Source organism: Macrotis lagotis, chromosome 3 (genome assembly GCF_037893015.1).
Source record: "Macrotis lagotis isolate mMagLag1 chromosome 3, bilby.v1.9.chrom.fasta, whole genome shotgun sequence".
In the NCBI taxonomy this organism is placed as follows: domain Eukaryota; kingdom Metazoa; phylum Chordata; class Mammalia; order Peramelemorphia; family Peramelidae; genus Macrotis; species Macrotis lagotis.
Genome location: NC_133660.1, coordinates 29,194,665 through 29,266,753, shown reverse-complemented (window position 1 = coordinate 29,266,753; position 72,089 = coordinate 29,194,665).

The following is a 72,089-nucleotide window of genomic DNA, read 5'->3' as shown; positions in this document are numbered from 1 at the left end:
TTGCAGTCATTTAATGGATTTTGTTCTTAAATTGGCAGTCACCTTATCTGTTCTATGAGAATAATTGATTATACAAATAGTGATTTGATACTTACCACAAAAATGCTTACTTTGAAATGATCCTAAACAATTTTTAAACTTAAAATTGTGAATTTTTTAAAGATGGAAGTGACATGGTCATAGTCATGTGTCTTCTATGAATCAGTCGGAATTTGCAATCAGGTCTGTTGACTCCAAAGTCAGTCTTCTTTATGATACAGTACCTAAAGAGAAACTTGGGTTTATGGTTCTTAAATACTTAAGAAAATGAAATCAGAAACAGTACTGACTAGACAAATATGGAAGAAATTCATTCTGTAGTTCACATAAATTGAAAGCATTGAGGAATTGGTTTTCAAAATGCATTTTTTAAAAGGGAAGATATCAAATAATTAAGAAGGAAATGGGTTGTATTGTTGTAAAAATAAAACAAAAATATTTCATGAAGAATACCCTCCTTGGAATATGTCCAGATTATTTTCACAAAGATTTTATATAGAAGACAAAGAACTTATACAGGTCTGTAAATCATATCTTTCTGTCACACAGTTGTAATATTTAAAAAATCCCCATATATTAATTGTTTGTTGATTATAAATAAGAGTTCTCCAAAGAATATTTGTTTGCATATTATCAATACTATCATTTGAAATTGTTATTACTATTGAAAATTAATCTTTATATAGTGCTCATGATGTACTAGGCAGTGTACTGAGCACTTATCATCTCATATTTACCCTATAACAGCTCTGAGAGGTAGGTGCTATGATTAACCCCATTTTACAGATGAGGAAATTCAAGTAAATGTAGAATAAGTGACTTGTCCATGGGTACACAGATAGCAAATGTTCTAGATTATGCTCTATATTAGTTGCCCCAACAACATATAGGCCATGCACCAAGAATCTAGCAGTGTAATTAGAGGATAAATCAAGTAAGACTACATCAATAAAAAAATGGATAAAACACATTTATGGATTCGAAGACATTCTGATGTTACATTCAATTTAGATACTACAAATTGGTTAATGTTGTTCTGCCATTTTTCCATCATATCTGACTTTTTGTGACCTCATTTACTATTGGGATTTTTCTGGCAAGATATTGGTGGTGTTTGCCACTTCTCCTGCCCAGGGTCAAGTGACTAATAAGTGTCTGAGCCCAAATTTGAACTTAGAAAAAATAGACACTGTTGCCATTAGGCCCAATACTCTATCCAACGTACCACCTAGATGCCCCTACAATTTGTTTAGCTGTTCTCCAATTCATTAGTGACTTCTTTATTTGTGTTTATTTGTTACTAAAACAAACAAAAACACATACATATATTTGACATCTTTTCCCCTTTCTTGAACTCCTTGAGGGAGTTACCTTCCTTTGGAATCTCTGAGTTAAAGGGTATGGATATTTTAGCTTGTTTATTTGCAAAACTTTAAATTGTTTTCCAGAGATGATAAATGACTACAAATTATGGAATAAATCAGTCTTCAGAAAATTACATATCTGGTGAATCCAAGGCCAAAGAAGAGATGCATACTGACTACAGAAAATTATCATGTTATGTTGTTGTATATAAGAAATGTTAAAGTGTTAAACCAGCAATTTTGTAATTCCTGGCAATCAATGAAAGAAAGAAAAATGCAAAATTGTCTTTAATCCCTTTTGAACCTTTTTTATGTCTATTCATATGGCAGTAGAGTACAAGTAAAAGGGAAGTACAAGTAAAAGAAATTTCAGAATCATGTATTAAACTGGAAGTGGTAATTCAACTATATTGTGATTGTCCAACAACAAATATGTTGTTAAAGAACAGCAATTAAGTAATATCAATATTAACATACTATTTATGAACCCATTGCAATATAGCATTTTGCAGAGCCATAGAAATATGGCCAAGGATTCATTCTCTGAGAGGTACAATGCAATAGATAACAGACTTGTTTTTTTTAAGAAACAAATCAATAAATCCTTTGATCCTCAGTAACTTTAATGAAAAACTAGGCAAAGGAAAGAATGGCAAAGCATATTGAGAAGTATAGTCATAAATTAAGAAAGAAAAGAATATAAATTATTGAAAAGACTCATCTATTTTCCATGAGTATTTTCTTTAAAAAATGAATTGAAGGGGTGGCTAGGTGGCAAAGTGGATAGAGCACTGGCCCTGGAGTCAGGAGTACCTGAGTTCAAATCCGGCGCCAGACACTTAATAAAAATTACCTAGCTGTGTGGCCTTGGGCAAGCCACTTAACCCCCATTGCCTTGCAAAAACTAAAAAAAAAGTGAATTGAACACGGAGATCATGGAGAACATGGAACAATATTTCAAAAGTAGAATTAGCAATATCTAATTAGATGTACAGTGAATAGAGCACAAGAAATGGAGTTAGTAAGAAATAAATTCAAATTCAGTCTGAAATATTTCTTAGCTGTATGAACCTGTGTGGGTCATTTACTCCTGTTTGATTTGGTTTTCTCATGTGTAAAATGAGCTCAGAAAGAAATGGTAAGTCACTCCAGTATCATTACCAAGAAAACCCCAAATGAAGTCACAAAGAGGTGGACATGACCAAAACAACTGAAGAACAACAACAAAACTACATGGAAAAGAAGTAATTTCTAATATGGGATTCGTTTCTGAATGCACAATAGAATGGCAACAGAGTTGTTAATAAGTGCTAGCTGCTCACAGTACCAGCAATATGTCTCCTAGAATCCTCTTCTGACCACGTGTCTCATTACTTTGTCATCTCTGGACCTCGAAGTGCTTCTGGTGCTGTCACAGTGCCTCCAAGATCCCTTGCTGGTGCTTCCACTGATTGTGCTCCATACTGGCCCCTTCTCTGGTGCCATACACCTCTCTGAGTTGGACTAGAAAAATGTCTCACCATGACCTTTTGTTGGCTCTCCCATTTCAGAACTGAAGCATTTATTTTAAACTTGTTTAAAAAAGTCAACTGGGTTCCAAAATCTACATGATTAATGGGAATTCTGTCAGTGAAATCATTCATCTATCAAAGTATTGAAGAATTAAGAATGGAACCATTGGATGTACCAACTTTAGCTCAAAGTCAGCATATCCAGTTTCCCCATCATATACAAAACCCCTCAAACACTAAGTCTAATAATGAAATGACAATATATCAGATGCTAAGAATAAAAAAAAAGTTAAATTAAATTAGGATTTTCCCCCCTAACTTGATCTCTTATATTTCTTTCATTGATATAGTGAATTACAGAGTCTCTTATGAATTTACCCTGAAGGGTTCCCACTTTCTGGATGTGACTTGAATTAACATACAGATTAAAATATAACTACTTATATTTTTTACTATCTTTTCCCATGCTTTTCTTCCTCCTTCCCTCCCTTCCTTCTTTCCTACCTTCCTTTCTTTCTTTCCTTGTTTTTCTCCATCTTATAATTTTATGACTTTAGGACTCTCTCCCTGACTAGCTAAAAATAAGCTTCTTCCAAACTCTTTTTAAAAATTCCATTCATCTCTGGTTCTCTTTTTCCAATACTTTTTCATTGCTTGGTCCTTTTCATTGTTTGGTCCTTTATTCAATTTCACCACAGAGAATTTTGAATTCTATTCCTCCTTTCATGAACTACACCTTTAATTTTTCTTCCATTCTTTGTTTATCCCTCACATAGGAGTATGATTTCTGGAATATAAGTTTGAAACTACCTACTCAATTTCATTTCTATGTTATATTTCTAGATATTATCTTATGTTCCTTTTTTTTCCTTCTATTTCTCACTTACTAAAAATTTATTCAGGAACCAAATCGTATAAACAATATATTGTATGATGGAAATCACACTGAGGCCTATATCAAGTAGCCTCATCCTACCTTCTCTCTCCCTACCCTTAACATGTTTCCCAATCACAATTATGGTATGGTTATTCTAGCTAATGTTTTTGGTTCTCCCTACCTCTCTAAATGACACATGTCTTCTGGAACTCATATATGGTCTCTCAGAGCAGATTGGATTGGATTGTATAAATTGCTTAGTGCTTTCAATCACTGCAATCCTCTCTTCTCTTTTTAACATTAGTATGAATATTCTCTATGGGTACCAGTCATGGAACTGATAATGAAGAATAACAGTGCAGATTCATTCAGAGGGCAAAGGAGAACTGGAAATTGGACATCCATTGAATACAAGCAGATGTAACATACATGGTGACTAGGGACATGATGCAATATAAGAGATGGCATAAAATAGCACTGGAAAAGAAGATGGAACAGGTACATACCTGGAACACTGGATATCAGAGGGTAAAATACATATTAGAAGGTGTCCAGACTATTAAATAAACCCCATAATAAGAGCTTATTGAGTTCTCTATAAGATAGAAAGCAAAAATTGTCTGGGATCTATTATTGTTTGTTCTTCATTTTTGAAAAGGACCAATGGCCCTCAAATGGTCATGTCTTGACGTGTGTATTAATTGTCTTCAAGTGAAGCAGAACTTCACATTTTCAGTCTCACTTTCTTTTCCTGAGTCATCAAAGCCCAGGAAAAAAGTCAAGATGATTGTCAATAGCCCAAAATGCAGTAGGGAACACTGGTGTCTTCAATTTCTGACCAAGCTCTAAGTACTCCACAGTACCTGTTTCAATTGCCTTCATGGCAAATTGGAACAAAATATTTTCAACTGCTCACTTCATGGGGGAATTCCTTCACTTCTGTTGGGGTAGTCCTTAATTCATTTATAGATTTAAGGTTACTTTCAACCTAATTTAGCTAGTCTGCAGAGACTCTACTGGAATCTGGCTGCTGTGCATAACTTGTTGGAACCATAGATGATAGTTGGGTGAATTGGGTGGATGGACCCCAAAAGTGGGTGAACTATCCTGAAAATGGCTCAACTTACACAAGAGGTTCTATCTTTGAATACCCTAGACACCCCTCTGGGATCCTTACCAATGGATGGGCAATCAGACCAATGAGGCTATGTAGTCAGTAAAGAAGCAATCAGGGTATTTGCCAATTGCAATATTAAGGTTAACACTTTTAAACTAAAATACTTATATTACCCTAGGGTCTTGAGGACATTTTACCACAACCATTCCTGTAAATAGTTATTAGTGATAACTAAGGTGCTGGGGAAAATCAAACCTTTTATTTCATGTGACTATTGAGTATAATTTTAATTATTTACTGATCACATTTAGAATATTTATTCATGAATGAGGAATATGCAAATGATGTTTTCTTTATCAAAATACTATTTCAACAAAAAAGATAGCCATTCTATCTGAAAACACTTTTAATATTGATAAAACTATTAATAATTAAGAGACATATAAAGTTTAGATAAAAAGCATGAAGAAGTGGACAGACAACTAGACTTGGAGTGGGGAAGACTTGGGTACAGATTAGAAATAATCAGGAAAATATTTGTCATCAAGTATATGCATATGTTCATATATGTTATATGCATACATATTCATACACTCATGTATACACATGCATGTGTGTATTATATATATATAAAGATGCATGTTTACCTATGCAATATATCTATCTATTCATATAAATATTCAATTTTGTGAGGGGAAATCATGTATTAAAAAAATGGGGGTGAGTGAGAGGAAGGGCTGTACAACTTTATATGGGAAAAGATGATGGAGTCTTTAGCTTTAAATAGTTTACAAACAAATTAATTGCACCACAAGCAGAAATTTGCCAAAATAAGTTTAGAATGAGAAACAGATTCAGAGTTCTGTTTAAGATGATATTGTGAAAGTCTGATGAGGAGCCCACCTCTCATATATATTCAAGTGATTTTCTAAAAAAAAAGACAATTGATTAAATAATGATAAAGAAAGCCAAACACAATTATTAAATTCCTCCATCAATTTTAGGTTTGCATGAACTGATAGGTAAAATTTGAAAGACACATATACTCCAGAAGTCAGCTTGATTAATATGAGAAAGTGAGTAGAGATAGGATATCTTGAGAAGCGGATTGAAAGAAGTCTGGTGAGTTTTGGTTTTTATTGTGTTTTTGTTTTTTGTTTTTTAAGATGTATATATTTGAAGACATTTAGGATTGAGCTACATCAAATATATGAATTTTTAAGTGGGAGGGACAAGACAGCATCCAGTGTACAGTTGATTTTTAATTGTATTAGAAGATTTCCTGAAATAGGGAATAGTAACATTTTATTCCTTTGATATGTTTAAATTATTTTTAGGTCTCTTCATCTTTTGGGAGGGGGCAGGCAATCAACGTTAAACCAACTTTCACAGGATCACTCAGCTACTAAGTGTTTGAGATCACGTTTGAATTCACCTCCTCCTGACTGCAGGGTTCAGCCTCAACCAATTGCACCACCTAGCAGTTCCTTTTTCTTCATTCTCTAAAGCAATAATTTATAAATTTTCTTTGATTTAATATTTTCCTAATGTGACATAACTATATTTCATTACTGGAGAAAAATTTTTATTATATCCTGAAGCCATGTTCAATATAATATTTCAAATATGTCTAAAATTTATGTTTGGGAAACATTTTCCCAGAAGAGTATAAAACTATTAATAATAATAATAATAATAACAACAACATTTATCATCACATCAATGTTTGAAAAGCATGTTACATATATGACCTCATTTTACATATAAAAATCATGGGAGTTTGATGACAATATTATTCTCATTTTACATATGAGAAACCTGAGACAAATAGAGTGATTTGCTCAGGGTCACACACCTAGACTGGATTCAAATTTAGGTTATTCCATGTCAATTGTTTTAATTCACTTCATCACCTAGCTGCCACCTGGGTGTTGTTGAAAGTTTTTGAATCCTATAAATGAAAGAAAAAACACTTAACTAATAAATTAGTTTTCTTAATATTAAATCATTTGTAATATTTCCTGATATTCAAAAATATCATTTTTATCTCAGATAATATTTGATATAACAATCAAAGACAAAAAATAGACAAAAGGCTTAAAACTTTGGTATCATCAAAAGTCACTGCGATTTTAAATGAAACTACAGAGCTAGCCATTTTTATTTAGCACACAACTTAAAAACAGTAATATGATCTGTGACAGACTATAACTGCTTATGAATTGTGAATTGTGGCTTACAATACATAAATTCACACTGCCCCTGTGTCCTCCACACTCTGAGTATTCATAAAACCTGTGGCTTTCTTACAATGGTATTGCACTACTTTGGGAAGATCCCTTGCTCTGACAGATTGTTCTGACAGAACCCCCATTATAAAGAAAGTTTTCAGGAATGCCAGGTCTCTTCTTTCCAGACTTCACTCCTGAATCTGATCTTTCTACAAAAATGCTCCATTAAGGATATTTTCTCCATGACCCTACAGATTTGTTTCCTTTTATCTGTTGTCTTTCACTATTAAAATACAAAATCCTATAACCATGGTAATTTTGTGTTTGACAAATGTAAGCATCTTTGACTTAGGGACAAGAACTCCCTATTTGACCAAAATTGACTGGAAAGCAATTTGGCATAAAGTAAGTAGAGACCAACATCCAGCAATGTCCAGGTGAAAATAGATAAATGATTTAGACATAAATAGTGTTATCAACAAATTAGAGGAGCATGGACTATTTTACCTGTCAAATTTAAGGATAAGAGAAGGATCTAGGCCCACATAGAGAGCATTATTAGATGTATTAATTTTGTTTAGAGTAATTTTTTTAAAAAAATCATTTCTCCACAAAGTCAATACATCCAAGACAGAAGGGAAAAAGGAGACTGAGATTTTTTTAGCTGCACGTTTATCTCATAAAGTCTTCCTTTCTCAAATATACAGATAACTGAATCAAATTTAAAAGATTATAAACCATTCCCCAGCCGACAAATGGTCGAAGGATGTGAATATTTATTCTAAATAATTGTCAATTGAGAAATGCTAATTAAAACAACTCTGAAGTACCACCACACAGCTATCCAATTCACTAATATGACAGAAAAGGAAAATCATTAATTTTGTAGAGAATATGGGAAAATTGAAGCATCAACACACTGCTGGTGGAAATGTGAAATAATCCAACTAGTCTGGAAAGCAATTTCTAATTACTTCCAAAGGACTATAAAAATTTTTGACCTAGCAATATCACTGCAAGGTCTGTATCCCAAAAAGAGAAAAAAGGAAAGGGATCCTTAGATATGCAAATATTCCTAGAAACATTTTTGTGGTAGTATAGGCTTGAATATTGAGAGGATTCCCCAAAACAGGGACATGATTAAATAAGCTGCAGTATATGATTGTGATGGAATACACATTTGCTTTAAGAAATGATAAGCAGAATGTTCTCAGAAAAACCTAAACTGATGCAGACTAAAGTGAGCAGAACCAGGAGAACATTGTACACAATAACAACATTATTGTACAATTACTATTATTAATGATTTAGCTATATTCAGCATTACAATGATCTAAAACAATTCTCAAAGACTTAAGATGATAAATGCATTCCATCTTCAGAGAAAGATTTGGTGTAGTTTAAATGCACGTCAAAGCTTCCTTTTACATGAATATTTTCAACAGATTATCCTTAAAGAACCTGGAATTAGTGACTAATACTAATTAATGACTAGGCTAGGAAATGGTTAGGCATTAGTCAATAGATCATTGGAAACTGTAAAAATTTGCATGTACCAAATACCTAGCAAGAGTGAATATTCATATCAGAAGCTTACCATCTTTTATACATTGTCAACTGATAAATCCCAATAATATAAATAAACACCTAAAATAATCTAGAAAGCCAGTGATAAATTGTATTAGAATTTGAAGTATTATCATAAATTAAACTTTTGTCAGTAGTCTACCTAAATCTACACTTAAGAAACATTTTCAGCTGATGTCACCACACCACACAATGATGATCTCTAAGTTTCTTGAAAACAAAAAGATTCATATTATATCAATTGTTCTTATTATTACATTGGTACTGTATTTTAAATAGAAATATCCCTCAAGTGGACATTTAATATTATTGTATTGTCATAGCATTATCCTCTATTTTAACACATTTCAGCATGTAAATAATACAGTTTAGAAATGAGTCAAAGGTACACTGATAAATTAACATCAAAGGGAATATAAATGTTAGGAATTTGGGGGCAGGTTTTGAGGGTTTTTTGTATTTATTGAATTTACAATTTGTTATTTGCACTGCTAGTATTTACTGGCAGACTCTGGTTCACAGTCAGTATATTGTTTTCTTTAAAACATTTATAGCTTTTTTTCCTCAGTGATACAAATTGGAAGTGATTTGTATAAAGCACATAAATACCTACTTCAGTTAGATTTGGATGGGTCACTGGTACTTTTATAGCTTGTAAGGTATATGTTATATCTTGTATTTTAAAAGGTAAGATTGGGCTTTGCATTTGAGAGGAAATTGATGACATTACTTGATGGTATATCATGCTCACTTGCCAAAGAGTAACATATTTCAACTATTCCCACTATTTTATAATTTTATTTAGAGGCTAGAGTTTCAGGCTACTTTGTTGATAAAACTGATTTATCTTTAAACATAGCAGCAATGTAAAAAACTTTCTTTTTTTGTTGTTGAATCTAAAAATCAATTTTTTATCATATTAGGTTTTTTTGTAAACATAGTGATACCTAAAATGTTCCCTGTCATCATCTCCATAATCTGCAACTTCCTCCTCCTCCTCCTCCGCCTTTTCTCTCTCTCTCTCTCTCTCTCTCTCTCTCTCTCTCTCTCTCTCTCTCTCTCTCTCTCTCTTTCTCTCCCCTTCTTAAAACTTTGTCATGTTTTTGCTATTTTCCTTTTTGCTATATTGACTTCAATATATTGTTTTAAAATTTTCAGTACCTTAATTGCAGGAATCTAGATGTTTTGCTATGTTTTTGTTTTACAGATTCCTTTCTTTGAATTCTTTTTTTTGTTGTTGTTGCCTTTAATTGGGCAACAAATGCAATTATCCAGTGTCCTTTTTTATTTAAGGTAATGGGGTTAAATCACTTGCCCAAGGTCACACAGCTAGGTAATTATGAAGTGTCTGAGGCTGGATTTGAACTCGGGTCCTCCTGACTCCCACCTAGCTGCCCCCTATCCAGTGTCTTTTTGTAGCTGTTCCATTACTATCTCAGGTGCATTTGTTGCACCAGTCCTTAAGGCTATTCCTTGATACCTTTACCTTTATGGTTGTGGAAATAAATTTTTTAATGGGTGGCATAAATAAGAGTATATTTATATACTAATTTCAAAATTTTTTCTGTCAAATACAATGAGATAATTTGGGGGTCTTTTGTGATTTTGATAATATAGTCCAACTAGACCAGCAATTATAGCAAAACAGAAACATTTCAAACAAGTTTATATCTTTTATGGTCAATCAAGTTATAGGTATTATTTTGTCATCTATTTAATATTAAGTATAATTTCTGGAAGCTGTAAGTTGCATAATTAGAGATTGTCAGTAACCTTTTAGTATTCAATTCTACTCTTCCCCCCATACACATATTTTAGTAGTTTCTTGATGGCATCTCTTACCCAATATAGATTTCAGAATAAGAATATTTTGTTAGAATTGCCCTAAGCAATAAGGTATATGTTGCTATATCATTGCGAACTGATGGCAATGTTGACAAAAAAAAAGCACAATGAAGCCTTTAGAGAAACAGTCCAAATTTTGCTAGGATATAGTAGTGCATAATGATCTTCAATCCATTTTATGTATATGTTCTATCTGCTTTTGCAGCCAGTGCAATTTTCAATAAAAGTCTTTTCACATGTGGGAGGCTGATATTTCTAACTTCTTCCAAAATACCTTACATTTTCATGAAAACCAACAGAGAAATTAGGAGTGCCACTACCTCAACAGTTTTCTGTGTTATGATTCTCAACAGGAGTTTCTATCAGTCCAACCTCCATTCCCAGGTGACTGTGTCTGTTTCTTTGATGTATAAAGTCAATTGCATTACATTGGGCAAGATTGTAATCCAATTAGTGGTGGTTGTTGGTTGTTTTATTACTTTTAATCAAAAGTATTAATTTGTTGCTTGATACATTTTCTAAAACAAATCTTCTGTATTTTTTTGCCTCCCTCTTGTACTTCGTATCTGTTATTTTACAATTGTTTAGTTGTTTCAGTTGTAACTGACTCTGTTAAACCACTAGGGTTTTTCTTGGTAGACTTACAAGCATCATTCATCATTTCCTCCTTCAGCTCATTTTACAGATGAGGAAACTGAGGTAAACAAGGTTAGGCAATTTTCCCAGGGTCACAGAACTAATAAACTTTTGAGGCCAGCTTTGAATTCAGGAAGATGAGCCTTTTAGACCCCAAGCCTAGCACTTTGTCCACTAATAGCTTCCAGTTATTATCCCCATTTCATAGCTGAAGAAACTGAGGCAACCATCTATTAAGTAATTTGCCCAGAGTCATGCTAATAAGTATCTGAATTGAGCCTTCTACCCAATGTGTCACCTAGCTCTTTGATCTAGTTCTTAAATATACTACTATGTGATCTCATCGAGGGAAGGATTCTCCCTAATTATGCAGACTACATACTATCCATGTCTACTCACTGTGACTCTGGTTTATATCTTCTCACAAGATTCTGACAGAGGTGTCCCAACTCTCTGAGGAGCTCCTTTGTTTTTTCTTGTCACTGAAATTACCTCAGTATTACTTCCTTTCTCTGAAATGTGGAGGAAGATCCAGACTTCCGATTTCATCTATTTAGGAAATTCTGTATGGACATTAACTTCACATAATATTTTTCAATATTTGGGGGATCCTCAGAGAATGAATGATTTTCCATTTCCCGATCATTTTTATCTAAGCATAAGATCCCAAGTCTTCCTGAATCACAGAATTGACCTTTAACTACTATATCACTCTGCTGGCTTTAATATATAATTCACTCATAGTTGATTTATTTTCCTAAGGGTAGAAAATGAAATAAAACCTCAGACCTTAAATTCTCTAATAGCCCAGTTAAAATTGATGTGAACAAAACTTTAGGAAGGTAGCATAGGTTTCCAAGGGAAAATTAGTTTAATTTAGTTTTGTTTTCCTATATTTTTAAATAGATTTAAAAACTTCTCTGATGAAGGAAAATAAACTTTGGAAATCGATTCCACTTCTCTCCCCAAAACTCAACTATGTTGAGTTCATTTGGAGCACCAGCACTGTATAATTTTCCTTAATTATTTTTAATGGCTCTCTTAAAGTCTCTAATTGTATTTTTTAATAAGCAAATCCAGCTATTTCACATTTTGTTCATTTAATGTGACAAGGCTAGTGAAGGGTCATTATTCTGGAGCCATTCATGGAATCCATTTAAAGGTCTGTCATCATTTTTATAGAAACCCCTACTTTCAGTCATAAAACTTGGCTGTGGGCTAAAACTTGCATAAAGTTTCAGACAGGGAAGACATTTTCGTGGTTTTACATTAAAAAAAAATAAATTCTCATAAGCCAAACCTGCCCATTTTTGACTCATGATACCTCATCACATGTTAATGTATAAATATATAAATATGTATGTATATTATATATATATTTAAATTTTAATGCTCATTTTTGCATCTTTGACTATGCCTATGAATATTAACTAATTTGAAAATTTTGACCTGAAATTTTATTTTTCTACACCATTTCTATGGTATTTATGCAATGCTTTTTAATATATTAAAGATAAGTCAATATAATATAATGAAAATATAATAAATATATTTCATATAATATAATTTTTAAAATACAGCTATTCACATTTTGGAGTGTGTGGGGGAGAACATAGTAAGTTAAAGAATCAAGAAAGACTTTTTATTGGATGAAACACTAAAGGTAAACAGTTAGATCCACAAAAATCTCTTTAAGCTTAATGCCACAAAAACAAATTGGCAAACAAAATACTACTTAGACTCCATGACTCTCGTGGGTAATCCCTCCAACACTGTACATCTACAACATCCCATTAGCATTACTAGAAAAGGACAAATGTGAGGTAGAGGCAATAGAACAGCTCTCATGTTCCACTAGTCTTTTGACAGTATATCGAGAACAATTGGGGGGATTCTCACTTGTCCTATTTACAAATATATATTTGTAGGCGTGTGTTTAGAAAAATATATATAAATGCACACCAGTATCACATATGATCAGATAGTAAAAATGGAGATATGTACAATTAAAGGGATTATTCATGAGAATGGCATAGGATATATAAGTGGTGTTTGGTTTTGTCTTTATTTCAAGGCTATTATGGAGCAGAAGGATTTTTGGGGGTCATCTCAGCTGCTTAGCTCTGGCATTTCTTCTTCAGACATTTTTCTTTTTTCTCTACTGGTTATTTTCTCCTCCCCACCCCCAAGGAAAAAAGTGAATTATCTGTGAATTATCTGTGTGTGTGTGTGTGTGTGTGTGTCTGTGTGTGTCTGTGTGTGTCTGTGTTTTATTATATTGACTCATCTCCAAAAAAAGAAAATAAGTTCCATAAGGACAGGAGTTATGTGTAATTACCTCCCTAGTCCTTTCTATAATGAGTTCTATATGATTATTGTTTAATAAGCAATTATTAACTTTAATCAAAGCACAGTCTGATATGGAGCTGACAGAACTGATGAATATGCACACTCATATTGGACCTCTCAATTCCGAAACCTTAAAATTTAGTGATGAGATTATCCAGGTGTGACACTTATGCAGTCCCAATTTACACAAGACTGATTCCAAGTAAAAGTCTAGTTAATATTTTGATTAGGATATAAAACTACAAAGTAGATTTGTGCTCTTTTCAGTTGTTCTTCTTGGTCTTTTTTCAATAAGGAAGGAAATTTAGTAGAGAGAAGGAATCCATATTGGTATGTTAAAAAGGAGATGAGGATTGAAAGCAAGTAATTAGCCTGTCTGAGTCAATCAGGAACACTTGCTAATTGGTGTGGTTACTTTCTCAACTTGGACATTCACTAATAATAATAATAATAATAATAATAATAATAATAATAATAATAATAAACATTATTTAGAAATTTACAATTATTGCATTGTTTGACTCTCAAGACAACTGTGTGAAGTAGGTATGGAAATTAAAGCAGAGAGATGTTAAAGACTTGATTAGAATTGCTCAGATACAAATTAGCTAAAATAGAATTTGGATTCAAAATGGGTCTGATTCCAAAATCTGAACTCTATCCACTCCACTACTCTGCCTACTGAAGAAACAAAATTCAAATTTCAACTCCCCTTTGATAAAGAAATATAGAAAAATATTGATAAATCAATATAGTTTAAAAAAACATATTAGTTGAAGACAGAAAATCCTCATTTGAATCTCAGCTCTAACAAATGGTGCAATTATGATTGGTTGAGTCTCGTTCTTTTTTCCCTTATCTCATAGTAATGCTTGATCAGCTTTACTTGCAGTGTAACTCTTAGGGATGCTATGGGGAAAGTGCTTGGCAGATCCTTAAACATTGTATAAATGGAAACTCATCATAAACATTCCCTTTAACTTGCCATTGCCCATTTTGCAGATGTTCTCATTTGATGCTACCTAAATACATGGACTTCCTCATCACCTTTGATCAAAACATATAGGCTTTCCAAATGGGAAGATGTCAGACCTCCTCAAACAAACAAATACTGCCTTTGCCCTGGGAATGAATGAGTGTAAGAGGTCTTGTTAACAAAGTAAGTAAAATACCTTAAAACAAACACTATCATTGCTCTTCATTGGTCTTTAGGATAAATCTTCTGAATTCAGAGGTTTTTATGAATATGTATGCATGTGTGTGTGAATGTCCACATGTGCATGCATATATATCCAATATATGCTCACAAGCTTATACATATATAATATATCTATGTCTGTTGTATGTATATGTTTCATATATGTTTGTGTGTGTGATTTGCATACACCTATTTGGGTGTAATCCATATGCATATGTATATCTCTGTTCCAAATACCAGTTCTGCTTATCTGTAATATTGGATGATGCAGTGAAAAATTCACCAAATTCGTAAGTAAAAAATATTGGTTGATATCTTACCTATTGGTAAATCAGGGCACATTTATTAAACACTAATAATGTGGCATACACTATGCTAGTTACTAGAGAGGCAAAAAGAGAAAAAGGAGGGTCCTATCCTCTAGGAGTTTACAATCTAATGAGAAAACAACATGAAAAAAATATGTAATGATTTACTAGATAAATAGAAAACTATTAACAGAAGAAAATAATTCAAATTGAGAGAGTTGGGAAAGGCTTCCTATATAAGATGGGATTTAGTTTAGTCGTAAGGGAAACCAGACAAGCCAATAGACAAAGTTGACGAGAGAACATATTCCAAATTGGAGACGGTCAAAGAAAATGCCTTCTAGCCCTACCACTCAATACCTTTCTGAATTTGACCTACTCACTCAATCTCACTGGATCTCAGGTTTTTACAACTAGAAAATGAAAGCAATGGACCAAATTCTTCTGAAGATCTATCCAGCTTAACATCATGATACTTTCTTTACTACTGACTACTAGAGGCACTGGCTTCATCAACATGATGAATCTCTGCCATTGATTAGATTCAATAATCTGCTACCTGCAAAGATGTTTGGACCATTGCAAAACATTTTCATCAGAGATTTGGATAAAAACATAGATAACATGCTTATCTACTTTCAAAGTGTGTAAGAGAGAGAGAGAGAGAGAGAGAGAGAGAGACAAAACAGAAAGATGAAGCTAAGCTATAGAGATATGCCTTGCTTTATTTCACTTTGCTATTGCATATTATAGATACTGTAATTTTGACAAATGAATTTTATAAATTGCAATAAATTTATGAATTCCATTTCATCAAATGATTCTATTAGCATCATTTTTCTAACAGCACATCTCTGGCACATTTGGGTAATTCCTGAACTATTTCAAACTTTTTGATTATAATTATATCTATTATGGTGATCAGTAATCTTCTATATGATTATTATTTTTTTTAGGTTTTTTTGCAAGGCAGATGGGGTTAAGTGGCTTGCCCAAGGCCACACAGCTAGGTAATTATTAAGTGTCTGAGATCAGATTTGAACCCAGGTACTCCTGACTCCAGGGCCAGTGCTTTATCATTGCGCCACCTAGCTACCTCATGATTATTATTTTTGAGTGTCATAAATCATACCCATATAAGAGAGCAGCTAATTTCATTCCTGTCTTATTTTGAGACATTGTGAAGCCACCCCAACCCTTAACAGCCACCTTCCTGATCAGTCAGTAGTCATTAATATTGATACAAGACCCTCAACCAGTCAAAGCATTATCATTGCTAAAGGCTTAGATGATGGTTAGTATTTTTAACAATAAAGTATTTTTAATTAGGTACATTTTTAGACATAATACCCTTGCCTACTTAATAGACTACAATATAGTATCAACATAACTTTTATTTGCACTAAGAAACCAAAAAATTTTATGTGACTTGCTTTATTGCAATATTTCCTTTACTGCAGTGGTCTGGAATCAAACCTGTAATATCTTTGAGGTATGCCCATATAAGATATTAAAAGTCTAGAGCCCTGGACTGAATCTAACAAGATGAAACTGAGGGAAAAAAGAAGCTAGTAATTATGGTGCTCTTTAAGGTTCACCAGTTTCTTTATATACATTATCTCATTTATACATTTATATACATTATCTCATTTAATCCTCACAACAATCCTGTGAGGTAACATTAATTAATCTCCTTTTATTATAAGGAAACTAAGGCAAATACAGCGTAAGTGAGCTGTCCAGGCTCATATAGCTAGCAAATCTTTAAGACCAGATTTAAATTCAGTATTTCCTCTTTAAGGTCTAATGACATTACCTACTGAGTCCAAAAAAATTTAGCTCCTCAGATAATGATTGGGTAGGAGTTGGGTGGGGAGGGGAAGTAGATAGTTTAGTCAACTAAAGGCTAGATACTGAGTCATCAGTAGACTATGGCAGCCCCCCCCCCCAGCAGTTAATTCAACCTTGAACTTTGTTAGGAGTGACGTAGTGTCCAGTAATAAAGAAGTCACATTCCTATTTTGCCTTCCATACTGGAGTCCCATAATCTCATTCTGCCTCCAACACAGGAGTACTAGGGAATACTATGTTCAATCCTGGATACCACAAATTAAGAATTGATAAACTGAAAAATATTCAGATGTGAGCAACCAAGATAGTGAAAAGGGTTTAGCTCAAATATCAGTTGAAAGAAGTGTATGTACATGGTAGACCTGAGAAGCAGAGGGAACATTAGGCCTACAATGGAGTGATGTGAAGGTCTGTTATGTAGAGGAAGGAGTAGACTCTTTGGCCCAAGAGCAATGAGTGGAAGTTTAAAGAGACTTGAGATTAGGGAAAGAGTATAAGGTTTTCAAAGGATACCTGTGTTCTCATCAGGCCTGTTATCACTTGGAATAAGGGTGTACTGTTAGCAAAATTTGCTCCCAGCTCAATGGAACATGGAAAATGAAGAAACAGAAAGTAGGTGAGCATGATTGGAATATAGAGTATATGAGATACTGTAATGAGTTATTAGTATGGAAAAGAAGGCTGTAGAGAACTAAAGCAACTTCTTGAGCCAGGAATTGACTTCAAAGAGATTGGAGAAGTTCTGTCCAAATAGTGAGGAGAAGGAGGTGAAGAGGAGGGGACAGAAAAAGGGAGAGGGAGGGAGGAAGAGAGAGACAGAGAGAGAGAGAGAGAGAGAGAGAGAGAGAGAGAGAGAGAGAGAGAGACAGAGACAGAGACAGAGACAGAGACACAGAGATGGAGACATAGAAAAAGACAGAGAAAGAGAGAGAGAGAGAAAGAGACAGAAGAGACAGAAAGAGAGAAGAGAGACAGAGAGAAGAGAGACAGAAGCAAAGAGAAAAAGGTACAGAGAGACACTCAAAGAAACAGAGAGGCACAGACAAACAGACTGAGACACAGAGAGAGAGCTGGCAAGGAGACTACCAATCTCAGAATTAACTAATAATTTCTATTTATTTTTTCTGACCAGCTCCAGGCAAGGATCAAGTTCTTTTGATAGGTAAGGTATGGATAATGTCTTTTGATGAATGTGTAAATTGGATTTAAGTGAGGTAGAGTTGCAGCAAGTCATGCACTCCACCCTGCCTTCCAAAATCATCATGCTCCAGGATCAAACAGAGACAAGACAACTGGTGATGGCTCTAGATGCACTGAATGACCTTGGTATCCTCTTTGTCTAACCAAGCTCTAAGCATGCCACAGAATCTGCTTCAACTGGCTTCAAGGCCATTGGAACAAAATGTTCTAATCTGTCCATTATACCAGTGGAAGACTTCACTGGCTTGAGGTAGACAGCCCCACCCCCAAATACACACAACTCACCAATGAGTCTGAGACTCCCTTGGTTACCCTCAACTTGATTTAGCCTGCCTTCAGAAGCAGTTTACAGGGGTGTGACCACTGTGAATGTTACAGCTTCTTGTAGCTACAGGCAGACATCAAAAGTGGAAAGAAGTCAGTAGTTCCAACTCAGGGTCATTATAGACTTATCACTGGAAAGTTCCTTGGGAGTCTTTGAGTCCAATTGTCTCATTAAATAGAAGAGGAAACTGAAGTTGAGAAAGGTGAAGTGATTTGCTCAGGATTACCCTGCTAGTAAGGATCTGAGGCAAGATTCAAACTTGGATTTACCTTAACCCTGAATTCAGTGCTATAATTATGGTGTCACCTGGGATTAGCTTGAGGACATTGATTTAAAATTCCTCATTGATATGATTATCATATATATGTTTATATGATGATGATGATGATGATGATGATGATGATGATGATGATAATTGTCCCTCTTATACTAAGAGTACCATGTCAACCAAGTTCATGGAGGTTTATTATAAGGAGGGATATTCTTCTCTCTTGCATTTTCCAGAACCATTTCATTCTATGACCTGATTTGATAGTAAAGAGGATTTCTGGTTATGGTTTAGATTACTAGAAAAAGGAACTTTTAATTCAACAGCAAAACATTCTTTTGAGAAACAATAATGAATTTAATAATTGGGTTTAATATCATGTTTGGGAATGCCAATATAATAAAAATAGCAACATAAGCTAAATTAATTTACATATTAATTACATAGTAAACTTCTTAAAGTTTACTTTATGTAACTAAATGAAAAATTAAAAGAATTCATTTGGAGGATGAACCCCAAAGGAAATTTTAAAAAAGTGTAAAGGAGAGATTCCCTAGCAGACCTCAGATCCTATGGTGGCTGGAGGATTGGTATCACCAATTTAAGATTGAAAGGTCTTGATGGAGAAATAATTCACATAAAGTCTGGAATTTTAAAACTGCTCAGGATTTATTATACAAACCTGTAAGATTTATAGATTTAAAGCTTTTCTCTTCCTGAAGAAGCAGAAAGCAGTTTGAGGACAGGTAAAGTAGCAAAAGAGCAGGCCAGGTGCCTGAGGGAAAAAGAAAATGAAAAGGAAAATAGCCAGGACACCTGACTGAGTTGAATGCAAGGGGAAAAAGAGAGACAGTCGTAAAGACTGGTTTGGTGTGACAATAGGATGTAGAGGCCTGTAGTTCTCCACTGGATCTAGGGCAGGAGAATGTGGCACTATGGATTGAGAGAGAGAGAGAGAGAGAGAGAGAGAGAGAGAGAGAGACAGCTTCTATTCTGGTTGAATTAAATGCTCTTCTGTGTTGGGTTGGACAAGGGTGGTTCTTAGGAAGTGGTCCAGCACCTGACTCCAGATAGTCTACAACAGTCAAACTACATCCTGGTCTTTCCTCCCCCAAGACATATGACTTCTAAGTCCAACACATTATTTCCTGTCATGCCATCAAGCTTATCAAGCTTGAGCCATCAATGACCAAGGTAAGGTAGACTGGAAATCTGAAGCTGGAGGAAGAGCAGTGAGTTAAAACCACTCTTCTCTTGATGAATTTAATACTTTGAGCAACAGGGAGTTTCCCAGATAGGGACACACAATGGTTTTCCTTCTACAAAATTTATTTCCAGTCACAGGTCCACAACTATCTACATCACATAAATTTGTCAATTTATTGTTGTTTTCCATACACAAATTTCAATTGCCCACCTCTCTTCCTTTGTAAGCTCTACCCTATGCCTGTAATGCTGTCCTTTCTTATCTCTGACCCACAATATCCCATCTCCCTTAAAGTCATTAGTTAAAACTTCACCTCTAACACAACAACTTATCTAATTCACGTCACCTGAATCACCCTAGACCTATGACATTAATATTTTCTTTTTCCTGCTCAAAATTATTTTTATAAACTTTGAACATATATTATATTTATTTATCTCTGAATGTGCTAACTTGATCAGTAGAATATAGTATCTTGCATTTACAATCATTTATGCTTGTTCTATTCTATAAGTTAAAAATAAAGCAAATTTTAAAAAGACAGATTTATATTATTTTTGCCTTTGGGTCACTGGTTCCTAACACAATTCATGGCACACACTCTGAATAAATGATTATTTAGTTGAATTCTAATTATCCTGATGAGACAATTACCCTGTCTTCACACAGGGGTTGGCCCAGAGTACAGAAAACTTGAATCTCACTATCCCACATATTCCACAAAATGTCCATAATTTTCTGTTTGAGAATGCTTAATAATATCAAAATACTGAAATCAACAAGAATTTGCCGCTTCATTGTAGCAATAAAAAATTAGCCAGACTCTAAAAACAAGAAAACATCTTGTTATTTTCTTTAAACGTCTTTATTGTTTTTTCTTTAAATACCTTATTCTAACCACAGCTGTCAGAGCTATAAATATTGCCCACAACCCCACGGGACAGTGGTCAAGCCAGTTCCCAGCTGGAAGTCCCACCACACCTTACAATTTCTTATGAGGTGGTACATTTTTATAGGGCCCATAACAATTTCTTGGCCCCCATTAGTTCAAAATGTCTGCATACAGTAAGTTAATCCTAGATATTTAATTGCCCTTTAAATGATTCTATATTCAGAGATAATTTCAGGAAAGCACACATGAAAACCTAGTGGGGTATGGTGAGCAATAGGAATTTGAAGGATTGAGGAAGGGCATTGTCATGACAGTTTTTGTTGAGACCTTGTTGCTATTTGTCCTTCCTTCTTGAAGGGGACCAGGACATCTAGAAGGTGCTGTCATAGCTGGCAGTGAATTGGATTTAAGTGAGGCAGGACTATGCAGTATCACCAGTCTCACTCTTTTCTCCACAACCACCCAGGACCAGTAACAAGATATAGATCAGGATGACTGGAGATAACCCCAGATGAAGTGGGAGACGGTGACTCTTTTAAGCTAATAACATTTCCCAGGACTCAATTTGACTGTGGTAGCTTCCAATGAGTGATTAAGAGTTGGAAAGAAATGAGGGAAAGAATGAACTCTTTTACTAACATCAACAAAGGAAAGAATTCATCTGGGAGGGAAAGATTCTTAGAGTTTCTGGTCCAAACAGAAACAATTGCTATTCTCATTCTGAGTCATCAAATTTCAAACAATGACCAAAAGAGACATGACCTAGAATCTATTTTTGTTCAAGAGCCAGAGTGATTTGAATCTGTGGCATAATACATAAAAATAAATCTAACCATTAAATTCCAAGATATCTTTCAAGATTTGAGAGATCAAGATTTATATTAACTTGGACAAACCTTCACAGGTAAGGGTTTGATTCCAAATTGTCCTTTTAAGGAAAAAGTACTATTATATTTTGTACATTCAGGGAAAGGGACATATTTTCATAAAAATCTTCATTTTAGAAGACACTTTAGAGTTCATCTAATGTGGTCTACTCTTCCTTGGAAACACTGGGGTACTTTTTAAAGACCTGAGCCAAAAGGAAGCATTTCACATCCATTCCCATAGCATAGTCACTCACTTAGTGCCTAGGATAGCCAGGAATTTATGGCATAGGGAATGCAAAAATGAAAACAACAACAAAGGAATAACCAACAAAGAAGCTATAAAAATACCACTTGTGCAACATTGCTTATTATATTCTAAACACTGTAAAGTATTTTACAATTATAATCTCATTTCAGACACAACAATTCTAGGAGGTAAGCACTGGTACTATATCCATTTTGTAGATGAGGAAACGGAGACAAATAGGGATTAAATGATTTGTCATGTCAAGAAATGTCAGGGGGCATAGGTGGCGCACCAGCCCTGGAGTCAGGAAGACCTGAGTTCAAATCTTGCCTAATTACCTAATTGTGTGGCCTTGGGCAAGCCACTTTAACCCCATTTGCCTTGCAAAACCTAAAAAAAAAAAATGTCAGACAAAAGTATCTGAGGCCATATTTGAACTAAGGTCTTCCTAATCAGACTGGATAGTCTATTCATTGTACTACCCAGCTGCATCAGCAAAATATCATCCCTACCCTCAAGAATCCTATAGTTTAGTGATAGTAGAAAACATATATGAAGGTGAGAAAGAAAAGAGTAACAATGAGAAGATCAGAAGAAACTTCCTGTAGGAGGAGGTACCAGAGAAAGAAAGAAAGAAAGAAAGAAAGAAAGAAAGAAAGAAAGAAAGAAAGAAAGAAAGAAAGAAAGAAAGAAAGAAAGAAAGAAAGAAAGAAAAAAGAAAGAAAATAAAAAAGAAAAGGAAAGAAAGAAAGAAAGAAAAAGAAAGAAAGAAAGAAAGAAAGAAAAGAAAAAAGAAAAGAAAGAAAAGACAAGAATAAAAGGAAGAAACAGACAGAAAGAAAAAGAGAGAGACAGAAAATGAGACAAAAAATGAGAGACAGAAAATGAGAGGGGTAAGAGAGAGAAAAAAAGAAACAAAGAAAGAAAAAAATAAGCAAAGAAAACAGAAGGTGCCAGCTGTAGGCCAGTAACTTTGCTTCAATCCCTGGGAAAAGTCTAAAGTGGATCCTTAAAGAAATGATTGATAACCCTTTAGAAACGAAAGCAGAGATTACAAAGATCCACTGAGACATCAACAAGAGTAAGACATGGTAGATGAGTCTTCTATTCTTTTTCTAGATTTTTAATAAGATTTAAAGGATATCTTTAGTTACTGAGTTCAGCAGAGCTTGTAAATAAATAGTTCATGATATTATTTGGAAGAGGATTGATAGATATAATACCTTCTCTTTGAACTATCTCAACCCGATTCTGTCTTTTGCTTAGTTTTTGTAAATAGTTGTTCTTGCATTGTCTTCTCCAATAGATTGTGAGATCTTTGGAAACAAGGGTTTTCTTTTTACCTTTCTTTGGATCCAGCAGTTAGCTCTATGTCTGTTGCATAGTAAGGACATATTTAAATGGAAAATTAGCTAGATAATGATACACTTTGATTTAGACTTGTTTTGATGTCCAAAACTAGTTATGAATCATTGAGCAGGAAGTCTTCAGTGGTGTACCCCAGGAATCTCTGCTTGACCCTATGCTATTTGACTTTTTTTTAATCAATAAATATTATCAAGTGATATATAGTTCTTATTTGATGAGGATACAGGTTGATCAAATTTGCAGATGTGTTAAAGCTGAGAGTGATAACTAACACATTAAATGAGAGAGGCAGCATCAAAAGAAATTTTAGGATAATAGATACATAGCTGATTGGAGTATCCAGGGCCATTTAGTCCAATCCCTTTATTTCCTATATAGGAAGTACAATGGATTCAGTGTCAGGTCTTATCTTCCTGAATTCAACTCCAACCTCAAACACCTAATAACTATGTGAATCTATGTGAACCTGGGCAAGTCATTTAACCTTTAACCTCAGTTTCTTCATCTGCATGAGTGGGAGAAGGAAATGGCAACCACTCCAATATCTTTGCCAAGAAAACCCCAAATGGGGTCATAAAGAGTCAAATATGACTGGATTGTTATATAAGCATTATTAAATAATTTATCCTGAAAATAATCTGGGGATTTTAGTGGACTTTAAATTTAGTAAGCATAGGATGTGTGATATTACAGCCAAAAACAAGTGGATATTGGGCTGCATTGGGAGGCTTTAAGACTAAAAATCTGTTAGTCCCATTGTACTTTGCCTTTGATAGCTCTCAGCTGATGCATGTTTTCAGGTCTGAGCACCATAGATTAAGAATGGCATTGGTAAACCAGAAGAAGACAAACTGAATTGATTAAGAAATTTAAATCCTTGTAATATGAAGATCAAAAGAAGTAACTGGGGACAACATAAGAGTAAGAGGGAACTTGATAGTTTTATTTAATGAGATGAAGGACTAAAATGTGGGGAAGGTTCATCCTTTTTCTGTTTGGTGCAGAAAACAAAAGTAGAATCAATGGATGGATGTAGCAAATTGGATAATTCGGACTAGATTGCAGAAATGTGCAACAAAACAGGCAACCAAGTGAGTAAACAAAGAAACAAAATCTCCTAACACTTCTTAATAATTAAGAGTTATAAAAATGCAATGTACTTTGTCAAGAATATGGGAATTCTCCCACCTTGAAAGTGTTCAAATAAAGGTTGAATGGCAACTTGCTGTATATGATACATGGAAATTCTTAAATATATCAATTGGATTAGATAATTTTTAAGGTTGTTTCCAGCTTTCATATTCTATGATTCTGTATTTGGGGAAAATCACCTTAGAAATTGTGTGTATGACGACTGATAAATCGATTAAAAGAGTTTAGGGCAGATAGACCTGTTATGAATCTAATGCAAAAGTCCTGAAAAGACATGAGGAAGGTCTTAAATAGAGTGCTTGACATCAAAAGAGGGAAGAGAGTTATTGTGGAAATAGTAATTACCAGCAAGTATTGTAATTGCACCAAGTTGAATAATATGTGAAAATAATGAAGTGAGATTGACGACAAACCTTGAATTTGCTAATCCAGAGACATAGAACATGGTGGTATCTTCTGAAAAAAAGATAGGAATAGCCCACATAGGGACAAAAGTCCAAAACACAGCCCTTAATCAGAGAAGAGACCATCTGTGCAGGAAGCTTCTCTGCTCCAACAAACTTATTGTCAATAATGAACTTTTCCTTCTAACTCAGCACTTTTTGCCCTCTTCAGTGAGCTGGAGTCTATAAAATTTTTTAGATTTTCTTAGTTTCTAGGACAGATGCCATTAGTCTATGGAAACAGTGATCTAATTTATCTTTAGTCTTCTCAGTTTAAAGAATGAAACAAAATCAATCATCTCCCACCCCTGTTTTTTTCCCCTCTGACTTTTATCTGGTTTGGCTCTGTTTCAGTTAGATGCTCCATTTCACATGGCACTGCAGCTTTGCTCCTTTACAAAAAATCATGAAATTTCCTTGGTCTAAGGAAGTTCAGTTCCTGTCACCATGGCTAAGAGGATCAGTAAGTTGTCTGCCCATAAGGACCACCCAGAGTCTCCCAGCTGGTGTGGGACTGTATTGCCTTCCCTGAAGAGGGAAGATAACTCTGTTTATCAATGGAATATAAAGCTGGGATTCTTGGGCTCAAGAAATGATGTTCTATAATATGTAGACCAGGCAGTGGCCTTGTTTTGTCTCTGAAGCAATTTGCTCAATCCTTTGGGATCAAAAAATATGGTAGTAACTTGATAGCAACTCGCATTGTCTTTTTTTTATTTTAAAGTTTATTTGTATTTATTGTATATATCTTATAAGCAAATTTTGCATGTTGTCATACTCTTTATCAGTTTCTTAAGGGTAGGGATCATGATTTTTGCCTTTGTTTATATCTCTAACACTCCAATAAGTGATGCCAAGTAATTGCTTATTGAAAGACTGACTGACTTAGTCAAGATTTTGAAAGAGCTGAAATACCATGATTTCAGAAAGATCACAGTTATAGTTATCTCAAGAGCAATGGAAATATAAAGACTTAACATAGGTTGTACCAAATCACTATTATCAATTTTTGAATAAGATTGTGTAGTTGAAAGAGTTGTTGATGATGTTTTTTTTTTCCTTATCAAAGCAGAGCATGACATCAAGGAGTGATGAAATAAGTAAGTGAATTGGATTTTATGGAGGGGGGGTCAGGGTTTGCTAAGTCACCAGCCTCACTTTCTCCTCCAGAGATATCTGGGTCCAGTGGCCAAATATAAATCAGGAAGACTGGTGATAGCCCTGGATTCAAAGCAGTCAAAATCACATAGTTAGTAAATATCTGAGACCAGATTTGAAATCAGGGTTTCTTAACCCCAGGGCTTGTATTCTATCCACTAAACTCTATCCACTTAACCCTAGGGCTGGTGCTCTATGCACTAGCCACTACATGCCCTTTGGAAAGCATATGACCTTGGTGTCAGAGGAGATATGGGTTTCTCTCTACCTCATACCATAAAATTGGATCAAAAATATTTACATTATTAACATCCCAGGTGGTTACTACCTAGGAAAAAAGACTGTCATTTAAAACCCTTGACAACCTGGTGTTCTCATCTTTGGTTAGGTGATATGTAATGACTTTTGCTAAAAAAAATAAAAAAGAAGGATCAGACTTGAGTCTGAAAGGAAACTGGTAAAGTGCTTTGCAAGCTACTCATGCACCGATGTGATGCATTTAAGCCAATAATTATGGATTTTATCCAGTCCTGCTGCTTTCTAATTTTGCAGAGAAGCTAGAATTTCAGTCACCTCCCTTGATGTAACTGCTTTTATTCACGTTACTAATGGTGTGTGCCAACATTTTCTTTCTTGTTTGATCCAATTTATGTTTTCTTTGTGCTGGATTTCTTACAACCATACAGATGAACAGAAATTTTCCACAATCTTCTTTAGGAGGAGGGTTTCTCTGCATGTCTCTGTGTCTATCTGTTTTCTCTGTCTCTGCATGGGTGAGTCTCTTTCTCTATCTGTCACTCTGACTCTCCCTCCATGATGGTATTTTTTTTTTGCTTAAATCTCTATGATCTAAGTCTTAATTTGTCCATTATAGTTATTATGTATTCTTTATTCATTTATGATTTCTTTGTAGCCTTCATTTTGAATTTTGTTATAAATTTCTAATTCTATATAGAGTTTTTTACACACTTGCTCATACAACTCATCCATATGTTTTTGTATTGTTTGTTGTTTTATTACCTTTAATTGTGAGATTGTGATCTTAATCATCTGGTTTAGGGTGGGGTTTGGTTTAGTTTTTTGCAAGGCAATGGGGTTAAGTGACTTGCCCAGGATCACACAGTTAGATAACAATTAAATGTTTGATTCAGGATTTGAACTCAGGACCTGCTGATTCCAGGGCTGAATGTTAAATCTACTGTACCACCTAGGTGCTCATGAGCTTAATCTTCTAATATGCTTTCTTACTATATACAACTATGTATCAATTGTAAATCTTCCATGGTGGGGTTGGATCCCTCTCCTTAGAATATTCTCTAGAGGGAAATGAAATGGAAGAGAGTATTATAGATACTCCTCCCTTACCTTGATTATTCAAATCCAAATTAAATTGCTTATGATTTATAAATTTGGTATCTATCCAAAATATTTAAATAAGAATGGTGGAGTCAAGATGGGAGAATACAGGCAGCAACTCAGCTGAACTTGTCCAATATTCTTCTCTATCAACTTTAAAACAGTGCCTCAAAATGAATTCTGCAGTGGCAAAATGAACAAAAGTTTGGAGTGAGATATTTTTTTATCACAAAACAATTTAACAGAGTTCTACAACACAAAAGTGGGGTTTGGTTGGAAACAGAGTGAAGGCATCGCCAACATCACTACTGGACCTTGGAGGTGACTGAAATACCAACAAAACCAGATTGTCACCTCTCAGCCTAGAGATATTAGGGGATTGTATAATACAACTGGATGCAGATTCCTAATTCAAAACTTATACACAGTTCCAGGATCAAATGGGGTATTATCACTCTTAATTCTCCTCACTCTTGAAATAGAGAGACATAGAAAGAATAAAAATAATGAGCTGAAGAAGAATCTATTTTACTTTAGCTGAGGTTAAAAAACAGTAGTAGCAATAATCATGATTTCAGACCAAAAAAGCAAAAAGAAAATTAAATTTCATGAGAAAGAAAACTTCATTTTTTCTTTCTTGAATTTCTGTATATCTTTGGCACAATTTATTAAAGGTTTATAGTAAAGAAAATAGTGAAAACATTCATCAAGGAAAAAATAAAATTTTAAATATGTTAGAGAGGTCAAAAAAATCCAAAGAGGAGCAAATATTAAAGTGCTGTAGTATTTTTTTTAACATTAAGATTTAAGATTTTAAATTACAAAAAATAATTGGAGGGACGGCTAGGTGGCGCAGTGGATAGAGAACCGGCCCTGGAATCAGGAGTACCTGAGTTCAAATCCGGTCTCAGACACTTAATAATTGCCTAGCTGTGTGGCCTTGGGCAAGCCACTTAACCCCATTTGCCTTGCAAAAACCTTAAAAAAAGTAATTAGAAAAAAAGCCAAATAAAATCCTTAATTAAACACCAAATTGGAAATCATGAAAATCAATGAAGAGATTATTGAAATTGAAATTAAAACCTCATTGAAATAAAGAACTGCCTTTATTAAAGAGAGACAGACCAAATGGCTAACAAAAAAGATGAAAACCAATTTACCATAATTAAAAATGAAAGAATGAATTAACAATCAGTGAAAATTAAATAATATCAATTTTGGAAGTTATTTTGCCTAATTATATTTTAGTAATTCTTATAATCTATGTAAGATGAATAAATATTTAGAAAAATAAATTATCTAAATTAACAGAATAGGAAATAGAATACTTAAATAACCTTATCTAATAAACCATAAATGAACTCCCTTAGACCAGATTTATTTATAAGCAAATTCTTGCAAACAGTAAAGGAACAATTATTTTGACTACTACAGAAACTATTTGGAAAAAAAAATAGCTAAAGAAGGAATTCTACCAAATTCCTTTTTTGACGCAAACTAGATACAAAAAAAAAACAGCAACAAAAAAAGAAAGCTACAGGCCAATTTTCATAGTGAATATTGATGCAGAAAAATTAAATAAATATTAGCTAAAAAGTTATAGCAATGTGTCACAAAATACTGTGACCAGGTGAGATTTATACCAGAAATGCATAGCTGGCTCGATATTAGAAAAAGCATCATTATAAATAAGAATTTCCAAAAGGAAAACAATAAAATTACATGATTATCTCAATAGAGGTAGAAAAAGCTTTTGACAAAATACAACACTTTTTCTTATTATAAATCCCAGAAAGTTCATTAGCAGAATCATTAGAAGTTTTCTAAAAAATGATGAGGAATATTTGGAGATTTTCTAAAAAATTATAAGAAATATCTGTGTAAAACCATCAGTAAGCATTATCTATCTTGGGTAAGCTAGTAGTCTTCTCTATAACAGCAGAGTGAAACAAGGATGTCTACTATCACCATTATTATTCAAAATTGTGCCAAAATGCTAGCTGTAATAGCAAGAAAATAAAAAAGTAATTTAAGGTATTAGAATAGGAAATGAGATAACAAAACTATAACTCTTTGTACACTTAGAGACCCCTAGAGAACCAACTAAAAATCTATTTGAAATAACCAACTTAAGCAACATAGCAAATAAACAAAATAAACCCTCATAAATCATCATCATTTCATTATCATTCCAACAAAGTCTAGCAACAAGAAATAAAGAAAAGTTCTATTTAACATAACTATAAACAATGTAAAGTACTCAGAAGTCAATATTCCAAGACATACCAAGGAACTATAGGAACCTGATTGCCAAATACTTTATAAACAAAAAAAAAGTAAGATATAACTGGAAAAATATTAATTTCACATACTTAGGTTGAGATGATATAATAAAAGCGACAATTCTATCTTATTTACTTATTCATTAATATGCCAATCAAACTACCAATACATTAATTTATGGTTTGGAAAAAATTAATTTATTTACTTTTGAATTTTACAATTTTACCCTAATCTTGCTTCCCTCCCCCACCCCCCAAAGAAGGAAGTCTGTTAGTCTTTACATTGTTTCCATGCTATGCATTGATCGAAGTTGAGTGTGTTGAGAGAGATATCATATCCTTAAGGAGAAAAACATAATATAGAAGAGACAGCAAAATTACATAAGATAACATTTGATTTTTTTTTAATTAAAGATAACAATCTTTGGTCTTTGTTCAAACTCTACAATTCTTTCTCTGGATACAGATGGTATTCTCCATTGCAGATACCCCAAAATTACACCTGATTGTTGCACTGATGGAATGAGAAAGTCCATTAAGATTGATCATTGGCCCCATGTTGCTGTTAGGGTTTACAATGTTCCTCTGGTTCTGCTCATCTCACTCAGCATCAGTTCATGTAAATCCTTCCAGGCTTCTCTGAATTCCCATCCCTCCTGGTTTCTAATAGAACAATAGTGTCCCATAACATACATATACCACAATTTGTTCAGCCATTCCCCAATTGATGGACATTCATTCAATTTCCAATTCTTTGCCAAGGGAAAAAAATTTTAAAATATCTTCTGAAAGAAAAAATAATCAAGACCATGTAGAGAATGAATGTAAAAAATTGTGAAGAAAGTTGATCTATCTAAATAATATTATAAAACAGTAATCATCAAAGAAATATTTCATTGGTTTGAAATAGTGGCAGATCTAAAGTACATATTTTGTACTTCATGCAATGAAGTAAATGACCACAAAATATAGTATTTGATTACCACAAATATTCAAGCTTGAGGGGGGGATCTATCTTTGTCAACAAAATTGCTTAGAGAACTGGAAAGCAATAATTTACTGGAAAGTAATTTGGTACAACCTAGGTATAGACCAACATTTTTCCCACAATATACCAAGATAACATCAAATGCATGCATGATTTGGACATAAAGACAGATAACATAAGCAAATTAGGGGAGCAAGGAATGTTTTATGCATAAGATCTATGGATATGGAAGGAATTTATAACAAAACAAGTGATAACATTATTTGAAGTAAATTGGATAATTTTGATTACATGAAATTTAAAGGTTTGTAGATATAAAACAGTGCAACCACAATAGAAGGAAAACAGGAAACTTGGGGATTTTTATACTGTGCTATTTTATGATAAATTTCTTTAATAAAGACCTTTTTTATTAAGTATATAGAGAAAATAGTCAAATTTACAAGAATACAACTCATTTCCCAAATGATAAATATTGAAAAGATGTCTACAAGCAGTCATCAGAGAAGAAATTGAAGCTTTCTATAATCATATAAAAAATTTCTCTCTCTCTCTCTCTCTCTCTCTCTCTCTCTCTCTCTCTCTCTCTCTCTTTCTTTTAGATTCTTCAAGGCAATGGGGTTAAGTGGCTTGCCCAAGGCCACACAGCTAGGCAATTATTAAGTGTCTGAGGTCAGATTTGAGCTCAGGTACTCCTGACTCCAAGGCCAGTGCTCTATCCACTGCGCAACCTAGCTGCCCCCTAAAAAATTTCTCTTAATCACTATTGATTAGAAAAATGCAAATTAAAACAATGTTAATACCTCACACACATTGAATTGACTAACAGCAGAAAAGGAAAACAAAAAATATTGAATGATGATGTGGGTAAAAGGGAACCCTAATGCACTTTTATATGTCTTTAAAGAAGACTGTGAGATGAATTATGATATAAAATGATGGGTTTATACAATTGTGGTTTAATTTGTTGTTGTTTAGAATATGTCTATTCTTTTTTGTTTTTTTCTCCTGGGCACCAGAATGTATCTTCCCATGAATCCTTGTGTCTTTCACATTGCTCATTTCTTGTGATACAATAATATTCTGTTGCATTCATATAAACTGAATTCTTTAGCTATTGATATCAATCAGCCTATTTTGGTGAGAATTTTTAAGGGTCTTCCCTCCCAGATTGATTCCTTTAGGAAGATAAACTAGGCCATCTTATTTTTTATTGATATTTTCTTCTCTTTTTCCAGTTACATGTCCTAAAAGTTTTTCAACATTCTTCCATTTGTATTTTTATAGTTTACACAATTTTCTTCCACCTTTCCTTCCCACCTCATTTCCCTCAGCAAGGTAAGTGAATGTTGGACATGTACATTTGCATTTGGCATATTTACATATTAGTCATTTTATGTATGAAGAATTAGGACTAAGGGAAAAGAAAGAAAACAATGGTATAGGAATGAAAAACATGAGATTTTTTTTGAGGGAACATAGTGCTCATTCAGATAATGATTTTTTTTAATTTTTTTTTTTAATTTCATTTGGGTGTGGATGGAGTTGTCCATAACAGATCTCCAAGAAGTGACCTAGATCTCTGAACTGCTGAGAGGAACTGCATCCAGCATAACTAACATACTCACAATGCTGCTGTTAATGTGTACAATGTTCACTTGGTTCTAATCCCTTCACTGTGCATCAGTTTGGATAATTTTTTCCCTGCTTCTCTGGAGTCCAAACATTCATGGTTTCTTATAAAACAAAAATACTTCATAACACTCAAATACCATAACATGTTAATACATTCCCCAATTGATAGGCATCCCGTCAAGTTGCAAGCTTTTACCACTACAAAAAGAGGTGGCTCAATTATTTTTGAATCTATGAGGTTTTTTTTTCATTTTTTCTAATTTTTTCTGCATGTAACTCAAGTATTGATATTGCTAGGTCAAAAGCTATGCTCAGGCGGAGCCAAGATGGCGACATGAAGGGATCGAGTCTTAGGAGCTCTCTGATAAAAACTCATAAACTAAGGACTCTAACTAAATTTTTGAGAGACAGAACCCACAAAGGGACCCAGTGAGGCAGTTGTCCTACTCAAGGTAACCTGGAAAAGAGCAGAAAGGCTCTGAGCCCCGGGGTTGGAGGGGCGGCCTGGAAGAGGGGTGGCCCTCCAGAGCCAAAGAACTTCAGCCTCCCGGAGGCAGCCGCAGGGCACTGGGAGCCTCAGCTCACAGCAGTAGGGGAGTCTCCTGGGCTGCACCCCGGGGAGCACCGGCACAGAGTGGGGGAACAATGGGGGACCTCTGCCAGAGCAAGCACTTGGAGCCCAGCCCTCAGGGCACACAGCCAGCAGCCTGGTCTTTCTGCAGCCTAGACCTGGAAACAGAAGCAGGTGGAGCCTGTAAGCAAGAGCCCCCAGGGCATGAGCCCATTGAGCTGAGGGAGGGGAGTGAAGAGATTGAGAGCTCTGTCCTCTGCCCCTGGAACAGGATTCTTGGGCTCTGACCACATTCAGATCCTGATCGCATGCTAGGCCCCCCCATAGAACAGCAGGCCCCCCCACCTCAGCCCCATGGCAGAGGGGGGCGCTTATGGTCATTCACAGACCAAGAGGGAGGACAGAGCCTCACACACTGAGACCCTTGTGGGAGTGTCCCAAAAGCTCAGGAAGCACCCCCAAAAAACAGGCTTAGGCTGGGGAAATGAACAAACAAAGAAACAAGAGGAAGACCATTGAGAAATATTTTGCAAATGAGCCCAAGAAGGATCAAAATACTCAGTCTGAAGATGAGGAAGCACAAGCTCCTGCATCTAAAGACTCCAAGAAAAAACAGAAATTGGGCTCAGGCTATGATAGAGCTCAAAAAAGACTTTGAAAATCAAATGAGGGAGTTAGAAGAAAAACTGGGGAAAAAAGGAGAGAGATGCAGGAAAAACATGAAAATGAAGTCAGTAGCTTAGTCAAGGAAATCCAAAAAAATGCTGAAGAAAAAAGCATGCTAAAAACCAGCTTAGGTCAAATGCATAAAACAGTTCAAAAAGTTATTGAGGAGAAGAATGCTTTAAAAAGCAAAATTGGCCAGATGGAAAAAGAGATAAGAAAACTCTCTGAGGAGAATAAATCCTTCAGACAAAGAATAGAATTCAGGGAGATTGATGAATTTACCAGAAATCAGGAATCAATACTTCAAAACCAAAAAAATGAAAAATTAGAAGAAAATGTGAAATATCTCATTAAAAAACAACTGATATGGAAAACAGACTTAGGAAAGATAATTTGAAAATTATTGGAATACCTGAAAGTCAAGATCAGGAAAAGAGCCTTGACATCATTTTCAAAGAATTACTACAGGAAAATTGCCCTGATGTTCTAGAACCAGAGGGCAAAATAGAAATGGAGAGAATCCACCGATCCCCCCAAGAAAGAGATCCCAAAAAACCAACCCCCAGGAATATTATAGCCAAGTTCCAGAACTCCCAAGTCAAAGAGAAAATATTACAAGCAGCCAGAAGGACCCAGTTCAAATATCGTGGAGCTGCAGTCAGGATCACACAGGACTTAGCAGCAGCTACATTGGAAGCTCGTAGGGCTTGGAATACAATATACGGGAAGGCAAAAGAGCTTAGAATGCAGCCAAGAATGAACTACCCAGGAAGGCTAAATGTCCTCTTCCAGGGAAAAAGATGGACTTTCAATGAACCCGGGGAATTTCAAAGATTCCTTTTGGAATGGCCAGAGCTGAACAGAAGGTTTGATCTTCAGATACAGGACTCAGGTGAAGCATGGAGATTGGAGGAGAGGGGGTAAATATGAGGTAATGATGAGGAACTGCATGTATAGAAAAATGATACTGATAATATTCATATGAACCATCTCAGTTAATAGAGCAGGTAGAGAGAGCTTTTATAGTTGAAGCACAGGAGAAAGCTGAATTCGAAGATAAAATATGGTGTAAAAATGGAGTCAATAAGAAAAAAAGGGAAATGGAATGGGAGAAAGAAAAAGGAGAGGGGGAATAGTCCAAGCTATTTCACATAATAAGATTTTTTTTTATTACATTGAGCTATTGCAATGATATGGAAGGGGGGGAGGCAAGGGGGAATGAGGGAACCTTTGCTCTCATCAGAGATGGCTAGGAGAGGAAACAGCAAATATACTCAATGGGGTATAGACAACTGGAGTAAGAAGGAGGTGGGAGCAGGGGGAAGGGATGGGGATGTGAATAACGGAGGAGAGGATGGGCCATGGGGGGACAGTGGTCAGATATAACACATTTTCTTTTTTACTTCCTGCAAGGGGCTGGGATTGGATGGCCTGCCCAGGACCATAGGGCCAGGTGGATTCTGGGCCTAAGGGGTGGTATGGGGGCTCAGGGCTTCTTGGCCCCAGGACCAGGGATCTGTCTGCTGCGCCACTCAGCGACCCTACAAGCAGAGTCAGAGTGAAAGGAGAGAGAAAATATAGTACATGGTAGTGGAGAAATAAGAAAGGAGGGAGTTGCGATCAGCAATGGCAACGTTGGAAAAACATGGAAGTAACTTTTGTGATGGACTTATCATAAAGAATGTGATCCACTCACAACAGAGTTGATGGTGTTGGAACAAAGACTGAAACACATTTTTTGTTATTATTATTTGGGGGGAGGGTGCAGGGCAAGTGGGGCTGGATGGCCTGCCTGGGGCCACATAGCAGGGTGATCATTGAGTGCCTGGGGCCGGATTCAGACCCAGGTGCTCCTGCCTCAAGGGCCAATGCTCTGTCTGCCACCCAGCCACCCCTACTATTATTACTATTTTATTTTATTTTGGGTCTTTTTTTTCTCTTCTTTTTGGTTTTTGAAGGGCAGTGGGGATCGGGTGGCTTGCGTGTCACATGGCTGGGTGATTGTTGGGTTTACGAGGCTGGATATGGACTCGGGTGCTGTGGCTCTAGGGCTGGTGCTTCGTGTATTGTACCACCTGGCCATACCTACAATTATTATTATTATTTTTTTATTTTAATTTTTTTCTCCCCCCTTTGCTTTTTTGCCCAAGCAAGTCTATCTATATTGAATGGGGGGAGGGGTATTTTGTTTACTTGTAAACAAGTATATCTTATTAATGTAAAGAAAAACATTTGTACAAAATGAGAATAAAAAATAAAGTAAAAAAAAATAATAAAAAAAGTTATGCTCAGTTTTATTGCTGTTTGAGAATAGTTCCTTATTGCTCCCCCAGAGTGGTTGGATTAGTTCACAACTCCAACAACAGTACATTAATATCCCAATCCTCCTACGACTTCTCCAATATTGATCGTTTCCCCATTTTTTTCCATCTTAGCCAATCTAGTAGATGTGAGGTGATACCATATTTCCCCGTGTATAAGACACACCTCAATTTTGGGGCCCCAAAATTAAAAAAAATGTATTACATAAAGTCATTGACCTCAAGATTTATTCATCATAAAACTTAAAATTCCATTCCATTAGCTTGTCCTCATTTGTGTTTGATGATGAATCGCTGTCTTCAGAGAGACTCCAACTACTAGACTGCCTGTGCTCTGGTCTGTGGTTGACCACAAACACTCCCTAGGTGAGTCTGGTGTGTGGAGATATGCTTAGTCCATTCCATTACATGAACCTGAAGCACCAGTTTTGTTCTCCTTTGAAGTCAATCACCATTCATCAGTAATTCTTGCCTCATGCTGAACCATCTTTGGGGGCTCAGGAATTCCAATTGCCCTTTGCTCTTCCATCCATGTCTTCAATTCCCTCTCTAGATCAGATTATTTGGCTACCTTGCCTCTCCTGCCCTTCTGCCTTGGTGTTTTCAGTAGGGTTTCTTCATAGAGCCAGGGTTGAATTGTTTCCTCAGGTGGAGGAGGGTCAAACTAATGTTTTCCAACACAATTTCCATTCACTTTGGCAAACTGGATCACTTTTATCTTGAATTCAGCACTGGATGAAAATCTTTTCTGAGACATTTCTGGATAGAACATGGCAAAAGTAGCCCAAAATACTGATAAGAAATGAAAAACAATGAGTGCAAAGACAAGTGTGAAAAAGCAGGAAATGCAAGTAAAAAAATCTACAGCCACTGTATAAGGCGTTCCCAGATTTTAGACTCCAATTTTTTAAAGAAGGCTGCATCCTATACATGGGGAAAATATGATAACTCATGGTTATTTTAATTTTCATGTCTCTAATCAATAATTATTTGGAGTATTTTTTCATATGATTATGTATCATTTTAGTTTATTCATTTGAAAACTGCTTGTTCATATCTTTTGACCACTTAGCAATTGAGGAATGACTTATAACATTATAAATTTGATTCAATTCTGTCTATATTTTAGAAATGAGACCTTTATCAGAACCCATAGCTGTGAAAACTGTTTCCCAGATTTCTGTTTTCTTTCTAATCTTGGAAGGATTGATTTCATTTGTGTAAAAACTTTGTAATTCAATGTAATCAAAATCATCCATTTTGCAATTTATACTGTACTCTTTTCCTTGTTTGGTCATAAGTTTCTCCCCTTTCCATAGATGTGACAGGGTATTTCTTCATCTGTTACTTGAACTATATTATCACTCTTTCTGTCTAAATCCTGTACCAGTTTTGATGTTATTTTTTATATAGGGAGTCAATGACTAGTTTCTGCCATACTCTTTTTCAGGTTTCCCAACAGCTTTTGTCTAATACTGTGTGCATTCATAAACCAGAAGCTTATGTCTTTGGATTTGTCAAGCAATAGATTATTAAAATCATTTACTATTGTTTCTTTTGCACCAGTCCTAATCCACTGGTCCATTACTCTTATTTCTTGACGAGTACTAGGCAGTTTTGATAACTGCCACTTTATAAGTATAGTTTTAGATCTGGTATAGCTAGGCTACCTTCATTTACAATTTTTTCATCAGTTCACTTGATATTCTTGAACTTTTATTGCTCCAGATGAATTTTGATACTACTTTTTCCTAACTCTATTAAATAGTTATTTGGTAGTTTAATTGGTATGGCATGGAATAAGTAATTAATTTGAGTAAATTGATGTTTTTATTATATTAAGTCAGCCTAAACACAAGGAATTGATGGTTTTTCCCAATTGTGAAGATCTGACTTTATGTGAAAAGTGTTTTGTAATTGTGTTCTTACAGTTACTGGGTTTGTCTTAGGAGGCAGATTCCCAAGTCCCTCTAAGTATACCCTCTCCCTCCATCTCTATAGAACTCTAATCATAGACCTACAACTCTCCTCAACAAATTATTGACTATACTCTCTCCCTCTGTTCCTTTAGCTCTCCAATCATAGCACTGTAACCCTTATTAACTAAGGTAGTTGTATCACTATGGCAGCTCAGCAGTTCAGTGGATAGAGCACTGGCCTTAGAGTCAGGAGGATCTGAGTTCAAATGTGACCTTAGATATTTAATAATTACCCTAACTGTGTGACCTTGGGCAAGTCACTTAACCCCATTGCCTTGCAAAAAAGCAAAAAATAACAAAAAAGTAAAGACAATATCACTTCCTAGTATATTTATGTTCAACCCTTCTAAGTACATTCTCACCCTCTGTCCTCATTGTACTGAAACCCTCCTTAACTAAAGCATGGAATAAGCTAAAGTCACTTTGTGATTTAATTATGTATAGACCCTCTGATACTCTCACTCCCTCTATCTCTATGAAAATTCCACCCTCATAGTCAACACACTATTCATGTCTCATTCATATACATATCCTCTAAATACATTCCCTTCAAGTATATTTAATCATATAATTATCCTCAAGGGAAAAAAAAAACAATTTTCAAGACAGTGTTATCTTCTCTTGTAGGGAAGTATGGTATTTAATTTTATTGACTAGAAATTTTTTTTCCTTCAACTTTCCATTTACCTTTTATGAATTTCTTGAGTTTTGTATTTGAAGATTGAATTTTTTGTTCAGTTCTGAACTTTTTTACCATAAAATTTTGGAAGACCTCAACTTCATTGAAAATCCATCTTTTCCCCTGATAGAATATGTTTTTCAGGATAGTAAATTCTTAGTTGTAATCCAAGGTCTTTACCGTATTTCAGACTTTCTGATCCTTTAATGTTGAAGTTGCTAAATCCTGTGTAAATATGATTGTGCCCCTTTTGTATGCTCCTTTTGGACTGCTTATAGTACTTTCTCATTTATTTGAAAATTCTTGAATTTGGCTAAGAGAGTCCTTGGAGTTTTTATACTGTTGTCTCTTACTGGATGTGTTCTGTGTATTTTCAAGGATTATTTTGTCTTCTTGATCTGGTATAGTGGTACAATTTTCCTTTTAACTTCCTGGGAGATATTTTCCAGGCTATTTTTCTGATATAGGCTTTCTAATAGACTAATAATTCATAAATTATCCCTTCTAGATCTATTTTCAAGATCATTTATTTTTCCTAAAAGATAATTTGCATTTGCTTCATTTTTTTCAGTCTTTGAATTTTATTTGATGGAATTTTGTTGTTTCATAGATTAATTAAGGCTCTATATATCCTATTCTAATTTTTAGGATTTTATTTTCTTCGGTTTGTTTTCTTCTTCTGAGATGGCATTTTTATCATCTCTGTCTGCATAATACCTTTCAATGGTTAGCGCTCTTTTGTTTTTGTGCTCATTTTGCTTGTAGAGCTGTGCTCCTGGAAAATAGGGAATATAGTCCTGAGCTTTTGTTCTGGGACTGGGGTCTGATCCCTGGTTTATTGCTTGCCAAGATGTTGCCTATGCAGGCCAGAAATTGCCTGTGTAGAGATCTATTTCCTTCTTTATGTCCAAATATAACTTATTGTGGGGGTCACACAAATGAGGCTTAATTTTTTGTTGTTGTTTAGAATCTTTGCATCTATATTTTTCTTTTTTTCATACTGGGCACCAGTAAATATCTTCACATGAATTGTTATATTACAAACTTTTCATGTTTTTCCTTTCTATCTCATGGTTTTTTCCCCTTAGTCCTAATTTCTCATACACAAAATGACTAATATGTAAACATCTTAATACAAATAGACATATATATATATATATATATATATATATATATATATATATATATATATATAACATTCACTAGGATAGAAAGAAAATTGTGTAACATATGGATGAATGTTGAAAAACTTTCATTAATAGTAATTGGAAAAATAAAATATCAATAAATATTTAGTTGAGCAAGAAATAGCTTAGGAAAAGGGAAGAATTTATAGTAAAAAAGAACATTACAAATTATGTAAGTATAAATTTCTATTAAATTAAAGAAATTGTGCACAGAAAATTAATGCAACCAAGATTGGAAGGAATACATAAATCTCTCTCTCTCTCTCTCTCTCTCTCTCTCTCTCTCTCTCTCACTCACTCTGTGTGTGTGGATATTTGTGCGTGTGAAATTACCTGATAAAGACTTCATTTCTAAATGTATAGACAACTGAGTTGAATTTATAAGAATACAGTCATTCCTCAATTTATAAATGGTCAAAGAATGTGAATAAGCAGTTTTTAGAAAAAAACTTTCTATATTCATATAGAAATAATGTAAATCATTATTGATCAGAGCAATGTAAATAAAAACAACTTTGAGCTACAATTTTAAACCTATCAGATTATCTAATATGATAGAAAAGGAAAATGACAAATATTGTCATATGGGAATTTGGGGGAATATATGAAAATAAGGTCACTAATGAACTGTTGGTTGAATTGTGAGCTGATCCAAGCATTTTGAAGAGGAATTTGAAATTATGCCCAAATGTCTATGAAAGAATATCAACCCTTTGATCAGTAATAATGCTAATAGATCTATAAGGCACTTAACCCTGATGTCTTGCATACAGGGCCATTTTCAGTAATCCAGTTCCATATGTAGCTACTGGATTGCATGACTCTGGAGGAGTGAGGCTGGTGACTTGGTGCAGCAACCCCTCACTCAAATCTAATTCATGTACTTGTCATGGCATCAACTTCCTGATGTCATGGTCTTCTCCAAGAATGAAGGACAAACATCATTATTATATATGTATCCCAAAGAGGATTTCTTTTTAAAGAATAAGGATCTTTTTGTACAAAGATATTTATAATGATGTCAAAGAATTAGAAATGGAAGGGAAGTCCATCAATTGAAGAATGATTGAATATGTTATGATTTTATTTAAAACCTCATTTATAATTGTAATAAAATATTTATAATGGTATACCAATGTGCTTTAAGAAATGATGATGACAATTTCAGTAAAAAACCTGGAAAGACTTACATAAACTGATGCAGAGTGAAGTGAGTAGAGCCAATAGACCATTGTGCACAATAAAAGCAACATTGTTCAATCATCAACTACAAGTGACTTAACTATTTTTAGGAACATGATGATCTAAGAAAATTCCAAAAAACTCAAGATATAAAATACTACTCATATCTAGAAAAAGAAATGTTGGAGTCTGAAGACAAATTAAAACATACTGTTTTTCATGTTTTCCCATTATTTGTCCATTTTCTTTCTCAAAACTAATATGGAATTGTTTTGCTAGAATGTGTTATTTATATCAAATTTCTTATTGTCTCAGTGTGAGGAGAAAAAGAGAGATGGAAAGATTTTGGAACTCAAAATTGAAAAAAGTTAATGTTAAAAATGGTTTATGCGTAATTTGGAAAATTGAAATATTAAAAATAAGATCAGGGGAAGTATAGATATTGCTTGTTTATATTTTAACAAAATGTTTGATAAAAATTTCAAAATTATATAGAAACTATAAAGATCTATATCTATACTGAATGATACTGCAATTCAATGAGTTTAGAATTGGCAGAATATGCAGCATTGAAAAGTCATTATTTATGGAAACATGTTTTACATTACTGAACATCTACAAACTTTATCAAATTACTTGTCTTTTCCAAGTGGAGAAGAAGAAAGGAAAGGAGGATGGAAGAGAATTTGAAACTCCAAATTGTAAAGAAAAATGAATATTAAATTGCTTTTGCATATAATTCAAATGAAATGAAATATTAAAATGAATATGGGAAAAAAAGATGACTGATCTGGTACTTTATCCTATCCTATTATATGTGTGTCTTTCAGAGTTCTTCTCAGACATTTATTACATCTGTGGTTTTGGACAAGTGATTTAACCTGTCTTGGTCTCAGTTTCCTCATCATTAATTTGAAGATGGTCAACTTGAGGGACTTTAAGATCTCTTCTAATTCTATCCCTTGAAGTCCATAATTAAACTAAACCAATGGAGACTAGGATCAACTCATTGAGTGACCAAGTCCATTTGGAAAATTAGTTAGAATGATTTGTCCTGTGAAATACACTAGTAAAAATTGAGAAAAACTATGATTTTGCTCTACAGATGTCCTTCCTAATGATTATTGATGATTTAAAAGGCATCTAGTTCTATCATATTTCATGTAAAGTGGTGTCTCCACAGAGTTGGACCAGAATATTTATATTACTGTAATATGATACTAATAAAATGACTTTTTCGGGGAACATTGTCTCCTTTCAGGAAGCAAGTTATAACAAACAAGTTAAAATGATAAATAATAAAGTTACAGGATGAAAGGAAGCTTTATGATTCTGGCAAAAAACCACTGAAATATTTCTAGGAGAATTAATATTTGTTCAGAATTATGGATAAATTTTATTTTTTGTTTGCTCAGAAGATAAAACAGCAAAAATCAACTTTGGAGGAATTGTAGCCTTTAATATTTTATCTTATAATATATTATTTACACTACAGGTGATTTTCTATAGTGTATATCATTGGATGAGTTTTTTTAAAATCAGGCTTCATAGAAATATATGTTTTTTGTCAATATCTTTTATGAACATAAAAGCTTTCCTCATGCATTGCAATATAGATGCAAGTGAGTCTGAAATTTGGAGGTACATGCCAAGGACTCTATATGAGTGAATAGGGGAATAAACAAGATTTTTAGGAGTGATGACTTTCAGCTTTCCACATAACTCTGCTTGGGATTGGGTACCACTCATAAAAAATGATGAAAAATTCAAAAGATATGTCTCTGTGTCATTCTTGTAATAGTAACAAATGTCATAGAAAGGCTAATTTGAGGAGAGAGTTCTTAAGTGAATTCACCTAATTCTACAATTCTGCTTTAAGACTGGTTATTTGCCCAGGACATTCCCCTCACAAGGCTTTGCCTATTTAATTCATGTTTTCTTTCAGGACTTCTCTAAGGCAGATTAGTTCTAGATCTATATTAATTATCTTATTGCTTTTATGCTCTCATGTCAACAAGAAACTTGTATTTATATGTGTGTGAATGATTATTATCCTTTCTTTTGCTTCTGAGTGATACTAATAAGAAATCAGAGGAATAGTTGAAGGTTTTTAATCTTCCATTTGAAGAAATTCGAACACGAAAGGTGTATCAGATCTCATGGATGGCTAAAATATAGAATTTTCCTTTCTTGACCAAGCTTATAATAACACAGGGGTTTACTCCTACAAGGACAATGTGTATCTCTTGAAGAGCAGCATACTAATTTGTGAGCTTTCTTATACTGTGGGATTTCTAAGACCAGGGACCATGTCTTAGCTTTGTATTACATCCAGTGCCAGGACAATATTTTGCACATGCTTATTGCTGAATAAATAAGTATTAAATGAATGAAGGAAGGAATGGGTCTCTTTTACTAGATGTGTGTTAAATTTATCAAGAAGATATTTAAGGGGAATAAATTCAAGATTCTTGGGCCAGACAAATCTCATTCTAAAATCCTTTCACATTTTTTCATAGAAATACTGTTTATAACCATTGAGAAATTAAGGATGTTCCAGAAAATATTTTTAACTTTAGAAGAGATGGGTAGTCAAGGAGGTATCAGAAATCAGACTAGTAAGTTTGATTTGAAAACCTATAAAAATTAAGGAATAAATCATAAAACTATCCTTTTGTGAGAATAAGGAGGTAGGGAAAATTGTACAAAGATCTCAATGCACAATCAAAAGGGAAGAAGGGTTTCCTAAGGAAAGTTCTAAGTTCTCCACATTCTCTTATTTGTAGGTAACACAGAAATTTCACCAATTCCAGATTACTTCAGAACTTCTTGAAGTAATCCTAGATCAATAAAAAGAATTCAATTTGTTTAAGAAAGCTTATTTTCCAGATTATGATTATGCATAAATATGGTACATTAATAAAGAGAGATTTAAAGCATGGAGAATGAACTGAGCCTATAATAAGACAGGATAAGGGTCAATTGGACTGCATTGGACAATTGTAGAGTGCTTGTAGTGACTCCAGACTTTTCCTTGATGCAAAGGTCAAAATTTCTAACATGGATAATTTTTTGGTAATATTGGATGGTTAAAATATTACTGAATCATAGAGGACATGGGGCAGTAGTTACCACAGTGGGTATACTATGACTGTGACTAGAGTCAGAAAAACCTGAGTTCTGATCTGACCTCAGACACTTACTAGTAGTGTGAATCCAGGAAAGTCACGCAATTCTGTTTGTTTCAATTTCCTCATGTGAAATGAGAAGGAGAAGGAAATGGCAAACCACTTCAGTATCATTGTCAAGAAAACTCAAAACAGGGTTGGATGTGTTGGATATGACTGAAGTGACTGGAAAACAACAGCAAGAACATAGAAGACTATACCTTCTAAAGCAGTGATGGGGAAGCTTTTTTCTGCCAAGGGCCATTTGGACATTTATAATATCATTCATCTACTCTATAAATATAACATTTTTGTCAAAAATGTAATTAATGCATACCTAAAAGCTTCTACATATATTGAGTATTGGAGGTTATCATGAAAGCACCAGATCAAATGATTTCACAGGTCATATATGATCTGTAGGCTAAATGTTTTCCCACCTCTGCTCTAAAGAAGTAATCTTTCAGGTTCATCAAAGAACAGAGTAAATGAGTATGATAGGAATTTAAAGAATATCAAGAAACTAAAAAAGGGGGAAAGACCCACACATACAAAAGTATTTGTAGAGACTCTTTTAAAAGTGACAAAGAATTGGAATTTGAGGTGATGTCCATCAATTGGGGGGATGACTGAACAAAGGGTGGTATAGGAATGTGATGGAATATTATTGTTCTATAAGAAATCATGAACAGACTTCAGAAAAGTCTTGAAAGACTCACATGAACTGGCTCTGAGTGAAGTCAGCAGAACCAGGAAAAGATCATGCTCCTTAAAAGCAACCTTTTGTGATGATGTATTCTGATCTATTTAGCGTTCTTCAGAAGTGCAAACCAAAGACTTGGTTATTAATTTATTTTTGGCAAGGTAAAGGAATTAAGTGAGTAGTCCCAAGTTACACAGTAGGTAATTATTAAACTTCTAAGGCCAGAGTTGGTCTCAGGACCTCCTGACTCCAACACTGGTGCTCTATCCTCTGCCACTAATTCTTTTTTGTTTTTAGGATTTTGCAAGGCAAATGGGGTTAAGTGGCTTGCCCAAGGCCACACAGCTAAGTAATTATTAAGTGTCTGAGGTCAGATTTGAACTCATGTACTCCTGAATCCAGGGCTGGTGCTCTATCTACTGTGCCACCTAGCTGCCCCCTGCCACTAATTCTAAAGAATTTTGATGGAAAATGCCATCCACATCAAGAGAAAGAACTATGGAATCCAAATGCAAATGAAAGCATACTATTTTCCATTTTTTAAAACTTGTTTCCTGTTTTATGTTTTTTCCTCTCTCATTTTCCCCTTTGTTCTGATTCTTCATTCACAACAAGACTAATATGGAAATATGTTTAACATATTTATAGATGTATACTGTAATATGATATATCAAGTTAACCATTGTCCAAGGGGGGGGGAAGAAATATGTGGAACTCAAAATATTGCAAAAAGTAATATTGAAAACTATCTTTGCATGCATTTGGAAAAATAAATGAATTTATAGATACATATATGCATATATGAATATATAAGAATATCACAAGTCAATCAATATGTAATTATTAAGAACCTCATATAAAAAGAATGAAACAAATTCTACTCATGGGGAGCTTATATTCCATTTGAATACATAGAAGATATATGAAAATAGATACAGCATAAATATAATGTGAACAGTATGTGTGAACCTAATCTTAAATTTTCTGTTAACTGACAGAGATTAATGTCCCAAACCTATGTGAGGGCAGATTTGGTAAAAAAAAAAAAGTGGGAAATATAGGAGACTCTTCAATCTTATTGTCAGCTTCCTTTCCTTCAGCAATATGAAGTTCAATTGATCTCATCCATCTTCCCTCTCAAAATTATAATCCCAAAATGTGATAGTTGAATTCAAAGACAATTTTAAAGAAGATTCAAAGAAGACTGAAAAGACTTTCCCTTTTTGTCTCTCTCCAATTCTACTTCACAAAGAACAAATTGTAGGACATTCATCTCTACCAATAAGGACAGAGTTCTAGAACAATGGGGTTTTAGACTTGGATTACTTATACAAAGTAATTAAGTGAAAAGTAGTTTGTGAGAGGGAAACCTAGCAGTTAGGAGATGGAACAGTGGATCAAGAATGTCTTCACTCAGAGGATTTCAATTTCAGCTGAATCAGAGAGGAAATGTTTTATGAGAGAAATATTTAACTGGCAAGCAAAACGAACAAACAAATCTTTTCATGAGAGTGTAAGGTAGTCAAAGAGAATGACACCTTCATCCATATCCAGTTTTGTATTGTTAATGCAGATCATGGTGTAGCTAGCCATATCCCCTCAACTTAAAGATGAAGTAACTGAAGCTTAGAGATGTTAAATAAATGATATGACAAGGTCACAGAGGTAGGGTAAATAAGACCACAAAGAGTGTGTGAAGCCTGATGCCACTAGCAATATAAAAAGAAAGATAGCTTTTGTTCTCAAGTTGCTTAATCTTAAAATACTTGTTAAAATACAGGGAGAATGGGGCACAAAGGAGTGGGAGAAGAGAAAGAAACAAACTCTAAAAAGGCAGTAACTGTTTGAGAATGGAAATAAAGCATAAACAACTTGGACCTGTATCCCAAACAGAAGTCCCTAAATGGAGATTCTGGGAAGAACTTAACAATGATTCAAAAAAAGTAGGAAATGTGTGTTCAGTATTTACGCAGCATCAAAGGTGGCCACTTAGAAGATATGTAGGAGCACATTGACAAGAGTAAAATATGGTGGGAATCTTTGGATAGGTTTCAATTTGAGACATGGAAGGACACATTCAAAATGATGAGATTACAGATTCATCAAAGCATTGGGTTGCTAGTGTAAGATGTGTAAGATGATAATTTAGGCAACAGATAAATAGATTTCTGAAGGATATTTGAAATAAGAGTCCTGGATGGATGAGAATACAGTCAATGATCACATTCATATAGAATGTGAATGGGATGAACTCTCCCATAAAATTGATGCAAATAGCAGAGTAGATAAAAATCAGAATCTTACTATATGTTGTTTATAAGAAATACATTTGAATCAGAGAGACAGGGTAAAGGTAAAAGGGTGAAGGAGAACTTATTATGGTTCAGTTAAGTTAAAAAAACATACAAGTAAGTATAACAATTCTGATCTAAGCAAAAGGAAAAATAGATCTAATTTACAGAGACAATGAAGGTAACTAGATCTTATTAAAAGGTACCATAAACAATGAAATAATGTCAATATTAAACATATATGTACTAAGTGGTATAGCATCCACATTCTTAGATGAGAAGTTAAGATATTATAGGAAGATATAGATAGGGGAAAAAACTATTCTAATGGGGCCTGAACCTCCCCTTCTCAGATATAGATCAAGCCACAAAATAAAAAAAAAATCCAAAGGAATTAAGAACAGAAAAAACAAATCAGAAAAGTTACATATGATATTCCTCTAGAGAAAACTGAAAGGGTATAAAAAGGACTACTTTCCTCCTCAGTGTTACATGGCATCTACACAAAAATTGGGGGAGAAAATCCTCTCAGTCAAATGTAGAAAGGCAGAAATAATAAATGCATCCTTTTCAAGTCATGTTGCAATAGAAATTACATATAACAAAGAAAGATGAAATATCATTTAAAATTAATTGGAAACTATATAATCTAAGCATAATGAAAAAGTGGGTTCAACAACAAAGGATAAAAAAAATTATGTCAAAAAAATGACAATAATAAGACAATAGACTAAAACTGATGGAATGAAAACAGAGCAATACTTTGGGGAAATTTTCTATCTCTAAATACTCACATGAATAAGTAGAGAAAGAGTACATCAATGAACTAGGCATGCACTTAAAAAAGTTAGAAAAAGAGCAAATTAAAATTTTCCATTTAAATAACAAATTCAAAATGCTGAAAATCAAGAAAGATATTAATAAAATTGAAGGGAAGAAAACTATTGAACTAATAAATAAAATCAAGACTTGATTTCATAAACAAATAAAATAGATAAAACTTTTGTTATTTTGATCAATAAAGAAACAAAAAAAAAAACAAATTCCAGTATCAAAAATGTAAAGGGTGAATTAATCACCAAGAGGAAATTAGAACAGGAGGAGGAGTTGGAGGGGAAAGAGGAAGAGGTGAAGGAGAAAAAGAAGGGAGGAGGAGGAGGAAGAGGTGAAGGAGGAAAAGAGATCAAAGTAAGAAATCAGTTCCTCTTATGGGCTTTTTTTTTTTACAGAATATTTGGGCTGATACCTCTGGTCTTTACCATTCAAAGGAGGGAGAGAAGTTTCAAGGAAGATTATTCTTTCACTAGTTTCTTATCCCTGTGACAATCCATTAACAGATCTAGTAAAATATTCCATTCATTTTTAACTCACCTTGAGCCTTAATGTGAAGTTATATTTCATTGGTAAAGATGTCTGGATTATTTAGAAGTAAACATAAATTTACATTAAGGTGAAGATCTAAACCTCTGCCTAAATGTTAGTAATTTTCCTGAAAACTTTGAGTGATTTTGATTACACCCTTTATTCTTTAAAATTAACATAAATGTACAGAAGAGAAAACCAAAAGGACTGGGTAAAGTTTAAGGAGCATATGATAAATTATATGGAAGAGATGAATTCAAAAAATAAAAGATATGTGGTAATTTTAGGTTAATTGTTTTTATTCATTTACTGAGAAACAACTAGGAAATGTTTTTAGTGAGTGAGAAAATCAGATTAAAAATGTGGATAAAAGCAATTTTTTCAAGGTAAAAAAGCAAACCATACAGATTTAAAATTTTGAAAATTTCAAATCTTATAATCCATTTGCATAATGCTTTTTCACAATTCTAATTGAAGTTATAATACTTTTAAGTTGTCATTGAACTTTATAACCATCTGTATTTATCTTATACTATGCCAAAAATACAAATACATGAAGCAGAATTAATTTTTCTGGTAGGACATTGCTGGTTAAACCTTTGGAGACAAAGGAGAGACTGGTTAGGACTGTGACTAAAGCCTCCTGAAAAGATCGATGTTATATTTTTAAGTGGTTATATTTCACCAACCAATAAGTGTTGTGTTGATGACATTGAAGACATTCTTGTTAGCTTTCTTTGTAGTCTGACAATTGACTAGTTAGGGAAAAAAAGATGAAAATGAATGCAAAGCAGAAGAAAATGTATATAGGTGATATAATTGAATTAAATATGAAATTGAACAATAAAAATGGCCATATTAGATGGGAGAAAGGACTTTGAAAATTAATAAAATATTATCCATGGTAGATACATATAAAACATGATATATAGTTATATAGTTAATAATTAGATGGATGCATAAGGTATGATAGAGAGAGAGAGAAAGATGAGAAAGACAGAGAAACAAAGTTAGAGTCACACATACACACAGAATGCAAGAGACTGTACTAAATGCTGAAGATGAAAATACATGAAAAATAAAATCCATTCCCTGAACAAGCTTACATTCTAATGGAGGAAGCCAATACACAAAAAGCATGACCAAAAAGTTCAAAAGGGGGAAATGGGAGTGGAATGAAGGAGGGAATTACCTGCATAGTAGAAATGTTTGGAGAGTTAAGAGTTGTTTCAGGGGAAAAGTGAGCATGGATATTCTGATCATTGTCTGAGTAATGGTGTAAGTACATACCAAGCATAAAAGGGGTCATAGGAGTAGACGCCTGTTTAGAGAAAAAAGGTAGTAAAATATGGAGAAGTAAAATCAGAGGTGAGAAAGAAGACATTTAACTGATTGTTCTTAATTGTCATAGCAAGGTGACAAAAAACGATCACAAAGTGTTTTTTAAGCAAATGCTCAGTGCATATGCCAAACATAGAGAGATAGTGACCAAAAACATCACTTTTAGAATAAAAATAAGTCATAAAGTTATATGGATATTATATAGTAGTATCATTTCATAAAGTAGAGATAATCAGTAAAGAGTATGTAAAACAGATGATAAGTCAGTTTTTAATAGAGTTGCAATTTTAATTTTTTTTTGGTTTTTTATTTTGCAAGGCAATGGGGTTAAGTGGCTTGCCCAAGGCCACACAGCTAGGTAATTACTAAGTGTCTGAGGCTGGACTTGAATTTAGGTACTCCTGACTCCAGGGCCGGTGCTCTGTCTACTGCGCCACCTACGCACCCCAAGAGTTGCAATTTTAATTGGACATATTCCAATGAACTGAATATTCTCATTCAGGTTCCATGCTTTTATTTTCTTTCTTTTTTAAAAATATTTTTTGAAAGGCAATAGGATTAAGTGACTTACCCAAGGTCACACAGCTAAGTAAGTATAAAGTGGGTGTCTGAGGTCAGATTTGAACTCAGATCCTCCTGACTCCAGGACTGGTGCTTTATCCATTGCATCATCTAACTGCCTCTCAGGTCCCACTCGATTCCAAACTTTTTTTGCCAAGGCATTATAAACTCTGATTCAAAAGTTGATTTCATAACTGATCCTCTCACATTAGAAGTTTTGTTTGTGCTTCATATTCAAAGAGGACTAGGATAATTTCTTGACTTTATGATTGGATAAAACAGATGCTCAAAGTCATCAGACTCATTCTCTATTCCAGAATCATACAAGTCCAATATCAAGACAAAAATCAAGATGACTGACAATGGTCCAAGATGCAATGGATGACATAGACACCTTTGACACCAAGCTCAGAGGAAAACTTTACTTATTTGTGGTATATATACCCCTAACGCACCAATGGGACTAAACCTATCATTTACCCTCAGCCTGGTTTCACGGGTCACCCAAGATGGTTTGACCAGTGGCTATACAACTGTGGCTATACCATGTGCATCATTCAACTTCTTGAAGTCATGCACAGGTGAGATTGGGAAAGGGTGTGAAGGGTGACCTGAAAGGACTAGCATCTCTGGCATGATAACTTGCTGAGCTCTTTTCAGGACTACTCATTCAACTTTGGTGTCCACTTGACACTGGAAGTAGATGCTGACTCTGTGATTTCTTTTCTGATTAGCTGATTTGTCCTAAAGCTTCCAATTTAAGGAAAGCTGCTAAGTCATCCATGTCTTCATTTATCTCCTCTAATGACACTTGAAAATTTCCTTTCTCTTTGACCGCACCTCTTTTAAAATTTCTTTTTATGTCTTTTCTTCCTCCATTGGAATGTAAGCTTCTTAAGGAGAGGGACTATTTTTCTCTTTGTATTTGTATTTTTAGTACTTAACACAATTAGTGTTAGAAGAGTGCTAACACAATGTCAACATTTAATAAATGTATATTGACTTGCTGAATTGGTATGGGCACTATTCCCTTACTGCAGAATAGAATCATTGATGGAAGGAAACAATGAAATCCTCCCTCCTTTTGCCTGGGAGCTAGGGATAACAGACTTTTCTCTGAGGAACTCATTTAAATGTTCAATAAGAATTTCATTTGAATGTTTTATATTTGGATGTTATTTCATAGTTTTTCCTTCCTTGGATTTTTAGCTAAGTGGGAAGGGAAATAAATTAGAGAATACTTTTTTATTCGATTTTTATTTTATTTATTTGTTTGTTTGTTTGCAAAAAATTAGAGACTAATTATAGTACTGGAATGCCCTAATAAGTGGATGATTTCATTGTCAAGACTACCCTTTAATAGATAGGACAAAACCTGCTAACTTCAGGGAAGATTCTGTAAACACTCAAACAAAGAAGACATTACAGAGAGCAGTAAATTCTAAGAAAACAAGTGTGGATTAGACTGGGACAAATGCATAATGTCTTGATAACACTTCAGAGATAATATTGTATCTAGTTGACATTGATCTCCATCAGCTTCTAACAGATTTTGGAAAGTTGATGAACAGACAGAACAACTCTAAAGCATCTTGTTCTTTATGGGCAAAAGAAGCAGACCAATATAGTTAAATGGAAAGTAGAGATAAGGGAAGCAAATTTACCAATAATTTGTGTCAGATGGAATCTAACATGCTATTAGTTGGGTAAAAGTTGGTGCCCAAGGAAACAGTATGGAGGGGAAAAAAGTAATATGAGTTCTAAAGTTTTTTTTTTTAACATAAATTGAATGTAACAAAGTATTGCTGACAAAATTAAATGTTATCTATCATAGCTGAAGAAGAAACTAAAGTAGAAAGGAAATGTTCCATTTATAAGTAATAAATATTCTCCTATTTCAGAAAATAAAAATATATTTCAGAGGAAAAACAAATCATATATAGTAGACTTTTAGTTTCATGTACAAAAAAAGAGCAAAGAAGCAGAAAACATTAGAATGTAATGAAAAGTAATTACCATTAAAAATAAAACATAATTTATTATGTTCAAAAGATTTAGATCCGTGACTAATGAATTCACCCCAAAGAAGATGACAGACTTTAATGGGTGACAGACTTAATGCTAAAGAATCAGTAGTATCAGGAAACAAAGAGAGTATTCTTGATTTTGTAAACAGTATAATTGATCTCCAATTAGATCACTCACAAACAAACACACAATTACACATAGTCGAATGATACAAGAATGTCATTGCCATCATAAAATTGAAGGAGCAGAATTATATTTTCTTTTAAATATAGATTATAGAGCCATAGATATGTCAAGTACCCTTGGAAGAAGAATTATTGTTTAGTTAGATGATAAAAACTGTTGCCCAAGGAAACAGTACAGAGAGGAAGAAAGGAATATGAGTTCTGAAGGGTTTTTTAATAATAAATTGAAGGTAACAAAGTATTGCTGGAAAAATTAAATGGTATCTATCATAGCTGAAGTAGAAGCTAAGGTAGAAAACAAATGGTTCTATTTATAAGTAATAAATATTCTCATATTTCAGAAATTAAACATATTTTTAGAGGAAAAACAAATCATGTACAGTAGACTTTCAGTTTCATGTTTAATCATTTCTTAAAATTGTACTATGCTGTGGTTTAAAAAAAGAGAAGAAATGATGAAGAGGATGGTTACGGAAACCTAGGAATTCATTTATGAACTAATGCAAAGTGAAGGGAGCAGAACCAAGACACTTTACATAGTAATAGCAATATTGTAAGGATGCTCAACTATGAAAAGCTTGGCTATGCAATAAAATGAATTAACAAAATTTAAAAACAATAGTGAAATAAGTTAACTATTAAATGTAAATGAATAATCAAATGATACTCCAAAAGGTTAAAAAACTACTATATGGAAATAGTAGCTCAAGAATAGTCATACCTTCTGATTTCCCAGGAAGCCCGGAGAGCTTCTCACAGAGGTTGTGCTTTGAGTAAAGTAAACAGAGAATAAAGGATTTCAATAATTTTGCATAGTACCAAGGAGATACCCAGTTTATACACGAAGATAATTGAGCCCAAAGATAGTAATACCACTACTATCTTTAACTGCAACTATAGACTTCACTAGGGTAATAGACAAAACCTAGTGTTTAGTAATACTGATTGTGACCCTATTCAAAAATCAATATATCACAAAAAAGTATTAGAACTGTCAAACATGGATTAGGGATTCTATTCAATAAATTAGAGATGTGAGATTAGAAGTCAGAAGAGAAGTTATGACAGGAAAAATAGGTTTAAGGACCATCATCATATATATTATAATTAAATCCAGAAGAGTTGGTAAGAACACCAAGTAATGTGATTTTGGGGGAGAATAGAAAGGGTCGAGGAAAGAAGCTTGAGAAACACTTATAGTTAAAATTGTAACAAAAGAGAAAAAGAAAGAACAATCTGACAAGTAAGAGAAGCAGACAAGAATAGAGTTCCAAAAACCTGATGGAAGAGAGTATCAAAGACAGGGTAATCAATATTGACAGACTACAGAAAACTCAAGAAGATGTCAGGGATTAAGAAAATGCCTTTGGATATTATATTTAAAAGATCATTGGTGACTTTGGAGAGAATATTTTTGGTTGCATTATGAAATAAGAAATGACATCATAGAGAATTAAAAGATTAAAAGAAAAAGAAATAGAGACCTATTATAGATTTTTCATAGAGTTTGGACACTCCTTGATTGAGAAATGATGGAGAGATGGTAGACAGGAATAGAAGGTTCAAGTGAGGATGTTTTGAAGATGGGGAGACATGGACACATGTATAGTCAATAGAAAAAGCCAGTGGATAAGGATAGATCAAAGATAAATAAGATAGTGGTAATGATAAAGAAAGCAATAGGCTGGAGAAGATGGGATAGAAAGATTATTTATTTAGGTAGAAGGATTTGCTTTGGCAAGTAGAAGGCTCATTTGAAATGAGATAGACTATAGTGGTGGAAGACTTCAGAGTGCTATGAGATGAGGAGGAGGGGCAGGAGAGAGTTCATGGAAAGAAGGAAGGAGGAGAGGAAAGGGCTAGATGTAGTAAACTTGGAATCATCTGCGTAGAGATGATAAGTGAAGTTATGGAAATGGCTTATAAAAGATTATAAAAAAGAGGATTCATGAAGAAGATGACAGAGGATAGAGGCCTTTTCCCTGGACAATGCATTGGGAAATACTCCACAGTTAATGGGTGTGGCACAGTTGATGATCCAGTAAAGAAAACAAAGAAGGTATTATCTTATGATTGGGAGGAGAAGCATGAGAGAGTAGTATTAGGAAGTCCCACAAAATATAGTGTGGACTTGAAGAGAAGGTGCTTTTGAGAAACTAGGACAGATGACTACTGGGAGAATTGCAAATGATGGCTATTGTTCTTCTTTACTGCCACCTTTGGCTTCAGAAGGAAAAACAAAGGAGGTTTTGTAGTTGCTTTTGGTATGTATCATTGTGAGTTCATTTAAAGTGTCCACCTAAACTATGTTAATGGCAATTCTGTGCTGTGGATAATGTAACAACTTGGGGAATAAATAACTGACTGGGTGTGTCTGCACAGTTCAGAGATGGCTAGTGTGGTGAGCTTGGTTCTACTCTGCTTTAAAGAGAATTGGAAATCATATTAAAAATAGCATTTTCTAAATTTTCTTAGCATTGATTGAAAGAGTTTGTAATGAATAGTATGACATTTTATTATTTATGTATGTTTCAATATATTAGTATCTGTGATAGTTCTTTCATTAAAAATGTAAATGATTAGTTTAATATCTAAAAGTACCATTATTGTGACCGGTTGTATAAAGGTTACAAATTGTGTTATTTTGTAATTGAACAGAAAGAAAATTCAATGAATGTCATCCTAAAAGTTACAAGGATGAGTAGAAGAAATATATTTCTCTTTAATAGTGTTATACCTTGTGCCATAAGGGTCTGAATGTCACTTTGTAGTTGCAGTCTATCTCAGGGAATCTAGACCTTCCTTGGTCAGGGCATGTTGGAAGAAGTAGCCATCCCAATGACTGAGTGATTGTAAACAAGGTCTAAGAAAAGTTGTATCTATATCTATATTCTAAATATACCGGATAAATCTATATGATCAGTATATCTATCTCTGATGTAGAATTACATTGGGTGGTATCTATTTCACATTATTGCATCAGAGTCTTTGTTTCTTGGGGGCTATGCCTGTGGTTAGGTTTGGTGCTCTATCCACTGCATGATCTAGCTGCTTCTAATGAGAGATTCCTGATGACAGACACTAATAGCCTTGAAATGATAATAGGTTGCAAAGAGTATTTATGATTTTTACTATTGAACTACTGAGTCTTAGGGAATGGGACAAGACATAAACAGGATAGTGTAGATGGGCACAGATACATCAACAAAGTGAGCTGTGCTTTACAGAAAATGGGAGGAAGCCTAATTAATGAAGAAAAATTCTTCAAAAGCGAAATAAACGTATTGATAATGAATCGGTGTCCCAAATATCATGGTGATTTAGAATGAGGTATTAGAAAAGTGTGATTGAAATGGAAGGTAATGGGAGATAAGAGTAAAGGATTTGGAGAAGGTAATTTAATTTAAGAAATCACACTCTAAATATCTAGAACTGGGAAAGTAGCAGAGAGTGAAAAATAGCTAAACATCAGACAATGAATTCAAACACAGAATCAAGAAAATGAGTAGCTTGTTCAAGATTTTCTCATGATCAGGGTTTCTATTCAGCAATGTCTGTCTCTTGTCCCTTTGTTTAATCCAGTATTCTGTTATTTATCTCAGTCTTCTAATTTATTCTGCATTTTTGACAGATTTTTGCCATCCTGGAGCTTCTAATGAAGCTCCTTTGAGCTGGGCACTGAATGGTAGAAGTGGTAGTTTAAGTGACAGATTTTGGGCTAGTATTTCGGAAATTTTAGGACTTCATCACAATGACCAAACCTGAAAAGTCCTTTGGAAATGGTAACAATTCTATGTAGACTATTGCTATATGTAGAAAATGGTACACATATGGAAAATGGTCCTGACTGATGTCCAAGTCATTTATGTTTCTTTGCTATGTCAGAGATCTTTAACTGGTTCAAAACAAAGACATTAATGAAATAAGAAACCATATTTAGCAAATTTCAATTTATTATCCCCAAATTACTGGAGCTCATTATTTCTCAAATATGTACATCATCATCAGAGAACAGGTACATAGAGATCATGAATGATGAACCCTCATATGGGGATATCATCTTTGGAGACGCACAGCAGAACCCCATTTGATTTCTGGTCTTACTGGTTGTTCCCGGGAGGACCACTCCTCATCTCCGCTAGATGCTCTGTTCCAATAATTTCACTGGACCTATTTCATACCAGACATCTCTGTATTACTAGAATTTCTGGGGTCTCAGCATCTGTTTCCACCAATGCTTTGCTCTGTTGATCTCAACAGCTGTGCATTGAGTGTTCCTTTCTGCTCCTATCTTCCGGCTCATGTCTTTAGGGGTAACTAAACGATCTTTTCTAGAATATGTTAGCTAGAAAATCTTCCTGATAAGACCAGACTAATAAAAATAACCTTTACAATCATCTAACAAAAGCAAGACAAATTGATTCCAGATTAAGGGTGCCTCTTTCTTTTTTACCCTTACATCTTAATGGGACCCCATAGTTTTTTTGTGATAGATGACTGCTTAATTTAGAGTTCCTGCCATCTCACACATTTCCAAGATCTTCCTTGGCTTAGCTGCAAATGAATTTCAGTTGGACTAAAAGGAAGGATAAAGAAGAAAGTTTGGCATTCTCTCCCAGCTTATCATTGTATTCCTTTTTATTACTGTGCATATATCTACCCATACCAAAGTTTAAATGCTTTGGTGATGTATTTGAGCTAATTAAAGCTATGATATAAATATCATCTAAAGTTTTAAAAATTCCTTCATAGGACTCTGCTTTGGGGTTTTTGACTGATTTAGGTCTTCATATTTTTTCTTTTTATTTTCAAGAAATCCCTTAGATAATATTCATGGGGAAAAAATAAGAAAAAATACAAAGACCTAAATCAGTCAAGTTTTTGAAATGTTTATTTTTAATTAATGGAATAAAACAGAGCATAGTATAATAACAAAAAAAGTGTTCATCTTGCTCAGCTCAATTCATGCAAATCCTTCCAGGCTTCCCTGAATTCCCATCCCTCCTGGTTTCTAATAGAACAATAGTGTTCCATCACATACACATACCACAGTTTATTAAGCCAATTTCCCAATTGATGGACATTCACTCAATTTCCAATTCTTTGCCACCACAAACAGGGCTGCTATGAATATTTTTGTACAAGTGATGTTTTTACCCTTTTTCATCATCTCTTCAGGGTATAGACCAAATAGTGATATTGATGGATCAAAGGGTATACACATTTTTGTTGCCCTTTGGATGTAATTCTAAATTGCTCTCCAGAAAGGTTGGATCAGTTCACACATCCACCAACAATAACATCACACTTTAAAGTGAAAGTTATCAAAAGTATCAGGTACTGAATAAGAAATAGAATAAGACATCAGTTCATTAGAACAGATACAAAGGATGTCACAGTAAATGTCTATAGTAAAATATTATTTGATAAATTCAAAGACATTAGTTTCTTGTATAAGAACTCAGTGTTCAACAACAGCTGCTGAGAAAATTGGAAAGTAGTTTGACAGAAACTAGGCATAGACTCATATCTCACACCTTATACCAAAATAAGGTCAAAATGGAAACAGAATTTAGACATATAGGATGATGATACCACAGACAAACTAAAAGAACAAGAAATACTTTATCTTTCAGATCTAGGGAGAGGGGAGAAATTTATACCAAACAAGAAATAGAGAACATTATAAATTGTAAAATGGATGATTTTGACTGTTTTAAAATTAAAAGTTTTTGCACTAATAAAACCAATGCAACCAGGATTAGAAAGAAGGCAGAAAACTGGGAAACAATTTTCATAGTTAGTGCTACTGACAAAGGACTCATTTCAGAAAAAAATATAGATAATTTAATCAAATTTACTGATAGTCAAAGGATATGAACAGTCAGTTTTCAAATGAAGAAATTAAAGCTACATGTGAAAAAATGCTCCAAATAATTTTTGATTAGAAAACATGTAAATTAAAATAACCATGAGGTACAATCTCACACCTGTTAGACTGGCTAAGATGACAAAAAAGGAAAATGATCAATGTTGGAGGGGATATAGGAAAATTAAGACCATTAATGCACTGTTGGTAGAATTGTGAACTAACCCAACTATTTTAGAGAGCAATCTGGAACTATTTCCAAAGAGCAATATAAGTGATCATACCCTTTGACCTAGCAGTACCAATACTAAGTCTATATCCCAAAGAAATAAAAAATGGGAAACATCTCACATGTTCAGAAATATTTATAGCTGTTCTTTTTCAATTGCTAAAGAATTAGAAATTGAGGAGATGCCCATCATTTGGGGGAATGGCTGACCAAGCTATGGTATATGAACATGTTATAGAGTACTACTGTTCTATAAGAAATCATGGATGATCAGACTTTAAAGAAGCATAGAAAAAATTACATGAACTGATGCTGAGTGAAGAGAACATAATCAAGAGAACATCATACACATTAACAACATTGTGAGATGATCAACTCTGATAGCTGTGACTCTTCTCAATAGTTCAAATATCAAGAAAAACCCTGAGATACCTGGTATGGATAATGCCATCTACATCAGAGGGGAAAAAAACTATTTAGCCTAAATTCATATTATGTTCACTTTTTATAAACTTCTTTTAAGTTTTCCTTTTCTTCTCTTGATTTTTTCTTTCCCCTTTGTTTCTAATACCCTTTTACAACAGGACTAATATGAAAATATGTTAAATATGAATGTGCATATTATTGCACTGCTCATACCATGAGGAGGATGGAGGGAAGACAATGTAAAACTCATGAATCTGCAAATTGATGAATATTGAAAAACTACTATTGTATGTAATTGGAAAAATAAATTAAAATAATTAATAAAAACAATAAAAATAAATACAGAAATTATAAAATATCTCCCTGCACTCAGGGCTCACCAATCTTGTCTTGTGCATATGCAAATAGCATTCATGGGAAGAATGGGCTCAAGCTTTGACTATAATAATAACAGTACTATATCAAGGATATGTTTAACTAAAGCTACTAACTTCTCATTTACTGCTGTTTCTCAAAGTCCCCTTTTTACCCCTACTAGGGCTGTGATGAAACCCAACTCAATTGACAAAGAGTGCTCTCTCTTGAGTCTGTAACTACCTTTCTTCTCTGCTACTAAGGGTCATAATTTTTGAAGTTTTTTCCAGTCTCAGCTAACTCCCTTTCTTTATTGTTATCCATCTAGAAAGGAAGGTGCTTTTGCTCTCTCAATTGAGCTACCAACAGTATTGGCATCAATCCCAATTGCTGAATTGACTATCTTTTTCAGGGAAAATAGCTCTGCTGGTCAAATTTATGGCTAATTATGGCTAATGTGTAGTAGAGAGTAAGAAAAAAATTCTGCCATATAGATGTTTAATTCTCCCCCCCCAAAAAAAAACTGCATTAAGGTAGCCTATAAGGCAGTAATGTTCTTGCCAATCACATCATAACTATGTGATTCACCATATCCAACTCAATGCACTGAACAAGGAATCTTCTTATGGAGCTGTGATGGACTGTCTAGAGGAACCAGTACTGAATCCTTACTGAGCATCCTTTCTATTCTAAAGTGAAATAATCGTTTTACTTACTCTTCAATGACTTACAGAAGCATCATGCTACTGCAATTGGATCCTGAAACACCAGACCAGAAAAATTAGATCTGACCTCCAAAAGAAAGTGACAGAAGAAATTACTATCCTGTCCCTTCAGATTTTCAGAACTGGGTTATTCCTCCAGCTTCTGGCCTCTGCAAACATTTCTAAATCTAAATTCCCATGGAGTTGACTGCATCCTCCTCATCTCCTCTTTTTTGTCTCTGTTTATCTCTATCTCTCTTTTTTTTCCTCTCAAATATATATACAATCAAGGAGTATGCTTGATTTTCTCAGCTAATCACTAGATGTTGTTTTGCTATTTCTACTGCCTTTATCCAATGTCCATCACTTTATAAATCTCATTATTTAATTAAGAAACTGTTTCACACCATGTTTTAAGGTTGTAGAAAAACTCCTTAAAATGTCCTTTACATTTGTAAAAGGAGAAAAGTAAAAGAAAGTGAACCAAATGTCATAGGTATTATATCCACATGTGGCTGATCTCCTTTGAAGAATGCTTATTTTTCAAAGACTTAGAACACTGTAATCAGAAGATAACATGTCATCACCCAATCATAGTCAATGAATATTTCATTTTTGGAGCCAATTCCCTGCTTCACTCCCTAGGCTGCCAAATTCAACTCAACTTAAATTGGATAAATGCATGGAATCCACCACCCCCAGCCCCCCTTTGATGTTCATTGCATCAAACAATGTTTCCTTATCCCAAACCTAAGCAAACATCCTCCAGGAAAGGCAGAATTCAGATTGCTTTGGCTTTAAACCAGTGCTGCTTTGATCACAAACACCAGTTTTCATAAGCAACTATCAAACATTGTGTGAGAAGAATATAATTTATAGAAGAATGTGGGCCTTATTCTGCAGTTTTATTTGGGCAAAACTCCAAAAAATGTCAATGGGATCCTTGTCTTTAGGTTGAACTTTAGGTTCAAATGTGGGGTTCAACAGATTTCTTTGAACTATGTTCTTAAAGATTATGCCGTTTGCATATCTCCTTTAAATTAAAGGAGCTTCCCAGCCAGTTTTTAGAACTTCCTTGACAAATGATCACCTGCCATCAATCTTGGATTACAGCTGTCCCAAGCCATTAGGGAACTGATCTGAAGTAAAGCATGGATATTATTTTAAAATGCTTACATAAATCAAGTTATTAAGGTCTTCCTACAAAATATAAAAAAGCCTATGACTAATGTTATTTTGGCTTAGCCACCAACATGAATGGAATTTGAGGCCCCCAAGCAAAAATTATTGTTGAACGGTTCAATGATGCCAAGGACTTTGTCACTGACAATTTGTTTTAGAGAATTCTTTCTATAGAAAGAACATTGTTTTACCCTTATCCAGTGAGTAGACATGTGTAGAAAATGATAAGGGCTACATAATGTTAGGAGAGAGAGAGAGAGAGAGAGAGATCTTTTATGTATAGAAAATATGTATTTTTCTATATAGATAGAAATAAAATAAATGAATAAATGAGAATTTTTAAAAATTCCATATCTAAGTTATAAATAAATATTTCATCAAAGACCTTTCTCATAAAGCTTATTTAATATTTATCCTCTTCTCATTGCTATTGTTTGTGACACCTTTGAACATCATATAGTGATACTTCCTACACTATGTTGCTTGGAAAAGGCCATATTTGCCTATTAAAGAGCATCTAATTTATTGACTTATCAGATGAAACATGGAAAATCACAGATGTAAAAATTCTCTCTCCTTTTGCTTAGGTAAAGGGAATGGAGATGCAAAAAAACTGTAGTGCCCATGCTACTTGTATATGCCTTGATTATAAAGGATTTAAAGGTGGTTAATGAAAAAGAAAAGGTTTTGCCTAAGTTATAAGATTGTATTTAAAGTGAGAAAAAGAACCTTATAGATTGAACTACTTCAGCACATTAATAAGGAAACTGAGGAATAGATAAGTTAGCAATTGGGTGAGAGTAGATTTTCATTTCATTTCTTTTGAATCTTGCCCCAGTACTATATTTACTACACCACTTAGCTGACTAGAGATATTCTTTTTTAATGAAGAAAGATTTCTAGTTATCAAATCACAACATAGTTCCCTATGACTAGCAGAATAAAATTGCTTAGTGTAAAACAATATGATTATACATATTGCCTTTGTGGTGTTGGATACATTAATGAAACAGGTTTTTTAATTGGCTTTTAACCAAGTATTTAGCATTTCTAGTGAAATTAATCATCAAGTCTGATGAGGTATTTGAATAATTTATTTTATAAATAATAATTCAATGATAATGGCAACTCACCAAATCACATTTCCCTGGAGGGAATTGTTTAGGACAAAGGCACAGCTGGGATTCATAAACTCATCTGTCATAAAAACACATTTCTCCACTACTTCCACCTCCTCCTCCTCCTCTTTCTCTTCTTCTTCCTTCTTTGTCTTCTTCCTTTTCCTTCTTTTTCTTTTTCCTTCTTCTTACTCATCTTCCTCCTCCTTCTCTCCCTCTTCTTCCTCTTCCTCCTTCTTCCTCTTCCTCCTCCTCTTCCTTCTTCCTCCTCCTTCTTCCTCTTCTTCCTCTTCTTCATCTTCAGCTTCTTCCTTTTTTCTTCCTCTTCTTCCTTCTCCTTCTTCTTTGTCTTCCTCCTCCTCCTTCCTCCTCCTCTTCCTTTTCCTCCTCCTCCTCCTCCTCTTCTTCTTCTTCTTCCTCCTCCTTCTCTTCTTCTTCTTCCTCCTCTTCCTCCTCCTTCTTTTTCTTCTTCTTCATCTTCATCTTCCTCCTCCTTCCTCCTCTTCCTCCTTGTTCTTCTCCCTCTTCTTCTTCTTCTTCTTCTTATTATTATTATTATTATTATTCCTTCTTCTCCTTGTCTTCTTCCTTCTTACTGTACAGAGTTTACAAATGTAAAAAGAAAATATTACAAATAACAAGGAAAATATTAATGCAGTGAGAAAACAATCAGTATTTCACAAGATGTAGCAGAAACTATCAAAAAGATAGTAGGTCTTGGAACATTCTATTTTGAAGAGCAAAGGAACTGGGGTTGCTTCCAAGATTAACTTATTCAGCAATGTTAAATATAATTCTGTATAAAAAAAATTGACATTTGATAAGCTGAAAGACTTTCAGGTATTTGTAACAATTAGACCAGAACTCAATGGAAAATTTGATATAAGAGATCCAAGAAAAAATATAAGGAAATCATTAAAAACTAAGGGTTAAACTATTTACTTATGATATATGAAAAGGTTATCAGTATTCTTAAAACTGTTTTCATTATTTAGATAGTTGGAAAAAAGGTTGTAGTTGAGTGTAATAGGTCAGGGCTGTCCAACTTTACTTTTAAAAACTTTTATTGAAACAATAGACAACATATTTTGATTTACCATTTTTAGTGTGAGCTCTGTGGCAGCTCAACTTCATTTACTAAAGCACTTAGCAAACCCACAGATGGTCACATAAAATTGTGCTGCAGGCTGCTCTATTTGGGGGCAGCCAGGTGTTGTAGTAGATAGAACACCTTGCCCTGGAGTCAGCAGACCTGAGTTCAAATCCATCCTCAGACATTAAATAATTGCCTAGCTGTGTGACCTTGGGCAAGTCACAACCCCATTGCCTTAAATAAATAAATAAATACAATTTTAAAAAAACACCCTGCAGGTTGCTTTTTGGACAGTCCTATGATAGGGGATTTTTTTTTGCTTTGTTTTTTTCCTCTTTATTATTTTATTTTCCCCAGGTACATATAAAACAATTTTTAACATGTTCAATTGCAAATTTTCTTCCTCTCCCCCCCATTAAAAAGGCAAGCAATTTGATATTGGCCAAATATGTGTAGTCAGTAAACATTTCCATAATAATAATCACTCTGTAAAAGAAAATGTAGACCGAAAACTGAAGAAAATTAAAGTTAAAAAAAAGATTTGTTCCAACATGTGCTCAAATACCATCAGTTCTTTCTCTGGGCATGGATAGAATTTTTCATCACCAGTTTTTCAGAGTTTTCATGGATCACTGATGGTATTGCTGTTAAGTCATTTGTGGCTGATGATCCTGCAATATTGCTGTTGTTTTGTTCTTAGAATATTCACTTTGACTCAGCTCATGTAAGTCCAGTTTTTCTGAGCATCTTACTCATCATTTCTTATCACAGAATAGTATCCCAACATAATCACATTCTACAATTTGTTTAACCTTTCCTTAATTGCTGATCACTCTCTCAATTTCAATTTTTTTCACAAGAAAAGGTTGCTATCATTACTTTTGTAAATATTGGTAGTTTCTTTTTTATTTTTATCTCTTTGGGGATAGAGACCTAGCAATGGCATTGCTAGATCAAAGGATATGCATGATTTTATAGTACTTAAGACATATTCCAAATTGCTCTACATAATGATTGAATGAGGTCAAACTATATCAACAGTGAATTAATATCTTATTTTCCTGACATCCCCTTCGATATCTATCATTTTTCTTTTCTAACCTATTAGCCAATAGAATATGGATGAGTTACTTCAGAATTGTTTTAAACTGAATTTCTACAAATAATAGTGAGTTAAATACATTTCATTAAGTGATAGAGAGCTTTGATTACTTCATCTGAAAACTTCAGAACTTTTGATCATTTGTCAATTGGGGAATATTTCTTATTTTTATAAATTTGATTCTGTTCTCCATATGTTGGAGAAATGAGGTCTTTATCAGAGAAATATTCTTCAAAATATTTTCATAGTTACTATTACTAACTATATTTCCCTCCATTCTATTCCCCCTGACCCCCATTTATTCCATTCTTTCCTTTCACCCTGTCCCTCCTCAAAAGCGTATTGTTTCTGAGAACCCACTTTCTCAGTCTATTCTTCCTTCTTTCACTCTCTCCCTTCTCTTGTCCTTATCCCTTACTACTTCTCTGTAAGTTAAGAAAGAATTCTATACCCAACTGAGTGTATATCTTCATTTCTCTTTGAGTCAGTTTAATGAGAGTAAGGTTCACTCACTCCCTTTTACATCCCTCCTCTTTCCCTGCATAACTTTTTTTCTTGCCTTTTTAAATGAGATAAAATTTGACCCTATTCTACCTCTTTCTTTTACCCAGCACAGTCCTCTATCATTCCTTGATTTTATTTTTTTTTAGTATCTTCTCCTCTATCTATATATACTCCTCCTAGCTTCTCCAATAATGAGAAGTTATTGTGAGTTATACATAGTCCCATGTAGAAATGTAAAGAGTTGAACCTTATAAAGTCCCTTATGATTTTGCTTTCCTGTTTATTTGAAGATCAAATTTTCTATTCAGATCTAGTCTTTTCATAAAGAAAGTTGTCCATCTTTTCCCCTGCAAGTGGGTTTCCTTGTTATAAGGTAACCTCTTTTGCCTCCCGGAAAAACATATTCCAAGCCCACCAGTCCTCAAATATAGAAGCTGCCTGAATCTTATGTTATCCTGACTGTGGCTCCATAATACATGAAATGTTTCTTCCTGACTATTTGCAATATTTTCTCCTTGATCTGGGCTTTTGATTATAATGTTCTCATTTTGGGATCTCTTCCAAGAGATGATTGGTAAATTCTTTCAATTTCTATTTCATCCTCTGCTTCTATAATATCAGGGCGATTTTCCTTGATAAGTTCTAGAAAAAAAAATATGTGTAAGTTCTTTTTAAATAAATAAAATCATAGTTTAGATAGTTCAGTAATTTTAAAATTCCCTCTCTTGGATCTATTTTCCAAGGCAGTTGTTTTGTTTGGGGGGGGGGGGTGATTTTTTTTTTTAGTTTATTTTCCCGATAAGAAATTGGAATTCCTTTACCTTCCTTTTTATCATTCTTTTGGTTTTCTTTTATTGTTTCTTGAGTTCACATAAAATCACTAGCTTCTATTGCTCAATTCTAATTTTTAAGAAATTATTTTCTTCACTGAGATTTTGCAACTCCCTTTCCATTTAGTTCATTTTACTTTCTAAGGAGATTTTTTTTTCTGCTGTGAATTTTTGTGCCTCTTTTTCCATTTGACCAATCCTGCTTTTTAAAGCATTCTTTTCCTCATCAAGTTTTTGTACTGCTTTTAGCATTTGATCTTGTCAGTTTCTGTGTTATTTTCTTCAGTATTTGTGTGTGTGTGTGTTCCCTTTACAAAACTAGAGATTATGTTTTTTTATGATTTTCTTTTATCTTTCTAATTTCTCTTTTCAATTTTTCTCTTACCTCTGACTTGACAAAAAAATTCTTTTTGAGCCCTTTCGTGGTTTTAGATGAATTCATACTTCTCCTAGAGCTTTTGGATGTAGGAGGTTTAAATTTTTAATCTCCTATGTGTGTTTTGAGTATCCTTGTTACCATAGTAACTTTCTGTGGCCAGATTTTTTTTCTCTGATGTTTGCTTATTTTCCCATATTACTGAACTGTTAAGGTACAGCTCTATTTCCAGGGTGGAGGGCACCTTATCTCAAGTTTCTGGGGCTTTATGTAGCTGTTTTCAGAGTACATTCATGGGATGTGGACTTTTTCAGTTCTTCCAAGGTGATATGATCTAAGAAAAGTGTTTACTGCTTTCCTTGCCTGTGCTCTCTGGTCTTTGAGGAAAAATAAGACCCCTTTCTTTCCTGAAACCATTAGTATGGACAGCACTCCCCTGTAGTTGCAAGCTTTGATGTACTAGTGCTTCTGCTTGCCAAGAGATTGCCAAGCAGTATTGTGACCCCTTTCTGACTATGACAGAATCCTTTCTCAATGCTAGAAAAGAGATCTATCCCACCAACTGCTTGATGCCCTTATCATCTCTGGATTGAGAGTTACAGAAGTAGCCTTCTACTGATAATACAGTATCTCCTAAGACCTCTTTCTGGTTTGCTAGAGTCAGGACTTCACTGAGGGGGCTTTGATTCATTGTGTTCTCTCTCCCAGGTAAGAAAACGTTCTTTTTAAGTTGTCTTTGGTGTCTGTGGGCTGCCTGGAAACACCCACTGCTGCCCCTGATTCAGTAACCCTGAGGCGGCTCCTGGTTTGCTGTGGCCTGTTCCATGCTGGGGTGGCCTATGTACTCCTGTCCTATCTTGGTGCAGTAGCCCTTTTCTGATGACATTCTAACTTGTCTTAGGTTCTGACACACTAGAATTTGTTTAGAGTCATTGTTTAAAGGTATGTGGAAGGGTTTGAGAGAGTTCTGGCAAGCCCCTGCCTTTATTTTGCCATCTTTTTTATTTTATTTTTTAATTTATAGAATAAAACCAGCATTTTAATAACACCCTGTACTAATTCTTTAAAAAAAACAAAATTGAGTAGAGCAAGATAAAAGGGAGTAATTATCTCAAAAAAAATGGAGGAAAGGAGGAATTAATTCAGAGGAAATATGTGGACCCTAGTTAATTTTGAATCCTATTGTCATCCAGGTTGAAGAGGAAACAAAAACATCTGAAGAGGTTTAAAAGTCTTCTGAACTTCTTGTGAAATGAGAAAACAAGAGGATAGAATGTTGGAGAAACTTTTAAAAGGGTGCAAAAATAAGATCTGGAGGGTGGCAGGGAGAAAGTAAGTGAGGGAAAATTTTGAGGGTGAGTAAAATAACGAATAAGGGGGAAGGAAATTGCAGATAGAGGGAAGTTTGCAAATAGTGACAAGAACTTTGTCAAGTCTATAAGAATGAGTCATTCTCCTATTGATAAATGGTCAAAGGATATGCAAAACTCTTAATCATTATTGATTAGAGAAATTCTGATTAAAATTTGAGATATCATTTTACACCTAGCAGATCCACTAAAACAATAGAAAAGGAAAGCAAAAATGTTAAAGACTATGTGGGACAATTGGGACACATTCATTGTTTGTGGAATTGTAAAATTATTCAAACATTTTGTGTTTTTTTAAGGTTTTTTTTTGCAAGGCAAATGGGGTTAAGTGGCTTGCCCAAGGCCACACAGCTAGGTAATTATTAAGTGTCTGAGACCAGATTTGAACCCAGGTTCTCCTGACTCTAAGGCCGGTGCTTTATCCACTACACCACCTAGCCGCCCCTATTCAAACATTTTGAAGAGCAATCTGGAATTGTGGCCAAAGAGTTATGGAACTGCCTATGCCTTTTGACCCAGCAATGCCATTACTAGGTCTATTTCCAGAAATAATTGGGAAAAAGGAAAAGAACTTATATGCTCTAAAATGTTTATAGTTTCTCTCTTTGTGGTAACAGAAAACTGGAAAATGCAGGGATACCCATCAATTGGGGAATGGTTGAATAAGTAATGGTATATGATTGTGATGGAATATTGCAGTGCTGTACTGGTGAGCTCAATGATTTTAGAAAAAAATCATGAAAAGTCTTGTATGAAATGATGAAGAGTGAAATAAGCAAAACCAAGAGAATGCTGTGTACAATAATGACAAAATTGTTTTAAGAACAACTGAATGAATTATTTTGTCTATTATAAATACCCAAATCAACTATAAGGACATATGAAGAAAGAAGTTATCTTCATTCAGAGAAAGAAGTGGTAAAAAAGTAGCATGTATACAATAATATTACATGTATGTACCTGTTTGTATATAATGGTAATCATCTCTAGGTTGTAAATGAGGGAAGAAAAAAAAGAAAAGAATCCATCAACTCTTTTTGAATATTTGAAAGGAATAGCAAGTTTTTACAAAGTAATTTGCAGCCTCATGAATAATCACATTTTCTAATTTTACTATGTTGTGAAAATGCTTATTTTAAAATTAAAGAAAAAGAAAGAAAAAAGATGTTTAGGAGAACTACATTTTGCTAAATTGAACCAGAGACAATGAAGTAATATCCAAATATCTATGTAAATTTTCTCTGATAAAGATTTTATTTCTCAAATATATATGAGTATAGAATTGAGACAAAGATAAAAATAAGAGCCGTTTCTCAATTGATAATTGACCAAAGGATAGAAAGACATTTTTTCAGAAGAAGAAATCCAAACTATACATATATATATATATATATATATATATATATATATATATATATAGTCATTTGAAAAATGCTATAAATAACTAGGAATTAGAGAAAGACAAAAATAAAACATCTCTGAGATATTACTTCACAACTGTTAAAAATGACAAGTGTTAAAATAAGGGAAAAATAGATACACAAATAAAATGCTGGAACTGGTCCAACTAGTTTGGAGAACAATTTGGAAGTATGCTCAAAACAACATAAAAATGTATAAACCCTTTGAATCAACCATACTACTTCTAGATATTCCTAAAGTGTTTAAGGAAAAGGACAGGGACCTATATTTACAGTAAAATAAACAAACAATCATATAATTGCTTTTTTTATGGTAGCAAAGAATTGGAAAGCAAGATGATATCCATCAATAAGAGAAAGACTGAACACGTTGTGTCATATGACTGCAATGGAGTACTATTGTGCTGTGGGAAATAATCAAAACCGCGGTTTCACAAAAAATGGCAAGATCTTTGTGAACTGAAGCAAAGGGAATGGAAAAGAACTGAGAGATCAATATAGCAAAATCAGTGTTGTAATGATGATCAACAGTGAAAAATTTGATTTATCTGACCAATACATTGATCCAAGATAATTATACAGGAATCATGATGAATAAATGCTTTCCACCTCCAGTGGGAAAACTGATGAAATATGAGTGCAAAATGAAAAAAAAATTCTCTCACTTTCTTTTTCTTTTTTTTTAAGATAGTTAATGCGGAAATATGTTTTGCAAGACTTCACAGGAATAAGTGATATCATATTACTTGCCCTCTCAGGGCATAGTAGAAGCCCTTGGAGGGAGAGGATTTGGACCTCAAATGTAAAAAATAAAAATAATAATAAAAATAAAAAATTAAAATTAAAAATATTCCATGACATTCTTTATATAGCAACACTGTAGAAATCAAAAAGCAGTATGTATTCTATATAATTAAAATTAAGCATTCTGTTGGATGTATCATCTCACCAGTGTGATTATTCCTAAGGCATATAGTCTGACTCACTTGCCAAACATGCCTTCTCATCATATTGATTCATATTTTTATTATACTATATGTATGTCAAAGATCTACTTAATATATTGGAAGTATATTCCATGTACTATGGATATAAGAGCTCTATTCAAACCCCTTTTCATTATTAGCCATCTCTTCTCTGTCTTTCTATCTTTGTATGTATATATGCATATAAAATAATTATATTTACCCTTGTATATTTATCATATGCATTATTATATTCTTATTCATTTTGAAGCTAAAAATAACTAACATTTATAAAGTTGGTCAAGATGTGCAAAACTATTTAAAAGCAGCAGTTCATCTTATATATAAATACCATGGGATTTTGGATAATTAAAGTTGAATTAACTGAGTTTGAGACAGGTTAAGTAACTTGCCCAGGGCCACATAGCTGTAAATAATGTCTTATACTGGATTAGAACTCATGTCTTCCCAGCTCCAGGATTGGTATCCAATCTTCCTCTTATTTGAAAAATAAAAGAAAACAGCTATTATTTTGAGAACATCAATATGTTAGACATGGCACATGTTATTCATTTTTCCTAAATAAGTAAAACATAAAAGACTTTTTGTACTCTCATTCTTTTAGTCTGTGTTCTTATTTTCCAAAACACTTGTTTAAAGTCTATTTGTTTTTCCATCCAGATTGATGAGTTAATTGTTTAAAGGAGGAGTGGGTGCTATTGGATCATTGTATGTCTGCAGTTTAGGAGAGTTTGGCTTTTGCCCATGAGAATAATTAGAGGGTACCATTTTGCAAGTTCTATGAAAAGGAAAGTGGAGGTTTTAACAAGGAAGCTTTGTATTAATACTGCTCTGGTGATCAAAATAGTTTTGATCATTCAGGAGATCCTCAATGAAACTGTAACATTTCTGAACATTTACCAACATGCTGATTGAATCTGAGTTAGGGCAAATGGATTAGACGGGAACCGAAAGAGCTCCTGGGAGGAAAAAATGATGTATAACAGACAAGACATGATTCTAAACAGATTGAGAATTATGAGTTCAAGGGCAAACCGTTGACCTTGATATTAGAAAATATTTCTAAGAGTACTTTGGAGTGTGTGTATGTGTATTTCTTTCTGTGTGTGTGTGTGTGTGTGTGTGTGTGTGTGTGTGTGTGACCTCAGTTTAAATCTGTTTCTTCAGAAGGGTCAATTCACACCACTCTATTGTGAACTCAAGCTAAATGGGTGGTCTAGGAAAAAAAACAGATCATTCAAATAAAAAAATAAGACCTCAAATTATTGTAACATCCAAGTTTTCTTCAAAGTTAGGAATTGTGTATGTGTGTGTGTGCCACTATGAAAACAGGGCAAAAAAAGAGTATCACCATAATTTCTATGAATAAAGGCTGGTCAAATATTTTTGAAAGAAGTCAGTAATTCCTTTAGAAATTTCATGTTCATTTGTAGCCAAAGATACGTTAGTGACACAATTGCTTCTGTCCTACAGAATCACCTAGGAAAGCTCTTTATTGTCACATAAAGTCAAGGCAGAGATATGTGACTGTAATGGTTAGCCAAAGTCTGCCATAATCTATCTGAAGTTAGTTTTGATTCCTAAAAATTCTTATCCTCTCCGGTCCCTCATAGGTGTATGGCAATGGGAGCCAAATTATTATAAAAACCTAAAGTTTTTGAATTTAGTTTTTTGATTGTCCAATTATCTGAAACAAGGACAAAATGGTGTTTAGTATCAATGAAACAAACATCATGTTCTTCATCATGAGATCATGTTCTTCAAAAATAGCAGTTACCATGTTGTAATGACAGCTCATGTCCATATAAGCATCAAAAGTTTAATTAAAAAATTAAAAAAAGATTTCATCAAAGTATGTGTGTATGCTCATAAAATGTGCACATGTATCTATCTATGAAGACTGAGATTAGTTAAACTGGTTGTTGTCAAATTTGGTCTTAATTCTGAATAAAATTTCTTGCCAATAGTTATTTTATACAGATGAAGATTCATTCTTTCA